Raw genomic sequence first — 72,089 nt, forward strand, 5'->3', positions numbered from 1 at the left:
ACTGTGGTAACTAGCCTCAGAAGATGGCCTCCAATGATCCTTAGCTCCTGGTACTCATGCCCTTGTATATTCACTTCCCTCACTGAATTGGGCTGACCTGTGTAACACGGATATTGTGGAAATGGTGATGTGTGACTTCCAGGACTAGGTCATACAAAGCATTGTGGCTTCTGCTTGCTCTTTCTTGGATTGCTCACTCTGATGGAAGCCAGTTGTCATGTCATGTGGACACTCCAGCAGTCCTACTGAGAGGTCCGTGGGGTGAAGGACTGAGGCCTCCTGCAACTTGTCGGCCAAGAGAGTGAGTCACACTGGAACTGGATCTTCCAGCCACAGTCAGACCTTCAGATGACTGTACCCACACTGGATTACAACCTTGTGAGATACCCACCCAGCTAAGCTGGTCTCCAACTCCTGACACACAGACACTGCATGAGATAATAATGTTTGGTACGGGGACTTCCCTGGTGGTGCAGTGGTTGAGAGTCCACCTGCTGATGCAGGGGACACGGGTTCGTGCCCCGGTCCGGGAAGATCCCACATGCCGCGGAGCGGCTGGGCCCGTGAGCCATGGCCACTGAGCCTGCGCGACCGGAGCCTGTGCTCCGCAACGGGAGAGGCCACAATAGTGAGAGGCCCGCATACCGCAAAAAAAAACAAAACGCTTATCTTATCTTCTGGTTCATATCTTACATGTTTTTTTTCCCCCTACCAGAAGTGGTGACTGGAAAATTGAATCTCAAAAAATAAAAACAAAAGCCCTGATTTGTAGTATTTGCCAATTTCTGAAGTGTAAACACTCCCCCCATGCCCAATTACAAGCTATCAATGTAACTTCACTGAACACAGAGTTAGTTAGAAAAAGATGTTCACAATTGCTTCTTGCCAGCTGGTATATGCCAGGTCCAGCACATCCCTGCACCAGAAATGTATTTTGACATAAGAAATGAGGGAAATCCAGTTTTTTTTCCCCCATATGGCTTTTTTTTCCAAGTGACAAATTCATTTTTTTCTATCCTGAAGTGCTCGACTTGATCATATTCATATCTCCTATATGTATTTGGGTCTATTTCTGTACCCTATAGTCTGTTTCATTGATTATCTGTTCCACCACACAAACAGTTTAATAACTAGAGTTTTATAATATCTTTTCATACCTCACAAGGCTAGTCCTTTTAAATAATCTTCCAGAGTTTTCCCTGGCTCTGTTCATATATTGCTCTTACAGATGTACCCTTGGTTTAGAAAGGTTTATGGCTTTGCACTGGTCATTTAAAAAATTTAAGCCTATACATATGCACAACTAAGACTACACAATAATAATGCTTACATGATCATGTTGCTGGCAAGACTCAGGAACGCTTTTTGGTGAATTCTTTCCTCATGCACCAATACAATACAATACAGTACAATTGGATAAAAGCAATTGAACACATAACTTGGTCATATTTTGATAATATTTTGACATAGATGGTGTTAATACGGACTGTACATTTTAGGTGTGTGTCAGCCTTTTATGTTTATACTGCAGAATGCAAGCAAGTTGTTAGTGCTCTTCAGAACTTCGGATTCAATTTAATGGAAGTAGTCCTAAACTGCAGTGTGAGCTCCTTTAAAGAACCATTTGCAAATATTTGTTATTATGAATTGGATTTTAATCTCAATGCAATTAAAGTAAATAAAAATTTAAAAAATAGACTGTATGCTGCCAGCTGAGGTAGATGCTGGGATGCACATAAGACTCTAACTTTCATTTAAATAGCTAAACGTTCATGCTAACATACATTTATATCGATTACATTCTTACTATATTCTGTATAAATATGTAAGCTTTTATTTCAATGTAGGTTTTCACTGTTAAAAATGTTTCAAATCCACTGGGCTGAGTCTTCAGCAAGATGCGAGGATGAGTGGGGCAGAGAAGGTTGTGTCTAACTTACTTATAAAGTTGTTTTAGTTTCTCTTTAGGTCTTCAATTTCTCCACCCACATCACCCCTAATACCTTAGGACTAAATGCTCTCATCTTCTGTGTTCTTTGATTGTTTGTTTTTTTGTTTGTTTTAATCTTCTTTCCCCACCCCCCCCATCAAAAACTAATTTCACAGTATAAAGATCAGTGGTTGCCACGGGTTAGTTAGGATGAAGGGAGGGGGGAATAGGCAGAGAACAGAGGGTTTTTAGGGCAGTGAAAACTACATTGGATGGTACCAAAATGGTGGATATATGTCATTATACGTTAGTCCAAACCTATAAAATATACAACACCAAGAGTGAACTCTAATGTAAACTGTGGCTTTGGGTGATAACAATGCTTTAATAATGTACATTCATCAGTTGTAACAAATGTGGCACCCTGGTGGGTGATGTTGATAACGGGTTGGGGAGTGAGCGGAGGCTCTGCATGGGTGGAGGCGGGGGGGACATGGGGGAATCTCTGTACCTTCCATTCAATCTTGCTGTGAACCTGAAACCACCCTAAAAAATAAGTCTATAAAAAAACAAGGAACCTCCATACTGTTCTCCATAATGGCTGTACCAATTCACATTCCCACCAGCAGTGCAAGAGGGTTCCCTTTTCTCCACACCCTCTCCAGGATTTATTGTTTCTAGATGTTTTGATGATGGCCATTCTGACTGGTGTGAGATGATATCTCATTGTAGTTTTGATTTGCATTTCTCTAATGATTAATGATGTTGAGCATTCTTTCATGTGTTTGTTGGCAGTCTGTATATCTTCTTTGGAGAAATGTCTGTTTAGGTCTTCTGCCCATTTTTGGATTGGGTTGTTTGTTTTTTTGTTATTGAGCTGCATGATCTGCTTATGATCCAGCAATCCCACTACTGGGCATATACCCTGAGAAAACCATAATTCCAAAAGAGTCATGTACCAAAATGTTCATTGCAGCTCTATTTACAATAGCCAGGAGATGGAAACAACCTAGGTGTTCATCATCGGATGAATGGATAAAGAAGATGTGGCACATATATACGATGGAATATTACTCAGCCATAAAAAGAAATGAAATTGAGCTACTTGTAATGAGGTGGATGGACCTAGAGTCTGTCATACAGAGTGAAGTAAGTCAGAAAGAGAAAGACAAATACCATATGCTAACACATATATATGGAATTTAAGGAAAAAGAAAATGTCATGAAGAACCTAGGGGTAAGACAGGAATAAAGACACAGACCTACTAGAGAATGGACTTGAGGATATGGGGAGCGGGAAGGGTAAGCTGTGACAAACTGAGAGTGGCATGGACATATATACACTACCAAACGTAAAATAGATAGCTAGTGGGAAGCAGCCGCATAGCACAGGGAGATCAGCTCGGTGCTTGGGACCACCTAGAGGGGTGGGATAGGGAGGGTGGGAGGGAGGGAGACACTGTTATAAAGCAGAAACCAGCACACCATTGTAGAGCAATTATACTCCAATAAAGATGTAAAAAAAAAGCAAAACAAAAAACAAGCAACTGATCTCAGACCCTTTGTCATACTAAAGTACGCATGATGGATGGAAGATTCAAGTGCTGTCTCTCTTAAGGACCTTTGTCTTTCAACGGGGAAAGAAGCTGTAAAGCTGATGGGCTAAAGCTTCAGTTCTGGCTTGCAGGTGGATGTGAGAGTTTATGAACATCACAGCCTTCTCCTGAATCCTAAGGAGAGGAGGGGAGCAGAGTTGAAAGGCAAAAGGAAAAACTGAAGGAGCAGAACTGAGGGCACAAGATTTATGTTCCGATCTTGGCCCTGTCATTTCCAGGATGAGTGATCTCGATAACTCCCCATGACGCGTTTTTCTCACCTGAGTGACAAGCTAAATAATAAGAGCATCCTATTAGTGCTTTAATGAAGACGAATTCAGTTAATATAGGAGAACATGCTTCTTCATTAATTGAAGTAATAAAAAATGTTGGTTATTAGTCACAAAGAAGGCAGATGTGCTTTTGAAACATTTAGACTCCAGATTGGCAATGGGATCAGTCTGCCTGTTTTACTCTCCTTTTCCATTAACTTGGTGTCTGAACTTTCCCATGTCTAAAACTGGGATAAAAAAGATATGTTTGTAAAGTGTTTAGAGAAGTGTCTGTCTGTCCCCACTTCCATCTCAGGAAGTATCCAACAAAGGTTTTTGTTGTTTCTATTTCCTTCCCCAATCCACGCAAAAAGACATTACTGTCTGTCTCTGAAGTTCAGCTCAATCAGAAGCCAAGCCCCACTGGCCCAGAAAAGAAGAATCTCTGACTTTTCCCATAACTTGTTTTAGGGCATTTATTGCTTTCTGTCTCCCTCTGCACTGTCCACATTGCTCACGCCTCAACATTTTGGGTGGGTTTGTGGCTTTTGCCCCCATCATTCTATTAAAATTTCACCTGTTTTAGAGGAAGTAAACTATAAAGGGTTCTTTGGACAGCTAAAAGTGAAGTGTTGCATTTAGAAAGGGAGAGAATTTTTAAAACACAGAGCAACAATCAATTCTATTTTAACTTGAAATAAACAGTTAAGAGCATCAGATAGAGGTGAGAAGTAGAATAATTCTGACTGTTACTGTTGATATATTTCTGAAAAGGATATTTATTCTTTTCTTCAGGTTTGTATTTTCGGTTACCACCTGTCTTCTTGGATAGAAATAACTTCCTTTCTACAAAACTGCTGGGTTTCTCTGGGAGTTGGGGGCGGTGTGTGTTTCTGAACCTTGCGTGTGATTGCTTCCCTCAGTTCAGTAAAGAGATCAGTCACCAAGTCACCCCTTGCCCTCCAGTGATACCTGCCACCTCTCGTTTTCACAAGATATGATAAAGCAAATGAGTCAGCCCCAAGGACCCTTCAAAAAATGGCACGCGATGCTCAGGCTAACCTTAACTTTAGCTGGAGCTAAAGAAGTTTAAAAAAAAACCCTTCAGAAACCATTCTTCCAGAAATACAGGCATGCATCTGGCTTCTATCTCTCTCTCTCTCTATTTGCCTTGTATTTGGCTTTCAGGATTTCATTTAACTTTTTAAAAACACAAAGATATGATTTTTAGTTTGAATAAAAAAGCAGTGATATAGTAGCCTGTGATCTTCCTCTTTAAGGTAAGATTCTGCATAATTATGTGTAAAGAGAAGGTATTTTGAATGGTAGAAGAGGGTGGGTATGTTTATTCTCTTAATTATCAGTCACTTACTAGTCAACAAGTATAATGCTAGAAAGATCTTTTTGCTTATGCTGCACTGTTGGTTTCCTTTTCTTGAGATAAATTTTGTTTCAATGACTGTTTTCCTAACTGGTACCATGTTTTCTTCTCTGTTGGTTTTCTAACTCCATTTAAAAAAATCATAACAATTTTTTGTTTTAAGTACTAGGAATGATATGTACATTAAAATAATTGTTATATAATAGGAGAAAAACTAAATATGCCACTAAGAAATTCTAAATGAAACCCAAATCTAAACTACTTTTTTGAACAGCTTTGTACTTAATCACTTTCATGTAAAGGAGGTGTTAATTTATGTGGTGAAAGGGATAAGGATTTTAGTTCCTTTGAACTTTTATTATTGTTCCTATATGTATGCTCTAGAAAGAAAGCAAGTCAATAGCATTTTGAAATTATTTAGTCACTTGTCATCGTATCCCACAAACATTCCTTCTTGTTTGCAAGCGTTCAGTGTATCGTCATCAGACTTGGTAGAGTGAAGCTGTGGGGATGAGAACTTTGGGCATCAGAAGAGTGTATAAAGTTGGTGTAAAAGGAGACTTTGATATTAGAGAAACTGGTTTAGCCCAGTACAGAGGATAGAAAAAGTCAACTCAGTATTTTTCCAAAGCATCCATCTTAAAAAAAAAAATAGGATTTTAATCAGGTGAACAGGTGGGACTTCAGGTGGAGTGTTTATTTTTGTCTATTTATACATTCTTTATAATCACTCAGATCAAAGGGTTTGTATTAGGTGTATTACGCTTATGTATTTGAGCAAATCAATATCTGCAATAAACATGTTATTAGATTATAGGAAATGCCAAACTGGGTCAGATCTATGATCCATCCATCCTAATTCCACCTGTTTCAGACTGATCCAGGGTTAATATATGCAATGACCTGCTGATTGCCCTCCAGACAACTTCCTAAGTTTAGGAAGAGCCTATAAACAATGCCAATAACAATGCCTGGCAAATGTTTGGCTTAGGAGTGATTAACATTTGCTGAACAAATGAATGAGCCATGAAGTCAACCAACATGTAATTATCTACGTTCCCTTGAAGCTAATCTTAGTTTATGTTACCAGCTGTACACGACAGGTTCTTTGTTTTAATTGTCTTATCTTAAAAATTACCTATCTTGAACATCAAGAAAGTTTTTGCCCCCCCAGCTTTGGTATTCCACGGTTTGGTTTGTTTGGTTTTAAAGCGTAAGGCACAGAAGGAATGCTATACCCTCAAGCCGATGTTCTCCCTGCCTCAGCTGACCCTGTTTCACTCAGAAGTGGAAGAATGCTGGCTTTGGTTATAAACAACATTCCCATAAGAAAACACAATGATTACTAGAGTATTTACAGCATGACCTACCTGAAGGATAAATGTTAATTAGTTGTAACAACTCCTTAACACCAGGGATGTTACAAGATTAAGAGGCTCAGATAAGGAAGAGAAGCATGAATTATAAGTAAGCTGGCAGAAGGGTAATTTCAGGGAGTAAGCTATTATTATGCTGTAATGGTTTATTGCAGTAGACCCTAACAAGGCTTTTATAGCACATATTCATACCATTTTTTTAAACATCTTTATTGGAGTATAATTGCTTTACAGTGGTGTGTTAGTTTCTGCTTTATAACAAAGTGAATCAGCTATACCTATACATACACACACATACCATTTTGAAAAACCTCAGAGGACTAAAAGAAGAAAGAAACAGAAGCTCATTCCTTTGGCCAATAGAAAATTTGTTGACAGAGACACTCACTACCATATTTTGCAATTTCCAGGAACTAGAAACGGTGGCTTAGTCACATCTGTTGTGAGTATACTGAAGAGTAGAAACACTTCTCTATATATTGGCTACCCCAGGTTAGACGCTGAATAATTTGACTTATTCTTTTGGGTAAGAAACACAATTAAGAGAATAGATCCAACTGGGGTTTTAAAATAAAGAAACATACCAGATAAAGCAGGACACAGTGTAAGATTCTCAGACTGAAGTAGCTCTATGGTAAGACTGTAGAAGTTTGACCCTAATGGCCGTCTGAAGCAATGCTGGGCATTCAAGAGAGAGCTCTAGAGTGACTTCCCCCATTTTAAATCTAGGCGTTTGGTCATGGGTTAAGTATATTCACAGAGTGTTTCTGAAGAAAAACCAGTCTTTCATGTATTTAATTACAAAGAATAACAAGTAGCAAACTTTTAGAACTTTTTCTGGCCAACCTTTTCATCTCTGGTAGAGGAGTACCTTCTGGAGGTAAGGAATCATGTTAGATTTGTATACTTACGCCTATTCTGCACCAAAAACTTTGCATTGTTTTGAGAGTGCATTGGTAGATACAAATTTTCTACCTCTGCCTCTCCTCAGTAGGGATACACTTTCAGCAGATTGGAGATATTAAGAGAATTACTTCAGGAAGTGCTTCAACTAGCAAGGATTGAGATGTTTTCAAAATGCCATGTATTGGCTTCAAGAGTATTTATTCCCCTGGCTCCCCTCCCTGTGCAATTGCTTCAAGCTGGCAGCCCTCTCTAGAGATGGTTAGAGAGGGCTGCACAATGCTCCTCTTTCAGGTGCTGGCAACTGCCCCCTCTCCTCTTCCTTTTGGACATAGATATAAGCTCTGTTGTTACAATCCCGGGCTAGTGCACTAACACTTGCGATCTCCCTTTATTAAGCCCCCCTTAAATTACACAAATTTTGGGATGCCACCTTTTTCCTCCTGGGATCCTGATACAACTCCTAAGATCATGAAAGAATATGAATCATTCTCAGCGCAAAGTGAGAGTTTTGTAAGTGAGAGCAACCTGGGAAAGAGAGTGAGAGAGAGACAGAGAAAAAGAGAGATATTCCACTAATGGGTCACCCAACTTGTGATAGAGACACCACCTACTGGCCCAGTGGGACCCACTGCCTGGGAATGGCTTGGTCGGCTGCAGTTGGAAGTCTTACTTCTCTATTTCCAAGTAGGATCATTAAATACTGTTAACGCTTGGGAATCTACCACAAAACCCCTCTTCTTTGATAACATCACCATCTTTTCAGTCAGGGTTCTTCTCTTTATTCTTCTTAAAATTAACCTAAGGTATGAGACCATTGTAGCATCCATGCCCTGCTCCCTTGGGAGTTTAGAATCAAAGTTATAGGATATTTGTCTGACTTACTAGTTATCTATTTTATATACAGTAGTGTGTATATGTCAATCCCAATCTCCCAATTTATCCCTCCCCGCCCTTTTCCCCCCAGTAACCATAAGTTTATTTTTTACATCTGTGACTCTATTTCTGTTTTGTAAATATGTTCATTTGTACCATTTTTTTTAGATTCCACATATAAGCAATATCATATGATATTTGTTGTATAGCACAGGGAACTCTATTCAATACTCTGTAATGACCTATATGGGAAAAGAATCTAAAACAGAGTGGATATATGTATATGTATAACTGATTCACTTTGCTGTACAGCAGAAAGCAACACAACACTCTAAATCAACTATGCTCCAATAAAAATTAAAAAACAAACAAAACAAAAGAATCAAATTCGTAGGATTTTCAACTTGTAAGGGTCGTTTGAAGCCATGTAGTACAACTTCCTCTTTTCACACATGAGAGTCTGAGGTTTCTGTAGCCGATGTTGAAGGGCCTCGTGCAAAGACCCACAGCTCGTGGTTCTTGCGAGTGTTAGAGCCCATGAAACCCACAGCCCTGTTTTCCCTGGTCTTATCTTTCTGTCCAGAGACTTTGGACTTAACATGTGATACTATTCAGATTAGAGGCCTGAGGGGCAAAGGCCACTGTGGGGAGTTCTGCAGAATGAATAGGGAGGAGCACAAAAAAGGGAAACTGTTTTTAACTCCTGTGGGAATTTTCTGAGGTATGCTTTGAAGACTGTGCTTTACCAGGAGTCCTACAACAATCCAGCCACCAAAAATTCCTGCCATTTTTTTTTCAATAGGGTGGACATTTTCAGCAAATAGTCAGGGTGATGCATGAGGCAGGTAGTGAGAAAGCAGTTCACTTCCTCCCCTGCCTTGCTTAAGTCATGCCCAGCAAGTGAGGGCTCCAGTGGGACTCAGAGGCTAGTGTGTGCAGGAATGAGCTGGGCTTAAGCTTTGACCTGTTAGTGACTGGAAATAATCCTCTGAGTGGAGCCAATAAATGTTGTAGGTTTGCTCTCATTCCTTGGATCTGAGGGTTATTCATTATAATTAAAATGTATTCTTAGTGTAACATGGATGGTCTCTGACACTAATATTTTACTTTTAAATGTGGCACTCTCAGAGGCAGAATAGGCTTGTGACCCCCTTCAGTAAAGAGATGCTTCCTTAACCATTTGGAATAAAAATTGGGAATACGGAAATGGCATTCTTGTCATTTTATCTCCTTTGTTTCTTCATTTTGTGGGGTTCTTCTGTACATAAATTTCTACTAACTTCAAAGGGCAGATCCTGAGATTTGATGAGCTATTAGAAGTTAGCAGAAAAAAGTACAGGACAACTGCTTTTAGTAATTTGCATGTTTGGAGGGACATACTTTCACACACTGTATTGGTTTCCTAGGGCTACCATAACAAAGTACTACAAACTGGGTGGCTTAGAACAACAGAAATTTATTGTCTCATAGATCTGGAGGCCAGAAGCCTGAAAGCAAGCTGTGAGCAGGGCCATGCTCCTTCTGATGTCTCTAGGGAAGGATCTGTTTTGGGGCCTCTCTTCTAGTTTTTGGTAGCTTCTGGCATTCCTTGGCTTGTAGATGACCATCTTCTCCCTGTGTCTCTTCACATCATATTCCCTCTGTGTCTGTGTCCAAATTTCCACCTTTTATAATGACATCAGTCGTACTAGAACAAAGCCCACCCTAATGACCCTATTTTAATTTGATTATCTCTGTAAAGACCCTGTGTTCAAATAAGGTCACATTCTAAGGTACTAGGGGTTAAGAAGTCAACGTATCTTTTTGGAGGGCACAATTCAACTCATAACAATACAGTCTGTTGAAATTGAATGGAATTGATACTCAACGTTGCTGAGCTACTCAGACCCAAACATTCTGACCGGGACTTTTCACCAGCTCATCTAAGGCCCACCTTTGCTCGGTGTGCCGCTTACCACAAGTTAGGATCCAACTGTGTGTTTAAAATTAGTGGTCTTGAGATATGTGCTGGTGGGGCTTGCTGTTTTTCTTTCTGCCCTTTCTGAGTTTCATGTGCAAGTGAGACTGCTCAAAAATGAATGACAATGGTGTGCTTGTGTTGTACTCTTAAGTCATGAGATCGTGGCTTCAGGCAGAGCTGCAAGAGTTGAAAAATCACAAAACAAAAATGATTGCATGTTTTTGGAAATGTCGTTGTAAAATAGACAACTTTGTGTTTTGTAATTACTATATTCTTATCCAAAGTTGCTAATAATGTTTTTTCTTTTAGATTAAGCATCCGCCTTTCTTTAAAAATAAGAGCTAAAGATAATTCCTAATTATATATCTTCTAATTATGTGAAAATGTCTACATTTCAAAAAAGGTTTTATATGGCTAAAATGCAAGAGGACAAAAATTATAGTATTAGTTAAGGACTCTGGAGGCATTTTGATCCACTTAGCCATATTCAAATGTATGGAAACATTTGCTTTTTTAGACCTGCAAAATCAGAAACATATGAATTTGCAAAATGACACATCTCAATGTAGTTAAAACTCTGTTCACCATTTTATAATTATCACCCAAGCAGCCTCAGTACTACTACTTATACTGCTACTAATGTTGATACTACTACTAGTAATGATAACAGTTGATGTTTATTGAGCATATATTGTGTGTCAGGCACTGTTCCAAGTGCTTTGCCATGTTTTGATTAATTTCACTTCCACAACAACTCAGTGAGGTAAATACCATTATCTATAATTAAAGAAACTGCAGCCCAGAGCTTAACATTACACAGTAATGGCAAAGCCAGAATTCAAATCTGGACTCAGAGCTCTTCCTCTTAATCATTAAAAAAATCTTCTTGGGCAGAACATTCCAAAGTCTATGCCACAGAACACCAATTTTATTAAAAGCTCCTGAAAAAAAGAAAAAAGGAAAACATTTACGTAGTTAAATACATGTGGGAATTGCTGCTATCTATGTAGACTCATAATGTAGTCTATATTAAAAATTGTGAGAGGGCTTCCCTGGTGGCGCAGTGGCTGGGAGTCCGCCTGCCGATGCAGGGGACACAGGTTCGTGTCCCGGTCCGGGAAGATCCCACATGCCGCGGAGCGGCTGGGCCCATGAGCCATGGCCGCTGAGCCTGCGCGTCCGGAGCCTGTGCTCCGCAACGGGAGAGGCCACAACAGTGAGAGGCCCGCATACCGCATAAAAAAAAAAAAATTGTGAGAATTTTCCCAGAAAAGAAACCTGTATAACAGAATGTAAGATTGAGGTTTCAACTAAGCACAAGATAAAATAAATGCGAAATTCCGAAGGGAGTTGCTAAGTTATCATATACAGACTGTACAAGCATAGTATCTGGGAACCTAGTCCATAACTTGGATTTTTTTCAGAGAATAGAGAGGTTTTGTAAGATTTTCTTGGGAGAGACTAGTAGCTGTGCTATGGGGCCCCAAACTTTTCCACTTGGGAAAGTTGCTACCTCCTATACCAGCCTAGTGAGCAAGGGCTTAATGGGACTACTTGAAGAGTTTAATGTATGTCCCCATATGTTGGGGACACTGCAGGCTAAAATTGCTTCTCTCCTGGGAAATGTGGATGCAAAAGTTGGCACATCTTCACTTTGATGCCCAATCTGTATGGAGCCACAGATGTATGGGGACAAAGGTTTCATTGCTTCCCCTGGATCAAGGGTGGGCCGGTGTGGAGTCTCCCAGTTGATGGGCTAGGGGATAAGGGGGGTAGACATCCTGAGGAAATGAGGAGTATCCCTCAGATCTTGAGAGTTGATGCTGGAGAGGTCCCCTATGATGGAATGTTCAAAGAACCCCTAACATTGGCCCATATGAGTCACCTTCACCATCTCCCATACCCAAAGAACATGAAGTCATTCAGCAAAGTAAGGACAAAAGTCCCCTTACCTTTTCTCCCTGCTTTCACCTACGATTGCTAGATAAAATACAAGGTCTTCAGTTAAATTTGAATTTCAGGTGTACAATGAAAGCTTTTTATTATACATATATCCCATGCAGTATTTGGGACATGTTTATATTAAAAAATATTTGCTATTCATCAGAATTTCAAATTTAACTAGGCCTCCCATATTTTTATCTGTTAAATCTGGCAAGCTCATCCCACCCCACCTTTCCCCCAAAAGCTGGGGAGTAGGTGAATGGTGAGAAGAAAGAAAGAAGTTATTATGTTTTCTGAATTAATGCTCTGATTCGAGATTTAAAGCGCTTCCCCCCAAATAAGTAGAAAGTCAAGAGACCTGTCAAGGTCTTCAGGCAGGGGCAGGGGACAATTACCGTAATGAATAAATTTGAAAAGATTAGAGAAGAATAAAAAATAAAAATTATATTTTGAGTACACCACAAATCTTCTTTGTTAGAGGATCCAGGTCTATTTTACTGACTTTATTGAGCTGTTCCTCTCCAGGACCACAATAACTATTAGCTTTTCCTGGAATTTGTGCTCTTTGGAACATATTTTGGGAAATTCTACTTTGTTTTATAACTTTGTGGTGTAATTAACTAAAGTGGCATACTGGAGAATTCTGGCAAAACCTCTGGGCAACTTTGAGATATTTTAAGGTTTCAAAGAAAACCCAAATCAAATGGGCTTAAAACAACATGAGAAGACAACAAACGGGCTTAGGATCAGGTGACTGGAAAGTCCAGATGTAGGGAGGAGTTAGGGTTCATTGATCTAGCAGCTTGGCCATGCCAGTAAGAACTCAGTTTTTAAACTGGCTGCAAGTTTCAATAGTGCCCGGATAGGAGAGAGCAATGCTGAGCCGGCGTTCTGAATAGCCTGGTTGGCTGGTCACACGCTCACCCTGTGGTGACTGTGGCCAGGGGGTGGAAGGTACTGAGGACTTGAAGTCTGTGAAGGCTTTTCCATGGGGCTGAGAGTGGGGTCAACTTTTACCAAAACACATGAGCTGTGCTTTGGGAAGAAGCAGATAGATGACTGCCTGGGGGTGGGAGTAAAGCATGTGAATGGATGCTGGCTCAATCAACAAATGTCCAGTACAGCTGAAAACTTAAGTTTCTGTCGTTGACTGCAGGCAGGGGTGATGCTCAAAACTATTTAACAACCTATACCCTCGTGGGCACCACTTCTGTCTGTGCAGGAGCCTGTCTCCCAAAGCCCTCCTGCTTACAAAGTGTTAACCCTTGAGTTGGTTGATGTTGAAGGATCCAGGAGCTCCTAGAGAAGGTGACAGAAGGCCATGATAGGTGATCACTCAGAGTACTCAGGGCAGTGGCTACTTACCACCTGGAACTGAAATATATCACTATCTAACAGCGTTTATAATTGTACCCATATGTACAGGCTCAATGAGTTTTTAAAAAGCGTGAAGGATTTTTGCTTCTGAATAAGACCCTTCACTTAATTTCCTCATTTGAAAAATGAGTGGGTTGAAGTAGATGATTTACAATTCCTTTGAAAGAAATGTTTGTGTTGTATTCTATAAAAAATTATATAAATAAGCCTTTAATTCGATCTATCATGCACATTGTGATATGTCTGTATTAAACAGAACATTATAAATTTTATAATTATAAACAGAATGTTATAAATTTTAAAATGCAGAGAACCAAATTTCCATTTGAAATTTGGCACATGAAATTTAACTGACTTTGAGTCTGAATTTAACTAGATTTTTACATTGAAAATTTCAAATACATTATTTCTAAAGGTCATGCTTTCATTGTTTCTCACTTCTGTGTTTTGCAGTAAAGCAAGGGAAAAAACCAATCATTTAACATGTTAAAAAACTCATGTTTTTTAACATGTTAAAACTCCTAGAGGAAAACATAGGCAGACAAAAATAGCAGCAATTTTTTTTTGAAGTCTCCTAAAGGAAAAGATACAAAAGCAAAAATAAACAAATGAGACCTAATTAAACTTAAAAGCTTTTGCACATCAAAGGAAACCATTGACAAAACAAAAAGACAGCCTACTGAATGGGAGAAAATATTTGCAAATGATATGACTGATAAGAGGTTAATATGCCACATATATAAACAGTTCATACAACTCAACATCAAAAAGAAAAAAAACCCGATTAAAAAATGGGCAGAAGAACTGAATAAACATTTTTCCAAAGAGGAAACGCAGATGGCCAACAGGCACATGAAAGATGCTCAGCGTCACTCGTCAATCATCAGGGAAGTGCAAATCAAAACCACAAGGAGATAGCACCTCACAGCTGTCAGAATGGCTATCATCAAAAAGAAGACAAATAACAAATGTCGTCAAAGATGTGGAGAAAAGGGAACCCTTGTATACTCTTGGTGGGAATGTAAATTGGCTCAGCCACTGTGGAAAACAGTATGGAGGTTTCTTAAAAAACTAAAAATAGAGCTACCATATGACCCAGCAATTCCACTCCTGGGTATATATCTGAAAAAAACAAAAACATTAATTTGAAAAGATCATGCAACCCAATGTTCTTTGCAGCATTATTTATAATTGCCAAGGTATGGACGCAACCTAAGTGTCTATCAACAGATGAATGGATTAAAGTGAAATAAGTCACACAGAGAAAGACAAATATATATCACTTATATGTGGATCTAAAAAATATAACAAACTGGTGAATAAAACAACAAAGAAGCAAACTCACCGATATAGAGAACAAACTAGTGGTTACTAGTGAGGAGAGGGAAAGGGGGAGGGGCAAGATAGGGGTAGGAGGAAAAAAAAGGGTTATTATGGGATTATATGAAATCATGTGTGTGAAACTTTTGAAAATTGTAAAGCACTATAGAATTTAAAGCATCTTTCAATCAGTTAAAAAAAATTGTGCTGTTTTGAATTTAATGGAAAGCAGAGAGGCACAAAAGCAGAAATGACTGAAGAAAAATTAGAGTTAAGATGGAAGCCACGCATTCACGTGAAGATGGTTCAGTGGCTGAAGTAATCCAATCACGGCAGCTGCTGTTGGCAGGGTTTGCCAATGGGAGAGGATAGGGAGGGAGTGGTGGCCACGAGGTCATTCCCCTCTCCCACTGGGTCAGTGTACTCACGGTGCAGAGCTGAAGTGCAGTTGGAGAACATGAATTTTTCTCCCAGGCTTCACGTGCCTGTTCTAACTCTCCCTGAGAAGCCTTCCCGACAGCTTAGGTTCTCAGCTGGCTAGTCATTTTAGATATAAAAAAACCACAAGGGAGGAACTTCTTTCCTAAAATAAATGGAAAATCAGCAACAATGATGATGCTATCTCCCATTCCCTTACATGTCCCTCTGCCAACCCCACCCCTGCCCCAAAACAGAGTTGATTTTTCCAGAGGGCAGTGTTGTAGGCACCACAATTATAGACAAGTGGGAAAAATATTATATCTATTTCTTATTTTTTCTACATAGAGAAATAAATAAAATGTTTGTGATATTTTGATCTTTGATGGAGCATTTTAAACGTTTGCAGATCTGTATTTGTAGATTTTTCTGCACTTTAAGTCATCAAAAATGTCAAAGTCAAGGCTTTGACTTTCAAAGAATTTCTTGCCTATAGCTAGTGCTTTCTCCTATCTTCAGAGCAAAACCGTGGCTTGGTAGATCCTTAAGTCCGTCCCTCCCTCTTTATATATAATTTCTGTTAGAGTTACAGGTATACACACACAGCTGTGTTAATTAACCCAGCTGAAAAACTTTACTTACAGAGACTTCTAAGGAAAGACATAGAGTCACAGGGATAAGGACTGATTGTCTTATCTCTTTAAAGGTATTTTCTGTTATAGCACTAGCTAGAACTAAATAATAAATGTCTTATAATGCTTTGAATAAAAATAGTTCTCAAACATAATTGATAAAACTTGCTGTCCAAGAGCTAAAATAAATTTATTATTTAATAAATTTAAATAATTTATTTAAAGAGTAAATGAGGATGCTGCTTTTTTGGGTCTGCATGTTTAGGTATGTATACATTATGCCTAATTTATAGAGTTATATGTAGTTTATATAACATATATATATACTTCAACAACAACTAGATAAATTTTAAGCCCTCACAATTAAATTGCTTTAAATTAGTTAAAATATATATTTGTGTTTATGCATATAGGATTAATAAAGAATATAAAACCAAAACAGACATTACTGTGTGACCTACCTCAACAACTCCATGGAAAACAGTGTTATTTAACAGGTTAGAAACTGAGGCAGAGAATGTCAGTAACTTGTGCTTTGCTGTTATGGTTTCCAACTCAAATCTTTCTGATTCTAAAGCCTTTATATTTCCCACTACATCACATTATAGTTTTGTAGTTATGCCATTATTTTAAGGCCATTCTTCCTTTAAATTTTCCAGGGAAGTGGGAGAAAGGTGCAAATAAACTGTAATAATAGCTACAATATTACTCATCATTATAGTGCTAAAAACTATTACCTATTACCTAAGGTGTCATTCAGGACTTTTCTTAAGCCAGCTAATCAAGATACTTCTCAGAGGCACACTTTTACAATTCTCTGCTTTATGTATGACTTTAGCAGTATGAAAACGTATAAAATGCTTGTTATCCCACTGTGTAGAATGCTGCATTTTGACATGTCTGAAGGAAAGCATTTCCCAAAAGAATTCTTGAACCCTCAGAAAATTTATATTCTCTCAGAGGAAAAAAAAATTTTTCTTCACATGTTAGTTCCAGTTTGCAGAGAAGCAGCCCTCATGACAAGAGTAGGCAAGAGATTTACAAGGGAGATGGAGGTAGAGAAGGTGGGGAGAGACCCTAGGACTGAGATGGAGGTCTGACCCCTATGGGAAAAGAGATGGAAGGGAGGTGGACTGGATTAAATTAAATGTGATAATACATGTAAACCACTTAAAAGTCCCTTGGTACCAAATGAATACTCAGTAAACAGATTTCATTCTTAATCTCCATTTTTAAAAAGTCATTGCAATGAGAATTATAGATATTTATTACAAGTCATCTTCCCTGTGCATATTTCTTGCTAATAGAGCTGTACCGTTACAGTGGAAAACTAACATCAGGCCAGTGGTTCTCGTTCCTTGAGAGCTTCGTAAGCAATCTTTAGACGTCTTTGATACTAGAAAACTTTCTAGGTAAATCCGAGTGAAAGAGAAAAATGTTAAAAGTCAACATTCATCCTTGTAAGACTGCTCAAATAAAAAGTTCATTACTTTAGAAGACTTTCACTTGGAAATATTTGCACTTTTCCAGAAATATCATATTATTTTCAAATGTTTTAGAAGACAGCATTTGGAATAAGTTGGTAAGTCCCAATTTATTCCAAATGCTATCATTCTATTGAACCAATTCTAATTTGCACTTAATTGAAAAGTTTAAATATTTAAAAATAACATAAAAACTGCATCTACGTACTCAAAGTAGGCTGACATTTGACTTAATGGTCAAGTCAATTTAGTAAAAGTAAATTGGAATCTTTGAACTAAACAATGACTTGCTGCATTTGATATGAGAACAAATATGATTTGGTTGAGATTTAATTTGATAAGGCTTTGTCCAAAATTAAATCATCCCAAAGTTACGGATATGACATTTAAAATTGAATATGACATTTAAAAAATCCCTATTTTGCCTTTAGAGGAAGAGGCAAAGTTGTACTGAAATATTAATATGTGTTTTATGCCACATGTGACATTTATTCCAGCACCCTTTATTTTAAAGTTTAAAAAAGAAATACATATTCATTATAGGAAATGTAAAGTATTCATAAAAATGTAAAGAAAAATAAATTAAAATGAAAAAATGAATTTGTTCTTGTTTCTACTGTCTAAAAAAACCATTATTAACATTTTAATATACTCCCTAAATAAAGTGAGCTGAGGTAATTATTCTTTGCTGTTAAAAAATAAATGTTTTAATACTCGAGTACCATGCTCTCTTATTCTTAAATGTTATGTTTTCTTTTCTCCTTGATTGTGGGCCAGTCATTTTTAACCTTGTTATCATTTTACTTCCTAACATTCTTGACTCCGCCTCCTAAAAATGCTGGATGGTAAATATTATTTCTTATTTAATGTAAATTTCAATCAAGTTTTTATGTTATGTTTGGGGCAGTTTATACTGTTCCTAATCTGAGAAACTCCTGTGCTTCTCAAAACTACATTTGGGAGTCCCTACTAAAATTAGGAAGTCATTTATACAAACATGCGCTCTGAAAAGTGTAAACAAAGTCCCTGAAAGACAGGAGAACTGGCTACTGAATGTTTTCTGCACACAGACCAGTGCAGCTTCTTGGCATAACAAATAGCACTTAATAAGAAAGATGGTGAAACTTTAAACCTCTGGACCGGTTTAGGCTGCATTGCCCACAGACACACAGCCTATAGTGTGAGTTTTGGCATTAGATTTACTTTTTCTTCTTGCTGTGGGTATATTCTAAGAAATCAGGGACTAGAAAAATTTTCAGGGATAGAGAAAATGAGACTCTGATTCTTACTTAGTACGTATATGCTCTTGAAAAAAAAATATTTTCCTGTGAGAGCCACAGTCATAAGTGCTACTATCCTTTAATGTGGGGTTGGGTGTGAGGGGGAGTAAAATAGATAACTGTCCATTTCTTACATGAGCACATATTTGTTTTTCTAGATAAGGATTTTAGTGACTATTGGATGGAATATGCCACTTCGGATAGGTCACAATTAAGAGATCATGGTAAACATGTTACAAGAAAACTTTTTTCTTTTAAAAAGAAAAGTATTTTTTGGGCTTCCCTGGTGGCGCAGTGGTTGACAGTCCGCCTGCTGATGCAGGGGACACGGGTTCATGCCCCGGTCCGGGAGGGTCCCACATTCCGCGGAGCGGCTGGGCCCATGAGCCATGGTCGCTGAGCCTGCGCGTCCGGAGCCTGTGCTCCGCAACGGGAGAGGCCACAACAATGAGAGGCCCGCGTACCGCAAAAAAAAAAAAAAAAAGTATTGTTAATAAAATGGGCTTCCTCCCCCGTCAAGCAATGTTAGTCATGAATAGGCAAAGGGTTTGGTAATTTGAGATATTTGCATTGGAAAAAATAAGAAATATAGTTTGAATTTGAGAAATTATTATATAGAGAGAATAAACTAAACCAAGAGAAGGTTGTGATGTTGAGTCTATTAAACAGCCTGGGAATCAGAGAAAAAAAATATGGTGATGTGGAAAAAGCATGAGCTTTGGAATTGCATAGACAATTCTAAATGGTTTTAATTGAAATCAGGTTTCATTTTTGGTTCAGTCCATTAAGAATTATGTGAAATTTGATTTCTTTGAATTCTATTTTCTCCATCTCTAAAATGGAGTTATTTCTCAACTATCACTTATCAAGCTCTTAATATGTACCAGTCACTTTTGCAAACAATGCTGTAGTAAAAATGCATGTATGTATATCTTTGCACTTGGCCATAATTACATTCCAGGGTAAAATCCTAGAAGTGGATTTCTTTTCAAAGATGTTTCTAAATATCCTCTAGAAAGGTTAATCAAATTATTCTCAATCAATAGTCCAAGAAGTCTTGCCCACACTCCACACCTCTTATCCTGCTCAGCTTCAGTATTTAATGTTTAAATCTTTGCCAATTTAATAGGTAAAATTATATATATATATATATTTTTTTTTTTTTGTGGTACGCGGGCCTCTCACTGTTGTGGCCTCTCCCGTTGCGGAGCACAGGCTCCAGACGCGCAGGCTCAGCGGCCATGGCTCACGGGCCCAGCCGCTCCGTGGCATGTGGGATCTTCCTGGACTGGGGCACAAACTCATGTCCCCTGCTCGGCAGGTGGACTCTCAACCACTGTGCCACCAGGGAAGCCCAATATTTTGAAATTTTAATTTGGCCGTCTTTGATTATTTATTTTGCTAAATATTTTCATAAATTTACTGTCAGTATTTTTTCTATGTTTGAATTATATAAGTGAAGTTACTGTAATTTGAAATCCTAAAGATTGTGTAAATTATGCAGTTCTGCATTGACTTTTTTCAATTCTTTACTAATTTTAAACTAATTTTTATTAATGCATACAAGTCAAGTTTGCATTGCATTACTTTCAACTCCTCTGAATCTGGTGGGTTTTTTTTTTTTGTTTTTTTTTTGCTTTAAACATGAAACCACGGGCAAGTTTCGTTTCTCGTTTACCACCTCTCCACCTGAGTTGTCAGTTTTGCTTTTGGTCTAAACTGAGGGTAAGCAAGAGGGTATCTCATTAAATCACAGTCTTTGGGCAAGGTTAGAGTAATCTACTTTGCATATCCTTTTTAGTTGTTTGAAAATAAATTTAAAGCTGTTACTGTTCAGTTGTGTTCTTATGTTTAAAACACACTTTTATACCTAAAAATCTTTAAGGGCAATAAAAGTATTTTCATTTGGGGATGCCAGTGTTGGGGGCACACATTGTACATTCCTTTTAGAAAATGCAACGATATTTAGGAAATAACCCTATCAAAATGGTAGCTACATGAAGTGACTTGTGTATGGACAAATATGGGCTTTTCCCTGAACATTGGAAAAGATCAAAGAAAGTGATTTGACTTGTTCTTGGGGGCAGTACTTCATTCTTTGATTCAAAAAATAACTCGGGGCTTGTAAACTCCATGAGGAAACAAATTCTACTTCTACCTCTTTAAATCCTCCAGAGCCTAATAGTGCCGTATATATAGTAGTTGATTGTAGGAATAGGCTACTTGTTCAATTTTAATAGGATATTTTCATCCATTTATGTTTTTATTGTAATTGTTGATATTTTTATATATGCCATTTTATTTTGTATTTTCTATTTACTATATATATATATTTTTTAAAATAAATTTATTTATTTATTTTTGGCTGTGTTGGGTCTTCGTTTCTGTGCAAAAGCTTTCTCTAGTTGTGGCGAGCGGGGGCCACTCTTCATCGCGGTGCGCGGGCCTCTCACTGTCGTGGCCTCTCTTGCTGCGGAGCACAGGCTCCAGACGCGCAGGCTCAGTAGTTGTGGCTCACGGGCCCAGTTGCTCCGTGGCATGTGGGATCTTCCCGGACCAGGACTCGAACCTGTGTCCGTTGCATTGGCAGGCAGACTCTCAACCACCGCACCACCAGGGAAGCCCTACTATATTTTTTCTTTGCTTTATTTTCTCCTTTATTGCATTCTATCAAGTACTTTAAACTGAATATTAGCAACAAGAGTCAATAGATGCTCATCAGCTGTGTTTGTACATTGTGTTTGTGTGTGTGAGACAGAGAAAGGGAGAGACAGAGATGGAGATGCGGGGTCGAGGGGAGGGGAGAGAGAGAGAGAGAGAGAAAAGTTTTGTGAGTGAGTGACTGCAATACGCCTGCTTCAGAATCCAGTTATAATAAGGAACCCATCAGTCATAATAACAAATTTGTGGCTGACATAGTGCATTGTGTACAAGAGACACTTTGCATTCACAGTTTGATGTTTGAGATATTGAATATTTTCAAGGAACTCCACTGGTCTAGGCATAAGAGTCACAAAATTAAACCATTCATCTACGATGGAATGAGTAATGACTGACTTAACTAGCAGGTCAGGCCAAACACCTAGGGTTGACATCTCAATTCTGTTTTATTTTCTACACATCATGCAGTGTCTCTGAGGAGGTTAAACTTTATGAAATTCATATGGAGTAAATTATATGCTACACTGGAATTTGCAGATTTAAGAATTTGTGAAAGTTTTACAGTAGACAGTTTTTACATATGTCTATAAGGAAAAGAGCAGAGATGCTGGCTGAAATTTTCTACCACAGAAAAGTTTTTAAAAATTAAAAATAGTCTTTAGCCACACATAATTTTTGATGCATAAAATTTTATTTGATTTAAGAACATCACACGAATACCTATATCTTCTGCAAATATAAAGTATTCTAGCAAGAAGAACTTTTTATATTTCATTTTGAACTAATAGTAGTAAGGAAATGAAATCTTGCTAATCAGAATTGATAGAGGCTAGCAGATAAAAATTCTAAATTTCCCATCAGTGTTGACAAACATAAAGTTCTCATAGATGAAGCCCAACTCTTGTTAATATGGGAGTGATAGTAAACTAGCTAATTATTAAATCTTCTTAATTAGAAAATGAGAAAATCACTGAATAATGTCAGATTGATGATACCCTTTACTCAGTCTGCAGAGCATTATAAAAATAATATGAACATTGTATCATATATCCTTTACATGGGCCACTTGCCTAAATTAGCCACAATTCAACTTAACCACATGTGGCCAACCCAGAAACAGTTCCACTGTAATTTTAAAGTGCCTTTGGATCTTAGAAATTTGGTACTCATATACATAAGCCAAGAGTCTTTTAGTTTAATAATGTCTGCCAACGAACAGAGTACCTCCTTCCACTTTTAGATTAATAAATGGACATTTCGTGTGAGTTTACATTTGATTTAACTTATCATAAGAACTTTCACTTTATTAACAGTTTGGCACATTGGATATTTTTTTTTTTTTTTTTTTTTTCTTTGCGGTGTGCGGGCCTCTCACTGTTGTGGCCTCTCCCGTTGCAGAGCACAGGCTCCGGACGCGCAGGCTCAGTGGCCATGGCTCACGGGCCTAGCCGCTCCGCGGCATGTGGGATCTTCCCAGACCGGGGCACGAACCCGTGTCCCCTGCATCGGCAGGCAGACTCTCAACCACTGCGCCACCAGGGAAGCCCGGCACATTGGATATTTAAAGTGGTTTTTTTTTGGTTTGTTTATTTGTTTTAATGCTGTAGGTTAATCAATCTTAGGATGAAATTCCCACTTATCAAATACATTTAGGAAATGTAGCTTTATTAAGAAAATGACAGAGATAACAAGAGACAAGAGGAACTAATCCTAAGGTGGATTTTTGCATCTGAAATTTAAAGTCAAGTTGCTGGAACTATTTTTCCCTGTACACTGATATGTAAAGTCTTGTCATAACTGCTTATTCATAGAGTTGATAAAAGCAAAGAATGTTGACTGAGAGAAAAGAACTTAAAATAAGAAAAGACATTTACAAGGGATAAATCCAACCCACAAGCTCTGTGGGAAGCAAAACCCACTACCCATTTCTGGCAGTTCGCATTATGTTCCTGCTTTTTCTCTGGACAGCACTGCTCTCATGGGGCTGGAGGCATCCTCTTGCTAGCAGGCCACACCAGGGGCTCTTTTAGAAATCAATTTGTAATTCTTTTATTATTGTTTGACTTTTGTGAATGAGCCCTGCAGGAAAACTGAGGCTCGCTGTTCTCTGTGGCATGCACATTTGACAAGTCATTTCTCACTTCTGAGATCTCTTGGGGGAATAGAGAATGATTTGAGGAGTCAAGATGAATCAGAGGAAGATTTCTTTTACTCAGCTTCCCATCATTCTGTGCATTTCTGTGTCTATTTAAAAATTAACTTATGACCCCTAGTAATCGTCCCCTCTCAGTCACGCACATAGCTTCCTTTAAGACTGTTCTTACTAAGTGTTGTTCTCACTCAGAGGTGATTTTGACTCATTAGAGTGGATGAATTGTGGGGCTCCCAGGAATATCAGGTTAGTTTTCTTCTTTCCATATGGCCCAAATGGACTAAATGTGTGTTTGTGAATGTGTGCCTTAATTTTAAAATTAATGACAAGTTATCAGACAACTTTTCACCCAGGCTTTAATGGATAGCTTTTCTGTGGTAAGTTCTCATAGTAACATAACACTAATAACATTTTGAATTTTTTTCTGTCAGAGTTATGCCGTCTGTAAAATTATGCCTATTTTTCCTTTCCTCACTGGTACCTTATGAATATAAAATATGCTAAGATCTCCATAAGGCACACAAGTAGCATATCTACTTAAAGTATTAAAAAGTATAACAGTATGTTTTTCTTCCACGTTAAAACGAAAAAATGAAAAGGGTGAAACAGAAGTAGGATAGATTCTAATATTTGTTAAATGAGAATGATTAAGTGTCATTTGATAATCTAGTTTGGAAACTTATGTAACATTCAATAATTAATGATAGAAACAGAATTGTTTCATATAACTTTTTATTCAATATTTTAAAAAACCTTTCACTTATATTTATTACTCTTACAATATCCTTGAGGATTCTGTAGACATAGATATTACCAATGACATCTAGGTATGAAAGATTAAAATGACTTTTTCAATGTCCCAACATTGAGGGTGAAGCTAAACCAAATAACCTAGGTTTTCTCATTTTCTCACAAATACCTTAGCTGATTGACTGGGCTATTTTTTAAAGGTAGCATTTCTCAAAGGCTCTGATTCTGTGATTAGTTACAGTGCTTTTGTTGATTTGTTTTAAAAAAGTGAATGTCTTCTACTTTCTGTATTTTTGCTTTTATTTAACCTTTGGAGATCTATTTAATTATATTGAATTCACTTTTGAAGTTTTCCCAGAAACTTTATTTCTTATGATTTACACAGTCTTTTTTTTCTATATCTATGATAATTTATTAAAAGTCTGTTAGAATATCAGTATTAATTGATATGTTAATAGAAATTAATACAACATAGAAGAATACTTTTATAACAAAATTATATTTTTATTTAATAAAAGTTTAAGAGAAAGTAATAAATTTACCAATTTATAAAACCAAAAACTTCTGAATAGACTATAAGAAGATGCACAATATTTGAGATTTCTCTTAATACGAAAGATACATAGGATGAACTTGAATTACCTAGTCTCTGAAAAGATTCTAAGCTTTCTCTGATTTTCAAATCTAATATTTAAAAATAAAGCAATAATTCATTTGTGTAAACAGTGGGGGCAAAAACATACCTATTTTATCTTGAACCAAAAGATATATTACAATAGTATGTTTGCTGCTGCAAAGCCTTTTGTGGTTGCTGCTAGTTACATTTTCCACTTCAAATTCTTTAAAAGGAATATAGGTACAAATTGACTCAGTAAATATCTATCAGGTAAGGAAGACCAGGAGGTCTCTGAGTTTCAAAAAATGTATGTAAAATACCAGTAACATCTTTGTTATGGATTTTTCCCTTCAGCTGAATACAGAGCATCCTGTCTTCCTATGTTATTGGATCAAATCATGAAATTACATACACCAAGCAAATGATGCTACAGGGAATGTGTAGCACTAACACTTTAATTAAAATACAAAATGATAATCTGCACGAGGGTGTTGCTAAGCATTTGATGACCTCTAATTACAGTAGTAGTAGCACTTTTATTTTATAACTAGATAACTAGGTAATTAAAAACATGTAATTAAAACAAAGCCATATCCTAACTTGTAAAGGCAGTGAAAACAAAGAGTACAGTAAAACCCCATTGAAAAGTAGTTACTACATCATTATAATAAGATACATTTTAACCGACATATCGTATAAGGAAAATAAAAGTCAAACCTTGTCCTATGCTTTCTTGTTAAAATACTCTTGAAGACCAAATGGTAAAGTCCCAAATCATACACACAATACAAAATGATTTTATCCCAGTGAACTTTCGCCAGTCCAAAGTTATTGTGAATGGTATAGGGTGAAAGACAATGTTGGAAGATGGTATAGAATTACCATATAAAGTTTTAAAGATTAAGGCCAGAACCTCACTTCATTACTCAGGAATAATTAATTACTGAGCACAGGTATATTACATTTTTTACTACCTGCATTGTCACCACATTTCTCACCAGATACAAGTGGGCAGAATCCTTTAAATGTTGTCCACTTTGGAGCTCGGTATGAAGGGTCGTGTGGATCTAGGTTCCTGAGAGAGGAAAAGGCTTGAATATTCATTAACAACCATGCAGGAAGGAACTGGCCCAAGCAGGAGCCTTTATCTTAGAGTTCACAGACATAAGAGTTGTATTTTGCCTGGTGAACTTGATTGGCAAGGGTCAAATAAGGTCACTCAGCTAAGAAAAAAACCAAAACAAAACAGCATACGGCCTAATTACATCCATGAACACAGAGACTTTCTAGATGTCTCTTTAAAAATGAACACTTCCTTGTGTTCATGAAACAATATTACCACTAGCAATACTTTTCTTCTTGCCTTGTCTCAGACACAAATGAACCCTCCGATCCACCAACAGAGCTCGAAATGTTACTCTCCCTTTCAGAGTGACACAGACCTCTTCCTCCTTCTGGCAAAATCCTCTGCCTGAATGAAGTTGGAGAGAGCCTTAGTGAGGTCTGAGGTCTCAGTGCTGCTCCCAAAGTCATACTTCTTCAGGCAAGGGCACAGGCAGTGCACGATGGCTCGGCGGATGTAGCTGTCAAAGATATAGTAAATGAAAGGGCTGATGCCGCTGTTGGCAAAGGCCAAGGGCCCACTCACCTCCATGCCCCACTGAAGAAAAGTTGAAGGAAAGTAGAGGTCTTGCTGCAGCCCAGAGACAATAGCCAGGAGCTTGAATGTATTAAAGGGCAGCCAGGAGAAGACAAAGGCTGCCACAACGATAAAGATGACCTTTATGGATTTCCTCAGCTTTCTGTTGTGCTTTCCCGACTGCTGGTAACGGACACACAGCTTCCTTGTGATACAACAGTAGCAGGTCACAATGCTCACCAAAGGGGCAAAAAATGTAAAAATTAAGGCCACCAGGCCCCAAGCCAGTTTAACTGGAGTGGCCCTCTTCTCTGCACAGTATGGCTTACCATCAATCAGGGTGAGCTCCCGGGACAGAAGAGTAGGCAACCCCAGGAGGCAGGAGATAAACCAGACACTGGCACAGACTCCATACGCGCAGTCTCTATTTCTGATTTTCCTGGATGCGGCTGGACACATGATGGCCAGGTAGCGGTCAACACTCATGCAGGTGAGCAAGAAGACATTGCAGTGCATGTTGACTGAGATCATGTAGGAGCTGCCTTTGCACAGGAAAGAGCCTGTCCTCCACAGTCCTAGAGATGCTTCTTTATCCACCCAGAGAGGCAACGTGATGATGAAGATGAAGTCAGAGGCAGCCAGGTTGATGATAAAAATGTCAATCAGTCTTCGGCTGCCCCTTTTGAAATGCAATGCACTCATGAGGATGACGTTCCCCAACGCTCCAGTCAGGAACACCACTGTGTAAAAGACTGGAAGGAAGACTGATGTATAAGGAACGTGGGAGTGGGTCTCGTCAATATCAGGATTTTGGCTTGTAACATAGAAATATTCCAAGTAAACCGTGGTTGCTTCTGGGTCCATCACTGGGTCCAGCAGGTGCCAAATCTGGTAAATTTTCTTACCTAAGAAGTTTTTGTATGAATTTTAGAATTCTCAAGGCCGCTTCTTTTATACAGTGCCTGCCTCTTCTCCCTGCCCCACCCCCTTCCTTAGAAGATCTTGGGACACGCATTAAAAACAGAGATTAAAAAATACAGTTTCTACCAATCCTCAGAAAGGGCCCACAAGGAACACCACCCTGATTGGTATTGGGTAGTTGTGGTTATGGTTTTCTTTATTTGCATTTGCCCAGGAAACTGAGGTGCTTTTTGACTTTTTTCTTCAAGACATTCAATTTGTTTCTTTAAATCTCCAGAGATTAGGAAATGAATTAACTTTTTCTCCTTACCTACCTTAAAGATATCTTTGCTTTTCTGACACTGAGAATCTTTTTGATCTAGCCTCCTGTTTCACATGCAGTATACTGTTTTACTTTTAGAATTTTAAGGTGGTGATGTTGAAGATACTGTTTTCATTTACATCATTGGTGAAATGTGAAGAGAATAGTCTTCCATTGCATAAAGAGTAAATTTCCCCAAATCATACCAGTCCACATCTATGGCAAACATAATGATTCCAATTAGGGTACTAGTTTCTTCTCATTTATTTCGCTCTTTCAGTTCATGCATAATTGATCCTGTCTTGTTCAGTAAGTTTTAAAAAATACCCAGGGCTTCCCTGGTGGCACAGTGGTTGAGAGTCCTCCTGCCGAGCAGGGGACATGGGTTCGTGCCCAGGTCTGTGAAGATCCCACAGGCCGCGGAGCGGCTGGGCCCGTAAGCCATGGCCGCTGGGCCTGCGTGTCCGGAGCCTGTGCTCCGCAAACGGAGGGGCCACAGCAGTGAGAGGCCCGCGTACCGCAAAAAAAAAAAAAAACAACCCAAAATGCTGGGACCATGTCTTGTGCTTTTATCATTATTAAAAAAAAAGTTTTCACTACAATTAGCTCAGAACCTTGCATGTAGTAAGTGCTTTGGAAATGTTACTCATGATCCAGTATAATTTAGCAAGGATGAATTCATTGGGGTTTAACTGTGGGCATTGCTGTTATTGATGCAGCTTACAAACACAGGTTTAAAAGTCACAAACTGCTATTTTTCCGCTATTACCTGTTATTATAATTCAACCAATTAAGTTCCCTTTTGTTAGTGTTAATATCCTTGAGCAGAAGATTTTCTCCCTACTAACCCTCAAATAACTATCCTTCATCAGTCTCTAGATCCCCTCTGATCTTTTCTTCTTACCGCGGGGCTCTCACTGTTGTGGCCACTCCCGTTGCGGAGCACAGGCTCCGGACGCGCAGGCTCAGCGGCCATGGCTCACGGGCCCAGCCGCTCCGCGGCATGTGGGATCTTCCCGGACCGGGGCAAGAACCCACGTCCCCTGCATCGGCAGGCGGACTCTCAACCACTGCGCCACCAGGGAAGCCCCGATTTTTTAGCTTTTGAGCTCTGACTTTTCAGTAAGTGCCTGCACACATCAGTGAACTTCACTTTTGGAATTACTGACTTGGCAACAGGCAGAACTATATTAGGTGACATTACAAAGGAGTGGCCAGTATAGGCACTATAAAGGGAAGATTTTTGGTTCATTCAAAACACTTGAGAAACAGGCTAATATCAAAAAGATTCTATCATATTTTTCTATCATCTGTTCCCTTTTATTTATTTATATTTTACCATAGTAAAATACAACAAATTCTGAAACTGACTCCTTTTATTTCAATTCTTTGCTGGCCAAAGTGGCTCAAGCCTCCTTCATACCCTTCTGCCCTTACTTTCCCTCCATCTCATTTCTTCGTCAAAATTACAGTTTCAGGTTGATACTACTATTGCATAGATGAAAATATAATTGTTAAACACTTGAAGTCCTTTCTACTGAATTATTTCTCCCGTAATTAATATACTGAAAAGAATGATCCTGCCTGCTGTGCTCCTTCTTTCTGTCTTCTTCCTGATGTGTTCTATTGCCACTTCAGTCTCAGGCATTTAGTCTGGGTCAGGGGAGGATGAGGGCTACCCTGATCTGGGGCAGCCCCAGAAAGTCACTTGGGAGTTGATTTACGGGCCTGCGTCTACCTTCTTTTGTGTCCTAGGCTGCTCTGTGTTGTTCCTGGAGAGGGCGTGGGAGGGTATATTCTTCACTAAGTATAGGCTGCAGAGGAGATAAACTAATTAACTTTTTGACATTTCTTGGATAGAAATCTTTCTCACTGGGTAAGCCTTAACTATTTAATAGAATATTTCATTTTGTCAAATAGTTTGAAGTAGGACAATGTTTACTTGAAAAGGACTGATGGGGTAAACATGGAAAATTTAAATATTTAAACACTATATGTGTGTGTGTGTGTGTGTGTGTGTGTGTGTGTGTGTGTGTGCATTAAAGAAGCAATTATATGTATATATTTAAAAATTTCTTTGTAACTGTACTTTAATTGTATTATTAGAATTTTGCATTCTGCAGCCAGAAGTTCTTCTGGTATTTGAAAAGATAAGGTTGATTCTGGGGCTAAGATATTGAAAAAAAATTTTTTTAGGTATGTCTCAAGAATTCCACATAAAAGAATTATAAAATGGAAAAGAGTTCATGCTCATACTCTAGAGGAAAACATCTGTCTGCACATTTATTCTGTAGGTCTTAAATTTTCTTTCAGCATTCCAAAGCTGTTAGCCTACTGATGTAAACTATCTCAAATCTGACTTCCTCAGTAAACTTTGAAGCAGCTGTAGACAAAATGATTTGCTTTATCATATATAGTCACTTTGGATTATGGTAATTAGTGGTAGAATGCTGCAGTATAAGAATACCCATCATGGATCAACCGTATCTTGGAACCCAAGTTAGAAAATAAATTAAGTGTTTTAAGCCAAAAAAGGGAACACACAGCATAGTACTGGTCTTTTAATAGCTCAAAGAGTACAGAGCTATTATGAGACAGAACCCACAATAGAAGCTAACTAGATAGAGTAGGGGAGGTCATAGTTCTAAATAAATTAGGAACTACAATCATTTTTAATTTTAAATGCTCTTTGAAATAAACATGAGGAAACTAACAGTAAAATAACCAGCTACGCACGGACCAAAACTCAAAAACAACACTGGACACCATAAGCATATGAAATGGCAGTAAGAACAAGGTGATGACCAAAAAAAAGAGTAAACTGTAAATATCAGTAACTGAATTACAGGACACATGTCACCTCTCAAGAATTGTTTTTTCAGAAAAAAAACAAAACAAAACACGCTCAGATTTCCTCCTTCATTCCTGGCAGAGATCATTGTTTTCAGCTTTGTGTTCTCTAAGAACTTTTACAACACTGCTTCTAAAGTACTTATTATCTCATTTTACATGGTAAGTTGTTTTGGCGTCTGACTTCCTGAGCTGATCATGAGCAGCTTGAAGGCAGAGACCATCGATAACGTTCCACCGGCCTCTAGCTTATAGTATTTTTCTAACTAAAGTCTTTTTTGGCCTCTTAATGTCATTGTTTTGAACCTGTGGATGCCAGACCACGTTACCCACGTTAGAGTCACCTGGGATGCCTACTAAACTGTAGCTTTCTGAAGCTGGTCCCAGATCTATTGAATCAGAGTTGTTAGGAGTAGAGTCGAGGACTTTATATTTAATAAGCCCTCAAAGTGATTCTTTTTTTTGCGTGTGTGTGTGGTACGCGGGCCTCTCCCTGTTGTGGCCTCTCCCGTTGCGGAGCACAGGCTCTGGACGCGCAGGCTCAGTGGCCATGGCTCACGGGCCTAGCCGCTCCGCGGCATGTGGGATCTTCCGCTGCATGTGGGCTCTTTCCTTTCAGTAATTCCTGTCAAATGTTACACAGAGCAACAAACTATAGTTGTTCAGATGTCCATTCTTCTGAAAGACAGAGGATGGACCATACATAGATGAGAACTTTAAATTTAAATTGTCCTTTATTTTAAAATCATCCATGTGAATCTTTGGTAGATGACCTTTTTCTGGGCCCCAGTGTCCTCATTAGTAAAATGGTTGTACTAGATGATCACTAATGCCACTTAAATCTCTAAAATTTTATGACTTATAGTTCTGCTGGAAGAAGAATAATGTAGCTCCGAAATATGGTTGTCATAGGCCCACAGCATTAAAGTTTTGTTGGGGAATTCATGTATCCTACACCTCCAGCCAAGGCAATATGCAAGAAGACAGAGATAGTGGGAAATGCAGATGGACAAAGAAAAAGGAGGAAGGCTATCTGCATTCTGATTAGAAAAGATGCAGCAACTCAGACCTTTGCTGTTTCAAAAAAAACAGTGATCATGGAAAATAGAAGCTGTTGGAGAAGTTTGTGAAAAGTCCTTATTCATTGCAAATGGCTCAAAACTCAAGCATAATTCAGTCCAGATCTACAAACATTTATTGATCACGTTGTATGCCAGACACTGTGCTGGGTACACTGACCACCTATTGTATGCCAGACACTGTGCTGGGTATGAGGGACACCAATATAAATAAATACAATTTTTGCTGTACACCACCTACATCCAGATGGAATCAACTATTAGGAAGAAGCCTGAAGTGTGCCTAAAATACTAATATCACTGCTGTTTACATAAATATGAGGTACCAAGGGAAATCATCCAACAAATAAAGTGGGGGAGAACACTGATAATAGCAAATAGGTTCCACTTAATTTGGCATGATATATTGCACTAAACTCTCCAAGTTACTGTCAGAATAAAAAAAAAATCACTAACTCTTAGACTATAAACAGAGCTCTTAAACTGGACTATTTAAATGGTTATACATGTTATGATACTCAAGTAAGAGAGTGTTTCTAACAAATGAATATATAATCACTCTGATTGATAAGATTTATGAAAAACATATAGCTTGCTTCATGATCTTTGCCTTTTATTCTGGGACATATCAGTAGACCATGTACGAACAGAGGTTTCTTTCTGCTGTGCTATCTGCTACCTAACCTAATGAATCCTTTCTCATATGGGGTGAGAGTGGTTGATAGAGAAAAAAAAGAAGTAATATATCATAGTGCCAGTTGGGGTGGCTGTATTCACACAAAACCTTCAATCCACCTGTGCAGCAGAGGCTTGTAGTCACAGCTTTGGCTGAATGATGATAGTATATCCACTTGAGCAGATGCCTCAGTGGACAAAAACTTACTCTCTCCTCATTTTCAACATTTGAGCCAATTCTGAACGTATCTCAGGAATTGGGACACAGAATAAGAGAGGGTTCAGAAGTCTAAATTAATTCCTAAAAATTTCTGAGATCCAGGCCAGAAGACTTCTAAGAAGTTCAAATTTAGAGGTGATTTTTAAACTTTTTAAAAAGTTAGCCAAAATAATAACAAAGCATAATGTATAAAGTTGGTTAAGATGTATAAATTAGAACAGGGACTCTAAACTTTAGTGTGTTTAAGAATCACTTTGGGGCTTCCCTGGTGGCGCAGTGGTTGAGAGTCCTCCTGCCGATGCAAGGGGTCACAGGTTCGTGTCCCGGTCCGGGAGGATCCCACGTGCCGCGGAGCGGCTGGGCCCGTGGGCCATGGCCGCTGGGCCTGCACGTCCGGAACCTGTGCTCCACGGCGGGGGAGGCCACAGCAGTGAGAGGCCCGCGTACCGCAAACAAAACAAAACAAAACAAAAACAAAGCTATATGAGAAAAATATAATGTAGATATATCTTGCTAAACATAATTTTTAATTTCTAAAAAAAGTACAATTAAAAATAATATGTAAGTATATTAGGGAATTTGGTATTGAAGGGAATTCTCGCATAAAGAGTTGTTTTTGTAAGAACATAATATAAACAAGTTATAATACCTGCATATCTAGATTTTCAGCTATTTGGTTTATTTAAAGTATAGTGTAATTATAACACCTTCTTGCTGAAACTAGAACCATTCTTAACAAATTAAGCCAGAGGTCTAGTTCAACTTTGCCTTTAAATCTAAATTTTGTAATCTGTATTTGGTTTACTAAATCATCTTTAATATTTGTGAAAATATGTCAGGCAGCTACTGTTTCCCAAACAGGGCAGTAAGAAATTGAAACAGACATTTAACTCCATTAGTTCATTAAGGATTTATTTTGCCTATCCACACGACCAGCTGCACAAATAGAAGACAGAAACACCCAAGATGTAGAGATAAATCAGAAATACCTGTTGTGTGCTTAGTGGTACTGGGTGTGACGAGATGGTTCACATCCTCTGGGCTGAGTGGGCCAGATGGTCACAACCTCAAGCATGCAGACACTCCCAGGTCCATACCAAATTGCTGACTGAAATGTGTCTTGTGCGTTTCCTAGGCATTCTGCAGACTTAATGGATGAAAGTGTCATCGTTGTTTGCAGGTCTCCCCAGGAACATCCATCTCCTGAATCATGAGAACTTACGTATGCTATGAGCCCAGCCTGGGAATCTCCTGAGTGGAGGTAAGTGAGGATGCCTGAAATCTGGTCCTGGAAAGTCTTTCCTAGTCATTTGGCAGTTAGTCCAGAGGTTCATAAACCTCCTGATGTGAGCAGGGACCAAGATAAATGGCTTACTTCCAGCCTCCAGGGGAATTAAGAGCTTTAAAAAGGTTTTTATACAGTACTGATCCTACTCAAAGATTACAGGTGTTGAACAAATATTTGCAAACACTAATAATTTAACAATTGCTTACTACGCTCCAGGCTCTGGGCTGGGTATTTTATGTGTATTTTCTCATTTAATCCTTACAATGATCACGCAGGATAGGTGCTACTGTCAACATCATAATTAGAGAAAAGTAAACTGAGACTTAAAGAGGCTAAGTAAATTGTCTAACGTCACAAAGCTAGTCAGCTCGCCCCAGTATTCAAGCTTGAAGTCAGTTATTCCCTGGGCTCAGTTCCCTTGTTTGTGAACTGAGGTGCTGTCTTCCTCTTCGTTTTTTAAACTTCTCTTTAACCTGGTTTTATTTACCATGTGACTTCACTGGAGAGATAGTTCCACTCCACTGGAGAGAGAAGGTAGAGGATTTCTAATGAAGCCAATGGATGAAAACATTTCCTGGTGAATACATGCATTGAGGAGTCTTACTGCATATTAACAATTTGCCTGGGCACCTCCTCCATTTTCTCTAGTTGGTGTCTCTGACAAACTTCTCCTATGACTAGATATTCTACATGAAAATTCAGTCATATTTGAATATTATATTCGGCTATTACTTTATTTTAATTAGGTACTGGATGTGAATATCAGTTCAGCCATTCAGGCAAAAGAACTATGGCTAAAAGTAGAAAAACAAATGATATGCCTTCAGTCTGTCAGGGGGGTAGAAATTTAGTATCCACTTGGGCCTCCCACCTTTCTCCTGTGCTGTGGCCAAATTCTAAGGCATTTGGGGGACGAGCAAGTGGTTGAGAGCCCCTCTGCTCCTTCAGTTGGCTGCCTCTGTAGGTATCTGTTGAGAAACCCATCATTTTGCTGTTCTCAGAGCACATTCATGAGTCCACACACGTCACTAAAAAGATGTCCCTGCTTCCTGTCTGTGGATTTCTATGCAGTACTTGAAGGCTTAGAATCATTTTTTTTGCCTCTGTGCCATACAGTCATCTGCAATCTCTGAGGTTGTCCATGACCTTATCTGCTTAAGGCAATATTCTCCAAATTTCAGTCTTTTTCATACTACATAAATTTTTTTATTCACTTTTTTGACATATCTGGGACCCTCAGTATTAACTTAATATTTTTCTTCAACAAATTGTAATTTATTTTAAAATTAATTTATTTTAATATTTTTCTTCAACAAATTGTAATTTATTTTAAATTGATTTTAAAAATAAATTATTTTGTAATTTATTTTATTTTTATTGCAATAAAGAGAAAACTAGTATCACTTGCCACAAAGAGAAAGCAGCCACAAACAAAAACTATCTGAAATCCGAAGAATGTCATTACATTCTAGCTGGATACCTTCTGTCAGGTTACATCCTTCTTAGTCTAAACGTAAACAGTAAAACCAGAAAGACTATCTGCTGCAATGGGAGTGAGGTTGTGGGAGAGAAAATCAATGGGTTAATATTTTAAAAGTACAATCGCATTGCTGTTCATAAGCAGGGTGGTGGTAGGGATAGCACAGGACTGGAAAAATCTGAGTCATATTCGTCACAATTAATGACTAGTAGTGACCGGAAATAGGTCGCCTTACTCGGCGGACCTTCGTCCCTTCCTTAGTAAAATATTAAGAATCCATCTGCTCAGACTTCCCTTTTGCACACCTAGGGAGCGGAACTACATCTCCCACAATGCGCCGCGCGGCACAGAGAATGCCGTCCATCGCCTCTCGCAGCTTTTCCTCTGTCCCTCCTACAACTCCCACAAGCCCCCTCGGCGCCGGGGCCAGGCCGGGCTCGGGGAGGAGGCAGAGGCGCAGGAGTTATGGAGGGGGCGGGCTCTGCAGGGAAGTGCGTCAGAGAAGGCGCGGGGAGAGTAGGGTGCTGTGGTTTGAGCTTGAGGGTGAAGCTGGCGGAGCAGGAGGATGGGCGGTGAGTGAGCGGGGCCGACGTCGCCGGGCGGGGGTCGCGTAGCCGTTCGGTGTTTCCATCTGTTTGAAGAGGGGCCCCCTCCCCGGGCGCGGCCGGGGCTGTGCGAGTTCTGCGCGGGGGCCTGGGGCGGGGCTTTTCCCTTGGCCGAGTGGTCCGGGGAGGGGCCTGCTCGGGTACCTGAGGCCCCTGGCCGGGGACTGCGGAGGGCTGCCCCGCCGCAGCTCCGGCTGGTTTCGACCACCCCCGGCCCCAGGGTGCGTCCCGCGAGGTGACAGCGCCAGGCGTCCGGCCTGGGCGAAGCGCCGCTCCCGGTGCTCGGGACCTTTTAAGGTCATTTGAGAGCCACCGGGAGGAAAAAGGATTAAAAAGAATAAAAATACAAACCCAACTTCTGGAGTTATCGTTAATTATTGTAATTGCTCTGATCTCTCCTGAGTCATTTGCCATTTCCCAAACTCAGCAACCCCAGTTTGCGAGCCCGTTTTCGTGCTCCTTTTTAAGGTGTTTGGCGCGGTCATGGCATATATACTTGCAGTATTTGACTAAGCTTGATCCGCCTTGAGTCATTTTACTGCGGCCATTTACTACTGCCAGTGAGCCCTGTCCACGCCTTGGGAGTGTTAATATTTGCCTAATCCAGAGTTTTCTTTCTGGCTGAGGAGGGATCATTTAGTTTGCAGATGAGGAGGTTCAGAAGTATAAGGAATGGGTAGAGTAGATACGAGTGAAGATTTTGACAACGTAGAAGAGCTTGGCTTAGCTTTAATGGAGCAGATTAAAGGAGCAGATTAGAATCTAGCATTATTATATGTTGTTATTCTCTTTGCTATGCCGTGCGCCTGGAACAACCTTTCTTTCTGGGTTAACAAACATTTTCACCTGTCTTTTAAATAGCTCCTTATTCGTAACCTTGTTTTAGAAGGTTTCCCTATGCAGAGGAAACTGGGAGGAGCCGATTTCCTCTGCTTCCTTTTCCTATGCCTTTTTCACACTCAGACCCAGAACACTTAATGGTCTGCAGTCTGTCATTAAAAATGTATGCAAGGTACATTGCTGACTCTGGGCATGTCTATTGTTTGTATCTGTAATGTGTATGTCCATTTCAGTGTTGTCTGTTTTAGTGTGCAGGTGATAGACTAGAGAACAAGACCTCTGTCTCCGTAGCATCCTGGGTATGTGAGCATTCAATAAGTACTTTTGTGATAATGAGTTTTGTTTTGAACTTAATTAAAAAATGCTTGCTTCCTTTTTTTTTAAAATTCATTAATGATTATACATTACTTTAAAGAGCCTTGGGAGGGGGAATAGGGTAAAGGGTGATTTTGACATAATTCCTTTCAAAATCTGTGTTTGTCCTTGAAGTCTAACTTTTGTTCTTTCTTCAACTTTTAAACAGAGCAGTCTGAATGCCAGAATGGATAACCGTTTTGCTACAGCATTTGTAATTGCTTGTGTGCTTAGCCTCATTTCTACCATCTACATGGCGGCCTCAATTGGCACAGACTTCTGGTATGAGTATCGAAGTCCAGTTCAAGAAAATTCCAGCGATTTGAACAAAAGTATCTGGACTGACTTTGCTAGCGATGAGGCAGATGAAAAGACTTATAATGATGCACTTTTCCGAAATAACGGCACAGTGGGATTGTGGAGACGGTGTATCACTATACCCCAAAACACATACTGGTATAGTCCACCAGAAAGGACAGGTATTTCTCTTATTTTAACTTTTGTCTCCTTTACCTACTCTATAATAGAGAAAGTGATGTGATGATGGCCCAGTTATGTATAAGCAGGTTTGTGGGTTCTTTCTCTCCCCAAAACAAGAAATCTTATGTATTTCTTTTCTCCCCGTGACTTCCCTCCCCAGCTTCCATGAATTACCATCATACTCATTAATATTGGTTGGATGAGTAACTGTCCTTATCTTGGGAAAATCATTGTAAATCTTTGTACTTATTTACCCACTCATTAAGATATTTGTATTAAACTCACATGTCATGAGAAAATAATTGGAAAAGAACACTGGAAGATTTCAAATACTTAGTAACTGGTAAAAAGGACTAGTATCCAAAATGAAGTCAACACATATGAATTGATAGTCATTTTATATGTAGCTGTGTTTTAGTTGATATTATCATTTGCCCACTAAATCTTAGAGGGTATAATTCGACCAGTTCTGTGTTTAAGTCTGCATATTTGAGACTGTTTTACAACAATCTTGATGGAGTTTTTAGGTTAAAAATATCCATTACAGAAGTAAAAAAAATCTAAGAAACTGCCTCTCAGGTTTATTTTGTAAGCATTCTTAACATTTAAAAATTTTAATTTCCAGTTATTAAGATGGAAGCTCTAGAGTTCTTTGTAAGGAACAGCTTTATAAATTGTTTCTATTTATGACTACTTCTGTTGGGCTCTTGGTGGGAAGCACTATATTCAAATCACAGCACAACAGGCTTGAGTTACCATACATCGGAAGGCTGATAGTTGTGATTTTGTATGGAAAAAAGAAAGTAGTTTGGAAAGAGGTGAAAGTTGGTTAAATTTTATTTAAAATGTTCCATTCTATTTATGAGAGCATAGGAGCACTTGATATTTGAATCTTAGCAATCGTTTATTATTCAGTCAACAAATATTTAGTGCATTCTTTCATGTTCCAGGGCCTAGGATCTTGGAGTACATAAGGGGAAAAAACAAATAAAAATCCCTACTCCTGGGGAGCTAATATTCTTTTCTTAAAGCTCCAGTTAACGCTATTGCTCTGCTGCTTTTTTTAAAAAATTTTATTAATTAATTAATTTATTTATTTATTTTTGGCTGTGTTGGGTCGTCGTTTCTGTGCGAGGGCTTTCTCTAGTTGCGGCGAGCAGGCGCCACTCTTCATCGCAGTGTGCGGACCTCTCACTGTTGCGGCCTCTCTTGTTGCGGAGCACAGGCTCCAGACGCGCAGACTCAGTAGGTGTGGCTCACGGGCCCAGTTGCTCCGCGGCATGTGGGATCTTCCCAGACCAGGGCTCGAACCCGTGTCCCCTGAATTGGCAGGCAGATTCTCAACCACTGTGCTACCAGGGAAGCCCCCGAGGGGAGCTAACATTCTAATAAGGACTGACAGGCAATAAACAATAAATATAATAGTATAAACAGAATAAGTAATTATATAGTAGAAAATGACATGTGCTGTGAAAAATACAGCACAATAAAGGGGGTTTGGAAATACATAGGGAAGGGGATGTTGGTGGGCATAAGTTATGCTATTGAATAGTAAAGGCAAGATACGCTGCAACAAGAAAATACCACTTGAGGAAAGACTTGATAAAGGTGAAGGAGTTGACCATATGGGTAGTTGTGGAGGCAGGGAGAATCATTTAGGTTGGAAGGAACAACTGCAAGGGCCCTGTGGTGGGAGCATGCTTGAAGTATTCCAGAACCAGCAAGGAATTCCCTGGGCTGGAAGGAGGGGGCTGGGGGAAGAGTTGGGTATGTGTCAGAGACACATCCTGGGAGAGGGAGTAGGGCAAATCACGCAGGATTCTCTAGGTGTGATGAGGGCTTTGGTTTTTACTCTGAGTGTGATGGAGCCACTGGGGAGCTTTGTGCAGAGGAAAGATAATCTGGTCACCTAGGAAGATGTGCTGAAAACAGACAGGTGGCTGGCCAAGACAGAAGCCAGGAGACTTAGGAGGCTATTGCACCAATTCAGGTGAGAGATGATTATGACTCAAGACCAGGATGGTAGTACTGAGCAGTGCCTGATTCTGGATATATTTTGAAGGTAGAGCCTCTGGGATTTCCTGATGGAATGCATATGGGCAAGAATGACTATAAAGTTTCTGGTCTGAGGAACGAGAAGAATGGAATTGTCATTACCTGAAATGGGGAACATGGCTGATGGAGTAGGTTTGGGGGAGAAGATCAAAGTTTCTTTGTCCACTCCTTCCTAGTCTTCTTACTGCTAATTTTTTTTTTTTTTTTTTTTTTTTTTGCGGTACGCGGGCCTCTCACTGTTGTGGCCTCTCCCCTTGTGGAGGACAGGCTCCGGACGCGCAGGCTCAGCGGCCATGGCTCATGGGCCAAGCCACTCCGCAGCACGTGGGATCTTCCCAGACGGGGGCACGAACCCGTGTCCCCTGCATCGGCAGGCGGACTCTCAACCACTGCGCCACCAGGGAAGCCCCTTACTGCTAATTTTACTGCTCCTCCCTGAACCCATGTCTTAAGCCTGGTGCTGAGAACCATTGGTCCTTTGGGCATTGGTGAAGGCTGTGTGTCACTCAGGACCAAAGAGGTTGCTGTCTCCCCTGAGAACATTTTTCCATATCACTTTTTATTTCAGAGAATAATTACTAAAAGAGATTTTTGTTAAATGTTTAAAATTAAAACAACAAGCAATCATTGTTATTCTCGTTCCAGAGTCATTTGATATGGTCACAAAATGTATCAGTTTCACGCTAAATGAGCAGTTCGAGGAGAAATTTGTTGATCCTGGAAACCACAATAGTGGGATCGATCTGCTTCGGACCTGTGAGTAGTTTGAACGCAGCAAGACAATTGGGAAAAAAAGAAAATAATTTTATTTCCCTTTTGTTGAACTCTTTTTGGAACAGGATGACATTGTACATTGTGTCAACTTGAAATAAGGTCTTTAACATTATCCCAACAAACTCTGTTCTGTTGATAACACATTTTAGAAGTTACGTACATACTTACCAAATCACAACTATGAAGTTGAGCAGCTAATACATTGGGTGACAGAATCCAGACCATCCAAAAGATGTTATTAATGGGCCCATTTAAAGAGGAAGTTTAACAGGGATAAATAATACATTTTTATATTTAAGTTAAACACTTCATTTATCTGAGTTCCGATCGGGATATGTGAAAAAAGTTGACTGCAGGCTTTATATGAGTCAACAAGTATCAGGCCTGCTGAAGTATTATTGATCCAGTCTTAGGTGGTAGTAACCAAGGTGTAGATGTCAAAAACAAAGTAATTATTACGAGCATTCTATTCTTTGATGGTCAGGCAGCCTAGGAAATGCTGTCTTCATGTTTGGACCTAGTTTCTAGGCTATATAGAGAGTTACTGGAGCTTGCCTGGAAGAATGACCACGTCATGAGAAGGAACATTGAATAAAATGACAAGTATTCAATATTGCATTGTAAATGCATAGGAAGAAGTTTATTACTAACAGAGTTTGAAGGGAAGTTAGAAAAAAGACTTTTATGTAGTTCCAGAAAGTAAAACTAGCACTAAAAGGTAAAGTTTGGTTTAGAGTTGATGTTACTACATTGATAATAATTAACATAATTTGAAAATGTAATGGGATGCTTTGTAAAGTCATCAGCTTTTTTTCCCATGTTGTTGAGGGAATTTATGATAATTAAAACTGCGATTTATTGAGTGCCTGGTATATACCAGATCCTCTGCTTTGTGCTTTATGTATATTCGTTTAACAGGTCTTTTATAATCTCTATTCATTTGCTTGTTATTCCTGTCTTAAGATCCTGTGAGGACTTAAATTTGTTTGTATGTAGAGCCAGAATGTTTTGCTTCAAATCTGGTTCTGCCACTTATTGTGTTACCTTGTACAAGTTATTTATACCTCCTGTTTCAGTTTCCTCATTTATAAAATGGAGATCATAGTAATAGTACCTACTTCATAGAGATTTTGGGGGTTTAATACACAAAGCATGTATAGAACAGTGCGTGACACATAGGAAGCCCTCAGTAACAGTTAATTGTTAGTGTCCTTTTACTTTTATCAGGAGAAAGTTAGCATTGTTTTGAATAATGTGCTTTAGGAAAAAACCTCAATGTTAGCATACTTCATTCTCACTTTTTGAGAAAAGTTCTAATTAGAATATGAAAGAAATTGCCATTGTGAGAAAACTGAAGTCATGGTAACATTTCTTTTTTCTCTCTCTCTTTTTTAAAATCAGATCTTTGGCGTTGCCAGTTCCTTTTACCTTTTGTTAGTCTAGGTTTGATGTGCTTTGGGGCTTTGATTGGACTTTGTGCTTGTATCTGCCGAAGCTTGTACCCCACCATTGCCACAGGCATTCTCCATCTCCTTGCAGGTGGGTCTTGTCATCACACTTAGTTTTACCTACTTCTTGTCTCCTTAGGGATCCCATATTACTGCCCTGTTGTGTTGCCTGGAAAGCTCTTACCATGCTCTTATCTAGCTATGTTTTTTTTGTTTTTGTTTTTTTCTAAATTTCCCTCCAAGGTCTGTGTACACTGGGCTCAGTGAGCTGTTACGTTGCTGGAATTGAACTACTCCACCAGAAACTAGAGCTGCCTGAGAATGTGTCTGGCGAATTTGGATGGTCCTTCTGCCTGGCTTGCGTCTCAGCTCCCTTACAGTTCATGGCTTCTGCTCTCTTCATCTGGGCCGCTCATACCAACCGGAAAGAGTACACCTTAATGAAGGCATATCGTGTGGCATGAGTGGGAAGCTGCCTGCTTTACAATTGCCATTTTTATGAGTTTTTGATATTAATATTTTCCCTTATCTGCCCCCCAATTGTTTTTAATTTAACTCTTTTTTTAATGGGTATACCATTTTATCCTGAAAATCCGTTTTATTTATTCACGCAGACAGTTGTTTCTTAATACCACTAAAATTTATATGGAACCTGAGTGATTCCATCTTTCAGTCAAACTAATCTAGGTTCAGAGTCCAGACAGAAAAAAATTGGGTAAACTCTTGGCACAAATTTGTGAAAGAAAATTGGTAGTAGGAGGTTGACCCAAAGCAAGTGCCGCTGAGGTCTGTTGGATAAAGTATCTGTTTAACTGGAAACTCTAGTTTGTTTGGGAAACAATCATTGTCAAAACTTACGTTCACTTTGCTGTTGTAGATAGCCAGTCAGCCAGGCTATTTTCAAGGACTTCGGCTATCTAAAATAAGGAAATTATCTAAGATCTTTTTCTCTAAATATTGGCGTATAACTTCATCTGAGGTGAAATATCTTCAGTTGTTTATCTGTACTGTGTCTTGTTTACAAGAAAGGAAGTGTTTACATGGAATTTTAACTTTGTAACTGCAAGAATTCCAGTTCAGCCAGAGAAGAGGATTAACCTTATTTTACTTTTTTTAAAAAACTCTCCTTAATACGTCAATAGGATTTTTAGTATCGCCAGACCATTTTGGATTTTTGTTCCTTCCCTCCTCACACACCAGACTTATTAAAAGAGTGCTTTTTTTAAACACTACGTTGGGGTCACAGAGTAAAATTCTCCAACTGCCATACGTTTATTTCAGCTAAGTACCATAAAGAAGGTTACACCATAATGACCCTCTGGAGCTAGGAAAACTACCACAAGATCTAAAGCTTTGGCTGGTCATTAACTTCCAACTATGGTCTTTATTTCTTGTGGTGAAATGATGTGCCTTTCCTTGCCTAATCCCTTCCTGGTGTGTATCAACATTATTTAATGTCTTCTAATTCAGTCATTTTTTTATAAATATGTCTATGAACATTGAACTTTAAAAAATCTTATTTATTTATTCCATTACTGTAGTACTTGACAGATTTAAAAAAAATGTAACTTAGTAATAATTTCTTACAAAATCCTAGATCTGTCTTTTTTAAAAAATAAAAAAATGAGAAGAGACTCAGAATTGTGTATAGTGTCTGAGTTGATTAAATCTTAGTACCTTAGGATAAAGAAGTACAGGATTCTGAATGAGGATTTTGTGATTTTCTGTGGGAAATGCATTGTTGCTCTATAGGCCTACTTTATGTCCAGTGTTTGGGTCTCTGTTTTATCATCCAGAAAATGTGGGAACCCCTTGCCCCCATTAGAAAATAAGAGACTATTTCTTATGCTTCAGCGTTTTAAAGCATGTTTTCAAAGTAGTTTTGTGATCATTGTGTATCATACTTAACATGGCTAGTTTTTCATAAAGTCATTTAATGGCTGTGGATGTTTATGTTGTGTATTAATCAAGTGGGCTTCTGACTTACAACAAAGCCAGTATTACTCTGCAGCCGATTATTGCCTGTGAAATGGCTAGTTACTCAGTTTTCTACCTCCTCCTAACTCTTGAAGTTTCATTGCCTTTCAGCACCTTTTGTGGAAGGTAGAAAAGCTAAGTGAACAAAACACAGCACACTTTGGGGAATGAGATTTTAAAATTATTGACCAACATGACATTTTTGGATTTGGAAGTTATTTATTTTATCCCTGCCTCTTATCACCCCAGAATTACCTGTGACTTACTCTAACACCCGTCTTTAGTGTGCATTGAGGAAGCTTAGTCAGGATCTGACTTTTGAGCCTCACCAGTAGCACCCTTAAATATGGAAAGCTAGCACCATAAGCCCTGGTGCTGAGTATGTGTTGTTTAAGCACATTTCAGAGTAGCTGAGGTCATTCTCTCCTGCAAAGATTTTTTGGAATACAGAGGCTTGCATTATTTCACTTGATGTGTAAATATTACGGTTTTTCATCTGTCTAATGATTCTAGTCAAGTAGAACCATATGAAATTACTGATATTTGACCATTTTTGATTAAACTGATACATAAAGTCAGTGGCAAGGAAAGTGCTATTAATCTCTTTTCACGTAATCTTTGAAAGCAACCCCCGAAGTGTAAAAAAATAATTTTCAGATTTTTCAGAATGTGAGTTTTATGGCAACTTAAGAAACATGTTTTAAGATCTTAATTTTTTGGTTCCTGATCTCATTTCATGATGTGAATAAATGTCTTCTATATCCTTTTTAGCAAAGACTCATTTTAGAAAATTTCTTAAGGATAGCCATAAACACAGTAAAAGTTAATACAATAAAAAAGGCAGAATTTATTTGTTCAATTAATATTGTGTGCCTGCTGTCTAGGTCATAATATACTAGGGTCTTGGGAATTTAATTGTAATGTGTTAAAAGTTTTACCTGGTCTAAGTATTGGGGGGTGGGTGTGTGTGTGTGTGTGTGTGTGTGTGTGTGTGTGTGTGTGTGTGTGTGTGTGTGTGTGTGTGTGTGTGTGTGTGTGTGTGTGTGTGTGTGTGGCGGGGGCGGAGGCAATGGATAGGGTTAAGTCACAGGTGAACTGATTGGTGACCCCAGTGAGAAGGAGTTGACCATACAACAAATCAATTTAGAGTTTGTTTTTCCATTCCAGAGACATTGCTAAATTGCAGACTAGCACTGTTAAAACTTATGTAATATATATCCAGTCATTTTCAATTATTGTAAAGTAGTGTGAGGGCATTTTACAATTTAACCCTTATGTAAGCTTTCACCAGAAATGAAAACAACCTGTTGATTTAACCTGATTTTGCCAGTTGCAACACTTTGAAAAGTTTCCCAGCAGCTAAAGGAGCAGGTAATGTGTATAGTGTTGAAGATGCAAATTGTTACTTCACAAGCTCCACCCAGCTCTGTCCTGGCACAGATGGGTGAAGTCTCTTGTCCTCCTTTCAGCCCTCTTAAGGGAGTAATGATTCAGACTTGAGAGAATAAAACAAGGAAACACATCTGTGTATAGGAATTCTTTTTCTTTTGCTCATCAGGTGTTCCAACACACTATTGTAATGAGATATATTTTTCCCTTGGATCAAATTATGATATATGCCAGTGTCCTGCAAATTCATTATGTGAAAAGAATAAATTAGAGTAATTATTTGCTCTCTAGAAGAAGAGATTTAAATCCTCTTCAGTGTTAAAATTTCTGTTAGCAAAATTAATACATTGACATACTAACACTTGCACACTTTCAGCAAACTTGTATAAAGCAAAATCCAATTTATATTACTTTTTACCTTTGCAGAGTTCTAAAAAGATGGAATAAGGAGAGAGAGAATTCTCTTTTGTCTTCACCTTTTAAAATATTTGAGTTATGGGGTCATGTGTCACCTTTCATCTTCAGACTCTGTCTCAGGATGTGAAATTTACCTCATGTCTCCTACAGCCTTCCAGCCCCTCCCAGTCTTCTAGCCTGTGTTCTTGTTTTTCTCTGCTCAGCTTGTATTGTCACTGGGATGTACACAAGCAGCTTTGAGTCTCTTGTTTGCATAATCTCCCATGGCACCTTCCTTCACAGTCCTTAGCCTTATCTTCACAGCAGAACTATGCCATCCAGTTTTCCCATTCTCAGTCTCAGGGTACCAAAGAGGGCTGCTCAAAACTATTCAGCTGATTGTGTTTAAAAAATTGCTGTTTGACTTTAGTTGCTTGACAATTAACCCCCACTGCCTGTTGATTTATTACCCTGTAACACACATGTTTTTCAAATCTCTACAAATGTTAGTTGTTGGAAACTTGTATTTTTCTTCAACTTCCGCAGATGGAGTTTATGTTCTCTTTAAGGAGCACATATTGGAATGAACTCTTCCAGTTTCTCCAACACTTGTATGTTTCTCCCTACAAAAGAAGAACGTATTAACTGATTGGAGAGATTGCTGGGAGCATGGCATCCACAAAAAGCAGCAAAGTGTATAGTGGTTAAGTATCCAGCTCAGGAGAGACAGCATACTAAATTTGTAATCCCAGGTCTGTCACTTAGCCTTTCCAAGTCCCACTTTTCCCATCTGTGAAATGCTATGATTATCATACCTGCCTCACAGAATTGTAATGAGGATATTGCTCAGCATAAAGTAGCCACTCAGAAGTGCTTGATTGGCTGCATTAAGAGTGGATGGGGTTACCCCTAGTGACCTGGCCACCCCGTGGGGTGGTTCTCAGTCTATGCTGCATATTGGAATTGCCTAGAGAACTTCAGAAAATACTTGTACGCTAGAGATTCTGATTCAGTCCGTCCGGGGTGTAGCTAGGTCACTGATATTTTTAAACCTTTCCAAGTGATTCCAGTGAGTAGCTATGTTTGAAAACTGTTTGAAAGCTACATTTAAAAGCAAGAAGTAGTATTCACTCTCTTCTTGGCAGATTGTTAGAAAGAGACAGTGGGCTCTGTAAACAGACCTGGCATGCTGCCTGCTTTCTAGAAGCTTTTTCTTTCCCGTGCTTTCAGGCACTCTCTTCTGCTGACATCTGGCTCTTTGAGATGGGCCCCAATCCATCACACCACTGCTAGCTGGAGCTGTACCAAGAGTCTACCTGCAGCCCAGGACACTCCAGTGGCTGGTCCTAAGGTTCAGATTTGGCCAGAGGTAATAGAAAGCCTCGTTTGTTTTGGCTTCAATTCCAAATTACTTTCTTTAATTCAGTACTTTCAGGGACCCTGTAGTGGGGGGGTGTGTGACTAGGCCTCCATAAAAAAGGTGAATACTGTGATCCTTGTCTGTTTACCAGTTCATTGCATTACTTCTCTTTTGATTAGAACCAGAAAGGACAGAGGTATGAGTAATTGACATTAACCTCTACACAAGCCAGAAATGCTTGAGAATAAACATACAAAATGAAGATGAACTAGTACTTGCCTTGATAGGTTGTTGTGAGGGTTAGATAAGAAGGTACATAGATCCTGAAACATCAGAGGTCAGTAAATACTAGGTATTGTTAGGAGACAAAGGCAGCACAGGGGGAGGAGGGCAGCCTTTGCCCGGCCTGTGTGGTCAGTCTGTGCAGGAGCTGGAGCTGCAGTCCTGTGGCTGCAGTCCAGCAGGGCTTAGCGCTGGGCTGGGGGCTATAGTATCAGGGAGAATCTAGTTTCCTGTTAATGTTCACTTCAAAACAGGTAGAGCTTCATTACAGACAGGCTCTTTAACCATTCTTGCATGTCAAAATGGAAGGATTTTTTAAAAGATTGTGTTGTTATCCTTTTTCCCAAACAGGTCTGCAACCAGTGTGGGATTTTTTGGTCTTTCAGTGATTTTGCTAAGCGTCGGTTGGTGATTTAAGGTTAGCTGCATCAAAAATCTGTCTTTATCTTGTTTAAATTGGATCCAGGTCCACTGAGAGAACAAGAGGAACTTGGATTCCTGTGGCTTGTTCTCAGGCTCCTGAAATGAACTACTACCACATGCAATACAATTTGGTTTGGACGGTTCATTTTAAGTGCTGAGGGTGGCAGTGGATTTCAGGGACACACACCATAGGGCCAGACACTGAGCGTTATTCATGAACACTTATAATAAGTTGCAAAGTGGCACTTTTCTTGCCCTGCCTGGACTTAAAGGAGCATTCAAAGGTATGAAAGATAAGAAATTATCTAAAAAATATCTAGAAAGAATTCAAACACTCGGGGCTAAGACTTCTTCCAGGACTTGTTTAGGGACAGCAGCATCCACTTTTATTATCATAACTATCCAACCATCCCCCATGGCAGTGGTCCCTTTCTCTTCCCATTTGAAATAAAAAGATGACAGGAGGAAGGAAAGGGAGGAAAAGGCCTTGAGTCTTTGTGTGGAGGGTGCTGCGGCCCATCTCTACCTCCACCAGAAAAGGTGGGTACGGATCCCACCCCCCAACTACTAGACAGCTTCCTAGGTGGACAAGCAGAGCTACTCTCTTGTTAACCCATGACTTTTACATCTAAATCACATGCTTCGAATTTAGACATTTGCTTATAACCCCAGCTCTTCTTTTACTGCGTCAGAACCTTTGGGAAAATTCTAACACTTCTGAGGTCTCAGTGGGATAATAAAGTCCACTTTTCATGTTTGTTGTGAGGCTTAAATAACATAATACATGTAAAGCACTCAGCGTGGTGTCCAGCGCATCTCAATAAATGATAATCATAATTGATCAGCAGATGATTTCAAGTTCCCAGCCCTGCCTTCTCTCCTATGCTTTAGGTTTAAATTTCTAACTGCCTTCAAGGCAGCTCCATTTGAAACTTTACATGGTACCTAAAACTTAATATGTCCAGATTTGAACTTATTTTTCTTTTTTTTTACATCTTTATTGGAGTATAATTGCTTTACAATGGTGTGTTAATTTCTGCTTTATAACAAAGTGAATCATTTATACATATACATATGTTCCCATATCTCTTCCCTCTTGCGTCTCCCTCCCTCCCACCCTCCCTATCCCACCCCTCCAGGCGGTCACAAAGCACCGGGCTGATCTCCCTGTGCTATGCGGCTGAACTCATTTTTCTTTTCATCGTTTCTCCAATTCCCATTTTCTTTGTTTTCCCTATCAGCTAGACTTTCAGGGGTGACATCATCTTTGATTCCTCCTGTTCCCTTGCCTTAACCAAGACTTTCTGATTCTATGTAATGTCTATCTCACTAAACCCCTGCTATCCTACCCTGGTTCAGGCTACTGGATGATGACAGTAGCATTGCTGCCAGCTCTCTCTGTAATCCATTTTACATAGCCTGCTAGTCTGATTTGCAAAAGCATAGATCTGATCACATCAACCTTTTGCTAAAAAACATTCAATGACTCCTCATTGCTTATAAAGCAATGATTCTAGAAGCAATCTGGAATTGTCTAAATTTAGTCTCACATCCAAGATCTAGCATTAGCTAGTTCCATCTTTGAAACATTTCCTGTTCCCATTCTTTTACTTCAGTCAAACTCACTATTAATTGTACCCAGTTTGCACTTTCTTAGATCAATGCTTCTTGTTATATTGTGTTACTGGAATACAGTTCTCCACATACTCAAATCTTGTCCATATCACTTTGTTGAAATTATATCGTTTCAAAAATCATGACCATTTATTTACCAAATAGAATAAAGTTCACCTCAAATGTATTTATTCTTTTGAATACTTATAGCACTCTGAGTAACGCACCCGCCCCCGTAGCTTTTGTCACTTTCTACCTTGTTTAACACTGATTACTATACATATTCTCTTCCCTACTAGATCTTACTGCCTATTTATTTAATCTTTGTATCTCGCAACATCTCCCACATAGCCTTGCAAAGACTAGTTTCTCAGGAAATCAGAGGGAAGTTTTTGAGTGAATAACCCTTGAAATTATTAGAAAGCCCTACTGTAAAGTGTATACATGAAATTAGATTATCTAGGAAAGAATTTGAACTGATAGACAAGAGCTTAAGTTTAATATTATGTTGCTACTTTGGAGGGAAAGCTCTGCAACAGTCCTTCAAGGTAACTTTGAGATTTATAGATACAACATTTTCCCCCCTGAGCTAGCAGAGGAAGAGGGTTCATTTTTTTGTCAGTTGGGATGCCACGTGTACAATTTAACTCAATCACTTAGGCTTTTGTGATTTTTGCTCATTTCATATGAAGTGCTATACTAGAAAATATAAGTTTTCTGTTGCCTTGGTTAGGATAACTCCTATTTATTTTTCTAGTCAAAGCTTAATATTTGTTTCTTCAGCACAGTTTTTCCTGACCATCTGTCTTGAGTTAGCTCTCCCTCTTATGTGTCCACAGTGCTCTGAAGTTCTTGAATGTGGGAAACAGTAAAGTCCAAGTTTGAAAGTGACTCTGTTTAAACTCCATGGATCTGTTCTTCCCGTACCTCAGTAAAATCTCGGGTAAGGGGGCTTCCCTGGTGGCGCAGTGGTTGAGAGCCCGCCTGCCGATGCAGGGGACACAGGTTCGTGCCCCGGTCCGGGAAGATCCCACATGCTGCGGAGCGGCTGGGCCCGTGAGCCATGGCCGCTGAGCCTGTGCGTCTGGAGCCTGTGCTCCGCAATGGGAGAGGCCACAACAGTGAGAGGCCCGCGTACCGGGGGGAAAAAAAAATCTCTGGTAGGTCTTGGGGTTACTTAATAATTAAGAAAGTAGTTCTTTCTGACAGCAACATGAAAGAGTTCAGTCCCGTCTGATAATCACACTCCAGGCCAGTTAGTGAAATATTAAAACTAAAAGACCAAGGTTAAAACTCCATTCTCCCTTGGCTTAGTTCCATTCTCCCTTGGCTCCCTCAGCTGCTCTGAGACTTGAGCAGCTTCTTCTCTCTGTCCTCAGTCACTTTTTCCTGAGACAGTGACTCCGCTATGGTCAAAACCTGGGAAGAGTAGATTAGGAACAAGTACGGTTTTGTGTGGCTGTACCAGTTGTCCTCTGACCTTGGGGCTGCAGAAGCCCATGCATGTTGCTGCTCTTTCTCTCCTGGGGCCACTTCGGGGGAGTTTCTCAGAGACCCCCCCCCCCCCCCCCCCCGCAGACTTTCAGACTGCAGTTCTTTTAGCATGAGAAGTCAATGTCTTTCCTTCAGCTGTCTGCTTACCCCTCCCCCCTCAGTGCCTGGGTTGCTGGCAGGCTGGCTCGTCTCCGTTTGGGTCCTAGTGCTCTCAGGTTGTTCAGGAGTTCTCATTTACTAGGATCCCAGGTCAGCTCCTTGTGGGGGGAGGACATCTAGTCCCCAGGAAACAAGAAGAACTAATGAATAAATACCTGGATGGTGGGAATGCAGGTCTCTCCCAACTCAAACTGGGGTCTCGTTGCTTTGCTGCATCAGTCCCATCCAGCCAAGCCTTTACAGCTTTTAGCTTTTCAAGGGTGAGTCAGATATTCTTCCATAGGTTTCTCAAGCTCCAGTGGGCACGTGCCCAGCTCCCTGAGTAAAGTCCCTCTCAAGTGACTAAGCCCAGTGATGGGGAGGCAAGCCCCTCCCACCACAATGGGTGGGACTAGGGGAAGCCCAGAGCCTTCAGCTTGTCTCTCCAGAGGTGTCTGTCTTCTATTTCTCCTAACTCATGAATCCCCGAGGCTCTTATAAATCTTTGAGGGGAGTCATGAGCTAAAAGTCACAAGATCTGTTTTTAGACCACCCCCTGCAAATCCTCACAGGGGTCCAACATCTCAATTTGGAACGTGGAGCTTCTGATAAAACTAAACTGAGGTAACAGTATACATTACATTTGAATCCTGTTAAACAGTATTAAATTTTAATAATTTTGTTTAACATCTTCCTTCCTTGGACAACTTAAAACCCATGAGAGCAGAAATCTTGTCAGACTTAACTCATAGAACCCAGTGCTTGGCACAGTGCCTAGAATATAATAAGATGCTCAATAAATACTTAGTGAATGATGCATGAATCAATAAATAAAATTCTTATCTTTCTTGAAAGATATGAACTAATCTTGTAAGTCTGGTGAGCCACAATACTCATTTTTCAGAGGCGAGTGCATAGAGGTACACACAATTATTAAATTTTGAGACTCGTGTTTCCTTTAATCAGTCCTCAAGTAAGAGTTATTTTCTTGGTGTGTATTTCCTCAGGAGGAGAGTAATAAATCTATTTCAAAAATTATTATTTCCCTCTAAGTAGAGGCTACATATTTAAATATGGTTAGTTAAGTAGAAGAAAAAATTGAGAGGGAGAAGGATTGTGAAGAATGACGTTCTACTTAGTTTAATATTAGTCAATTATATTAGCCAATTAATGTTCATTATAGTTACTATTAGTCAACTTATATACTATAAATAGGCTGTACCATTTTCTTTCCTTTTTTAATGTCCTGCATTTGATAAATTTTAGAGGAGCAGGGATTGTGCCTGTGTAATTCTTTTTACTGTGTGTCGCCCTATATCATTTCCCACTCTAAGAGGAAGTAAACTCAGTACATACTTTCCTGATGATGACAGGAAGAGACGACACACTTTACAGGAGGGGATGAAGAGGAGAGAGTGGAGAGTGTAACAAAGGAGGACAGCCCTCAGGTTGCTGAGGAAACTATGCCAAAGCTATCATCTCTTTGGTGCTCATAGCTTGCCCCTGCAAGAATTCTTGTCATGATAAATTTCAGGCTTACGTTTTTCTTGTGACAATGTAAGGCTAAGAGAGCATTCAGGTGATGCATTCTCTGGGGAGTCATACTCCTAGTTCAGCCAACATAGCACCGAGAAGATAACTTGTCTCATGGCCTTTATCCCTGCCACGTCTAGCTGTGATTCTTCCAGTGCAGCCTGACTTCCTCAGGCTGCCCTGGCCTTCCAGGAACCACATTTAGGGCATCATCTTGCCTTTGGTGTGTGAGAGTAATGGCTTCCTAGAATTGTGCCTCATTCTTCTGGGCTGTTTCCTGCTGAAGAGCTGGTAAAATAGCGATTGAATTGATTTATGCTACTGAGATAATGGGTCACACCTTCCAGGTAAGTTATTTCCATTTCAGTACCTGGACTTTCAACACCATAATCCTAATTTTTTGCTTCTGTCCTTCTCCCTTTCTTCCTGCTTTTCTTTCTTAATATAATTTTCGAGCACCTCACCTGCCGCCAGGCATTAGAGTAGGCCCTGGGGATGCAGATTGCACCCCTACTTTCCTGGCAGTCATGTGGAACGTGTGCTACCACTAAACTCTGGAAGCATAATATATTTCATTTTTGAATCCATGAACAGTATCCCCAACCATTCAATCATGCTCTTGCTCATTTGGCAGGAAAGATAAAATCCATTCACCATGTTTGTCTCAACAGTCTAATGGTGGAATATGTTGTTGCTATGGAGATGAAGAAATATTTTGACTAGGAGAATAGTTTAGAGCCCCTCAAATTACATTTCTTGGCCTACCCGTAGAGCTAGTCTCTACATAGCTGTCTTCCCGGGATGAATAATCCAGTTTGCCCTGTCCTGTTGTCTCTAGCTGTGATAACCTCAAGCAACTCTTTTAGTCTATGTTCCAGATTTATTGCAAATATGCTAAATGTATGTCCCCCACCCTCCACTTTGTAGATGACATACTATGAAGCTTAAGTACCTGTGCTTAGATGCCCTAACCTGCCCATCAGAGTGTCTCAGTGTGTTCCCTCTCATTTACCCTCTCTGGTTTTATGAAGAACTAGTTCCACACAGAGGCATATCTCTCCATGAAATCATATTTTTTAAATTTCTCAAATTTTTTCTTTTAACAGAAAGTTTTGGATTTTTATTTCATTTTTAAAATTTCATATATATTCTTTTATCCTTATCTTCTAAAGGGAGTATCAAAGAAAATAGATCTGTAAGTAATATCAGGATGCAATGACTCATTTCTCCAAAATTAGCATACTAATTTGATAATACGCTCTTTCCCACATTAGCATTTGGTTTTCCTTCCTGTATAAAAGGAAGTTTACTTTCCTGTTAACACATTAAACAGGACTAACTATTTTTTTGTTTTTTCTGTTCCCTGGGATTGATATTGATTCACCAACAAAAACAAAACATAAAATTATAATAAAAAGAGATGAAGATCATTTAAGTAAAGTAGTAAGTTCGTATTTAATAAAAAGATAACATACACCTGCTTAAAATGAATTATATTGACTATTATTCCACCATATTTCTATCAAGTTCATACTTAAACTCCTGCCCAATAAAAATTTATTTTTAAAAAAGAAATTACAGCTCAACAGTTATCTACTGTATAAGATTTTCCTTTTAAAAACTGAATTAATGTATTTAGCTTATTTATTGTTGGTTATTTTGCTTTTTAAATAACCATTATATATATGACTATATATTAATTAACCAATGAATTAATAAATTACCCCTTCTGGGCCTTTTTGCTCATTTCTCTTCTATTTAACATTTTCACTATAAAAGGTGACCTGAAACAGTGAGAAATTGTTCAAATCAGTGTATTTTATAGTTTATAATAGCAAGTTGGTAAATGTTTTTACCACAAGTATGGAAATAATGAAGTATAATGAGAGGCAGTATTTTGAAATGCAAGTTACACACTCAAATATTCAGAGAGGCCAGGCATGTGGCATAAAAAGAACTAATTGTTGCCAGATCTCCCAGTTTTTCAAAAGCAGCTGTAATTCGCTTTTATAAATTTTCTCCTGATTTTTGAATCTTGGAAATTAATGTTAAAAAATACTATGCTGTTCTGCAATGCCAACAGTTCTGAACTGTTCTGTGCAACCCTCTGGATGATCTGTTGTGACTTATGTGATAGTTGAGAATGTGGGCTTTGTAGTTGGCTTGGGGTTCAGAACACAAATACTACTGTGGGACCCCGAGCAAATGACTCGGCCGTACTGCACTTCATTTTCTTACCTGTCATATGGGGGTAATAACTTATCTCTCTCATGGTATTTTGGCTTATTGGAAGCATGGGAGTTAGGGGACATCTGAGGAGCTCCAAATCTGAAAAGCTGAATTCTCTTGGAGTTCACTGCTTTGTTCTTTGTTTCACAACAGCCCTCTTAACATTTACCCAGGGGAAAACAAATTTTATGAAGAATAAGTGAGCTAAGCTGTCCTTAACATTCTCCCTTCAAACTCAGCCCTTGAGGTACCCTCAGCCCTGCCTTACCATCTTTCTCAACTCTTGTAAATTGTTCTGGCCAACACAGTATATATCAGTCCACAAGCTCTTCTTCTTCTTTTTTTTAAATAAATTTATTTATTTATTTTTGGCTGTGTTGGGTCTTCGTTGCTGTGCGCAGGCTTCCTCTAGTTGCAGTGAGCGGGGGCTACTCTTCCTTGCGGTGCACGGACTTTTCATTGTTGTGGCTTCTTGTGGAGCACAGGCTCTAGGCGTGCAGGCTTCAGTAGCTGTGGCACGTGGGCTCAGTAGTTGTGGCTCGCGGGCTCTAGAGCACAGGCTCAGTAGTTGTGGTGCACAGGCTTAGTTGCTCGGCGGCATGTGGGATCTTCCCGGGCCAGGGCTCAAACCTGTGTCCCTTGCATTGGCAGGCGGCTTCTTAACCACTGCGCCACCAGGGAAGCCCCACAAGCTCTTCTTACAGTGTCGTGTTGACACTCTTCCCATCAACTGTCCTATGTTTCCTCTCCTTAAATGAGAGTAAAATGTAGTGACTGCCTACAGTAGCCATGCTGTAAGGAAACCCAGGTGTATTTGTTTCCTGGCACTGCCATAACAAAGTACCACAGAAAGGTACCTTAAAACAACAGAATTTTATCATCTAACAGATCTGGAGGCTGGAAGTTTGTAATCAAGGTGTTGGCAGGGCCACACTCCTGCCGGAATCATTCCTTGCCTCTTTCTGTCTCCTGGTGGTTTGCTAGCACTCCTTGACATTCCTGACTTAGGTGTATCACTCCAATCCTCCATCTTCACAAGGCATTCTCCCTGTGTCTCTCTGCATTGTCTTCCCTCTGCATATCTGTCTCTGTGTCCCCTTTTTATAAAGGACACTAGTCATATTGGATTAGGGTCCATCCGAATGACCTCATTTTAACTTGATTACTTCTGTAAAGATCTTATTTCCCAAAATTCGACTTTTAGCACCAGATCATAAGGAGAGGCCACATGTTGGCTTAGGTCTCATCTGACAGCCAGTATCAATGGCCAGTCACACAAGCGAAGGAGCCTTTGAGACTACTCCGGTCCCAGCCACCATGTAACTGCAACAAGATGATAAATATTGAGCAAGAACTTGCCTAGGTGAGCACAGGCAACCCCCCAAACCATGACAGATGATAATACAGTGATTTTTTGTTGCCTTAAGTCATTGAGTTTTGGGACCATGCAACAATAAATAACCGGAGCATAAGTCACGATGAGATGGAAAAGTTTTGTCCCCACAGGGGCCCAATATACCCTACGGTTACAAAGATCTTTTAGGACCTGTGGCTGCAGCAGGCCAGCTCTGCTTCTTGTCTAGGCCTGCTCTGGCACTTTTCAAAGTCTTACCATTTTTAGATGCCTAAAGTCTCATTTTTCACCTTTGGCCAACAATTCTCTCATTCCTTGTAAGCAGCGATCAATATGCACCTTTTCTTTAGGTCCTTCCTTGGCATTTATGGTGTATAGTTGATTTACAGTGCTGTGTTAATTTCTGCTGTACAGCAAAGTGATTCAGTTGTATGTATATACATTCTTTTTCATATTCTTTTCCATTATGGTTTATCAAAGGATATTGAATAAAGTTCCCCGTGCTATACAGTAGGACCTTGTTTTTTATCCATTCTATATATAATAGTTTGCATCTGCTGGTCTCAAACTCCCAATCCATCCTTCCCCAACACTCCTTCCCCCTTAACAGACAGTTAAGTCTGTTAAGACAGTTAACAGAACAGACTTAACAGACAGTTAAGTCTGTTCTCTATGTCTGTGAGTCTGTTTCTGTTTTGTAGATAAGTTCTTTTGTGTCATATTTTAGATTCCACATGTAAGTGATAGAATATAGTATTTGTCTTTCTTTTTCTGGCTTACTTCACTTAGTTTGATAATCTCTAGTTCCATCCATGTTGCTGCAAATGGGACACAGAGACCGAAAACAGCTTGGAATTTCAAATGTTTGGAACTAACGTATCCTTCCTCAAAGATGCTAACTTAGTTTTCTACTATAAATGCTGGAAGTGGAAAGGAGCAAAAGTTCAAGCTTAAAATAATGTTACCAATGTTTTAAAATTCATATTTTATTTTTATCAGAGTAATTTGCAGAATTTTGGAAGTCAGATAATTTTAAATGGCTTAAAATGAAAAATAGCATCTGTACCTTCACCCTAATTTCTGCCCTCTCCAACCCTCAACCATTTTCAACTCTCCTAATTTTTTTTCTGGATTCACTTTTATATTTCTAAGTGATGTGCTTACACTGCTATTTTATAGTTTCTTAGTTATAGATGTTTCTATAGAGGAGTATATAGCTCTCTCACTATACAACAGCCCTCCTCAGAGAATACTCTTTCACTCCCCTTACCCTCTCAATAAAGTTAAATCACCATTTTGGTTAAATCAGTAGTCATTATTTCTATGCATATGGATATGTATTTATTGCTCAGAGTTATGCCATGTAATGTACTATGATATCACCTTTTTCTTATTTCCCCTTAGGTTAATAAGGCCTTTTTTTCTACCATTTTGACACAAAATTGTTTGCCACAAGTATAATCAACTAATTAATTAATTCTAACATTTTTATTAAATAAATTTGACATGTAACATCGTGTAAGTTTAAGATGTATAGTGTATTCAGTATATTTATATATTGTAATATAATTGCCATTGTTACAATATTTATCACATTACATAATTATACTACAATATTATTGTGTATATTCATTATACTGTGCATTAGGGCTCTATATGCATTAGATCTCTATTTGTTACAAGTCTGTGGCCTTAAACACCATCACTGCCCCCCACTCCCATGCCAACCCCCTGGTAACCACCATCTTACTCTCTGTTTTTTACAAGATTGATTTTTTGGGGGGTTCCGCATATAAGTGATAATATTTGTCTTTCTCTGACTTATCTCACTTAGCATAATGTACTCAAGGTCCATCCATATTGTTGCAAATGGCATGATATCTTCCTTTCTTATGACAATGGAATCCATTGTGTATATGTACCACATCTTTTTTTATCCATTCATCTGTTGATGAGTATTTGGGTTGTTTCCATATCTTGGCTATTGTGAATAAAACTGTAATAAACATTGCATTGCAGAGGAGGTATCTTATCAAAATCCTGTTTTCATTCCCTTTGGATGTATATGCAGAAGTGGAATTGCTGGGTTGGTAAGTCTACTTTTAATTTTTTGAGGAACTTCCATATTGTTTTCCACAGTGGTTGGACCAATTTACATTTCTATCAACAATGTAAAAGGGTTCCCTTTTCACTACATCCATGCCAGCACCTGTTGTCTCCTGTGTTCTTGATGACAGCCATTCCAACAGATGTGAGGTGATATCTTGCTGTGTTGTATTTTTTTGTTTTGTTTTGTTTTATTTATTTATTTATTTTTTGCGGTACGCGGGCCTCTCACTGTTGTGGCCTCTCCCGTTGCGGAGCACAGGCTCCAGATGTGCAGGCTCAGCGGCCATGGCTCACGGGCCCAGCCGCTTCGTGGCATGTGGGATCTTCCCGGACCGGGGCACAAACCCGTGTCCACTGCATCTCTCAACCACTGTGCCACCAGGGAAGCCCCTTGCTGTGGTTTTGATTTGCATTTCCCTGAATGATCAGTGATGTTGAGCATCTTTTTAAAACCTTCAGCACATAAAAGAGGCAATTAACAAAATGAGAAGACAACCTACAGAATGCGAAAACATTTTTGCAAACCATATATCCAGTAAGGGCTTAATACCTAAAATATATAAAGAACTTGTAAAACTTAATAACAAAAAACAATCTGATTTAAAAATGGGCTGAAGAACTAAATAGGCATTTTTTTTCCCCAAAGAGGACATCAGAATGGCCAACAGGAACATTAAATATTTAAATCAAAACACTTCTCTGGAGCTCTCTGTCACTCTACTCCAGTTTTAATCATTGTTTTCTTTTGTCTTAAGATTTCACTTCACAATTATCCTGGGAATTCGTCTTGTATTTATTAATACATAAATATTTTCCAAGAAGGAATTATTTCTATGATAATTTTTTTCATATTATTTGATAGGATAATGATAACTCTTATTATTTGAATGTTGGAGCTCCTGAATATAAACTGCTGGTCTTTTTTTCTTTAATTTTCAATCATTTTGTTCCACTTTCTAAAATATTAGGTCAGCTTTACGTTTAAACTCAATTGACTTTTAAAAATTTCTGCTATTGTAATTTATATTTTACATATAATATATTTATTATATATATAATATATTTATATATTATATATATATTTATAAATATATATAACATATATTTATATTTTACTGATTGAATACAAAAAATACAATTTCTGTTAAATAGCTTCTCTTCTTCTACTTTGGATGCCATATCTTTTAAATTTGCCATGAATTATAATTTTATTGAAATTTTCTTTTGTTACCTGATTTGTTCCTTTCTTTAAAGTTTTTTTTTCTTTATTGGAGTATAATTGCCTTAAAATGGTGTGCTAGTTTCTGCTTTATAACAAAGTGAATCAGTTATACACACACATATGTTCCCATATCTCTTCCCTCTTGTGTTTACCTCCTTCCCACCCTCCCTATCCAACCCCTCCAGGTGGTCACAAAGCATGGAGCTGATCTCCCTGTGCTATGCGGCTGCTTCCCACTAGCTATCTACCTTACGTTTGGTAGTGTATATATGTCCATGCCTCTCTCTCGCTTTGTCACAGCTTACCCTTGGCCTCCCCATATCCTCAAGTCCATTCTCTAGAAGGTCTGTGTCTTTATTCCTGTCTTACCCCTACGTTCTTCATGACATTTTTTTTCTTAAATTCCATATATATGTGTTAGCATACGGTATTTGTCTTTCTCTTTCTGACTTACTTCACTCTGTATGACAGACTCTAGGTCTATCCACCTCATTACAAATAGCTCAATTTCGTTTCTTTTTATGGCAGAGTAATATTCCATTGTATATATATGCCACATCTTCTTTATCCATTCATCCGATGATTGACACTTAGGTTGTGTTTCCCTCTCCGGGCTATTGTAAATAGAGCTGCAATGAATATTTTGGTACATGATTCTTTTTGAATTATGGTTTTCTCAGGGTATATGCCCAGTAGTAGGATTGCTGGGTCATATGCTAGTTCTATTTGTAGTTTTTTAAGGAACCTCCATACTGTTCTCCATAGTGGCTGTAACAATTTATATTCCCACCAACAGTGCAAGAGAGTTCCCTTTTCTCCACACCCTCTCCAGGATTTATTATTTCTAGATTTTTTGATGATGGCCATTCTGACTGGTGTGAGGTGATATCTCATTGTAGTTTTGATTTGCATTTCTCTAATGATTAATGATGTTGAGCATTCTTTCATGTGTTTGTTGGCAGTCTGTATATCTTCTTTGGAGAAATGCCTATTTAGGTCTTCTGCCCATTTTTGGATTGGGTTGTTTGTTTTTTTGTTATTGAGCTGCATGAGTTGCTTATAAATTTTGGAAATTAATCCTTTGTCACTTGCTTCATTTGAAAATAGTTTCTCCCATTCTGAGGGTTCTCTTTTGGTCTTGTTTATGGTTTCCTTTGCTGTGCAAAAGCTTTGAAGTTTCATTAGGTCCCATTTGTTTATTTTTGTTTTTATTTCCATTTCTCTAGGAGGTGGGTCAAAAAGGATCTTGCTGTGATTTCTGTCATAGAGTGTTCTGCCTATGTTTTCCTCTAAGAGTTTGATAGTTTCTGGCCTTATATTTAGGTGTTTAATCCATTTTGAGCTTGTTTTTGTGTATGGTGTTAGGGAGTGATCTAATCTCATACTTTTACATGTACCTGTCCAGTTTTCCCAGCACCACTTATTGAAGAGGCTGTCCTTTCTCAACTGTACATTCCTGCCTCCTTTATCAAAGATAAGGTGACCATATGTGCATGGGTTTATCTCTGGGCTTTCTCTTCTGTTCCATTGATCTATCTTTCTGTTTTTGTGCCAGTACCATACTGTCTTGATTACTGTAGCTTTGTAGTATAGTCTGAAGTCAGGGAGCCTGATTCCTCCAGGTCTGTATTTCGTTCTCAAGATTGCTTTGGCTATTCGGGGTCTTTTGTGTTTCCATACAAATTGTGAAATTTTTTGTTCTAGTTCTGTGAAAAATGCCACTGGTAGTTTGATAGGGATTGCATTGAATCTGTAGATTGCTTTGGGTAGTAGAGTCATTTTCTTCTCATTTTCTTCTCTGATTGCTGTGGCTAAAACTTCCAAAACTATGTTGAATAAGAGTGAAGAGAGTGGGCAACCTTGTCTTGTTCCTGATCTTAGTGGAAATGGTTTCACTTTTTCACCATTGAGGATGATGTTGGCTGTGGGTTTGTCATATATGGCCTTTATTATGTTGAGGAAAGTTCCCTCTATGCCTACTTTCTGGAGAGTTTTTATCATAAATGGGTGTTGAACTGTGTCGAAAGCTTTCTCTGCATCTATTGAGATGATCATATGGATTTTCTCCTTCAATTTGTTAATATGGTGTATCACGTTGATTGATTTGCGTATATTGAAGAATCCTTGCATTCCTGTAATAAACCCCACTTGATCATGGTGTATGATCCGTTTAATGTGCTGTTGGATTCTGTTTGCTAGTATTTTGTTGAGAATTTTTTTTTTTTTTTTTTTTTTACTGTACGCGGGCCTGTCACTGCTGCGGCCTCTCCCGTTGCGGAGCACAGGCTCCGGATGCGCAGGCCCAGCAGCCATGGCTCACAGGCCCAGCCGCTCCGCGGCATGTGGGATCCTCCCGGACTGGGGCACGAACCTGCGTCCCCCGCACTGGCAGGCGGACTCCCAACCACTGCGCCACCAGGGAAGCCCTGTTGAGAATTTTTGCATCTATGTTCATCAGTGATATTGGCCTGTACTTTTCTTTCTTTGTGACATCCTTGTCTGGTTTTGGTATCAGGGTGATGGTGGCCTCGTAGAATGAGTTTGGGAGTGTTCCTCCCTCTGCTATATTTTGGAAGAGTTTGAGAAGCATAGGTGTTAGCTCTTCTCTAAATGTTTGATAGAATTTGCCTGTGAAGCCATCTGGTCCTGGGCTTTTGTTTGTTGGAAGATTTTTAATCACAGTTTCAATTTCAGTGCTTGTGGTTGGTCTGTTCATATTTTCTATTTCTTCCTGATTCAGTCTTGGCAGCTTGTGCATTTCTAAGAATTTGTCCATTTCTTCCAGCTTGTCCATTTTATTGGCATAGAGTTGCTTGTAGTAATCTCTCATGATCTTTTGTATTTCTGCAGTGTCAGTTGTTACTTCTCCTTTTTCATTTCTAATTCTATTGATTTGAGTCTTTTCCCTTTTTGTCTTGATGAGTCTGGCTAATTGTTTATGAATTTTGTTTATCTTCTCAAAGAACCAGCTTTTAGTTTTATTCATCTTTGCTATCGTTTCCTTCATTTCTTTTTCATTCATTTCTGATCGGATTTTCATGATTTCTTTCCTTCTGCTAACTTTCGGGTTTTTTTGTTCTTCTTTCTCTAATTGCTTTAGGTGCAAGGTTAGGTTGTTTACTCAAGATGTTTCCTGTTTCTTAAGGTAGGATTGTATTGCTATAAACTTCCCTCTTAGAACTGCTTTTGCTGCATCCCATAGATTTTGGGTTGTCGTGTCTCCATTGTCATTTGTTTCTAGGTATTTTTTTATTTCCTCTTTGATTTCTTCAGTGATCACTTCATTATTAAGTAGTGTATTGTTTAGCCTCCATGTGTTTGTATTTTTTACAGATCTTTTCCTGTAATAGATATCTAGTCTCAAAACGTTGTGGTTGGAAAATATACTGATACAATTTCAATTTTCTTAAATTTACCAAGGCTTGATTTGTGACCCAAGATATGATCTATTCTGGAGAATGTTCCATGAGCACTTGAGAAAAATGTGTATGCTGTTGTTTTTGGATGGAATGTCCTATAAATATCAATTAAGTCCATCTTGTTTAATGTATCATTTAAAGCTTGTGTTTCCTTATTTATTTTCATTTTGGATGATCTGTCCATTGGTGAAAGTGGGGTGTTAAAGTCTCCTACTATGAATGTGTTACTGTCAATTTCCCCTTTTATGGCTGTTAGTATTTGCCTTATGTATTGAGGTGCTCCTATGTTGGGTGCATAAATATTTACATTTGTTATATCTTCTTCTTGGATCAAGCCCTTGATCATTATGTAGTGTCCTTCTTTGTCTGTTGTAATTGTCTTTATTTTAAAGTCTATTTTGTCTGATATGAGAATTGCTACTCCAGCTTTCTTTTGGTTTCCATTTGCATGAAATACCTTTTTCCATCCCCTTACTTTCAGTCTGTATGTGTCTCTAGGTCTGAAGTGGGTCTCTTGTAGACAGCAAATATATGGGTCTTGTTTTTGTATCCATTCAGCCAATCTGTGTCTTTTGGTGGGAGCATTTAGTCCATTTACATTTAAGGTAATTATCGATACATATGTTCCTATTCCCATTTTCTTAATAGTTTTGGGTTCATTATTGTAGGTCTTTTCCTTCTCTTGTGTTTCCTGCCTAGAGAAATTCCTTTAGCAGTTGTTGTAAAGCTGGCTTGGTGGTGCTGAACTCTCTCAGCTTTTGCTTGTCTGTAAAGCTTTTAATTTCTCCATCAAATCTGAATGAGATCCTTGCTGGGTAGAGTAATCTTGGTTGCAGATTTTTCTCCTTCATCACTTTAAATATGTCCTGCCAGTCCCTTCTGGCTTGCAGAGTTTCTGCTGAAAGATCTGCTGTTAACCTTATGGGGATTCCCTTGTGTGTTATTTGTTGTTTTTCCCTTGCTGCTTTTAATATGTTTTCTTTGTATTTAATTTTTGACAGTTTGATTAAAATGTGTCTTGGCATATTTCTCCTTGGATTTTTCCTGTATGGGACTCTCTGTGCTTCCTGGACTTGATTAACTACTTCCTTTCCCATATTAGGGAAGTTTTCAACTATAATCTCTTCAAATATTTTCTCAGTCCCTTTCTTTTTCTCTTCGTCTTCTGGAACCCCTATAATTCGAATGTTGGTGCATTTAATGTTTTCCCAGAGGTCTCTGAGACTGTCCTCAGTTCTTTTCATTCTTTTTTCTTTATTCTGCTCTGCAGTAGTTACTTCCACTATTTTATCTTCCAGTTCACTTATGTGTTCTTCTGCCTCAGTTATTCTGCTATTGATCCCTTCTAGAGTATTTTTAATTTCATTTATTGTGTTGTTCATCGTTGCTTGTTTCCTCTTTAGTTCTTTTAGGTCCTTGTTAAATGTTTCTTGCATTTTGTCTATTTCCAAGATTTTGGATCATCTTTAGTATCATTATTCTGAATTCTTTTTCAGGTAGACTGCCTATTTCCTCTTCATTTGTTAGGTCTGGTGGGCTTTTATCTTGCTCCTTCATCTGCTGTGTGCTTTTCTATCTTCTCATTTTGCTTATCTTACTGTGTTTGGGGTCTCCTTTTTGCAGCCTGCAGGTTTGTAGTTCCCGTTGTTTCTGGTGTCTGTCCCCAGTGGCTAAGGTTGGTTCAGTGGGTTGTGTAGGCTTCCTGGTGGAGGGGACTAGTGCCTGTGTTCTGGTGGATGAGGCTGGATCTTGTCTTTCTGGTGGGCAGGTCCACGTCTGGTGGTGTGTTTTGGGGTTTCTGTGGACTTATTATGATTTTAGGCAGCCTCTCTGCTAATGGGTGGGGTTGTGTTCCTGTCTTGCTAGTTGTTTGGCATAGGGTGTCCAGTACTGTAGCTTTCTGGTCATTGAGTGAAGCTGGGTGTTGGTTTTGAGATGGAGATCTCTGGGATATTTTCGCCATTTGATATTACATGGAGTTGGGAGGTCTCTTGTGGACCAGTGTCCTGAAGTTGGCTCTCCCTCCTCAGAGGCACAGCACTGACTCTTTCTTGGCTGCAGCACCAAGAGCCTTTCATCCACACAGCTCAGAATAAAAGGGGAAAAATGTAGATAGAAAGAATTAGTAGAAGTAGAGAGAGAGGAAGGGGGGGAGGGAGGGAGGGAGGAAGAAAGGAAGGAGGGAAGGAAAAAAGAAAGAAAGAAGATAAAGTAAAATAAAATAAAGTAAGATAAAATATAATAAAGTTATTAAAATAACTTTAATAAAAAAATTATTTGAGAAAAAAAATGGATGGATAGAACCCTAGGACAAATGGTGGAAGCAAAGCTATACAGACAAAATCTCACACAGAAGCATCCACATACACACTCGGAAAAAGAGGAAAAGGGGAAAAAATCATAAATCTTGCTTTCAAAGTCCGTCTCCTTAATTTGGGATGATTCGTTGTCTATTCATGTATTCCACAGATGCAAGGTACATCAAGTTGATTGTGGAACTTTAATCCGCTGCTTCTGAGGCTGCTGGGAGAGATTTCCCTTTCTCTTCTTTGTTCTCACAGCTCCCAGGGGCTCAGCTTTCGATTTGGCCCCGCCTCTGCATGTAGGTCGCTGGAGGGCGTCTGTTCTTTGCTCAGACAGGACGGGGTTAAAGGAGTCGCTGATTCGTTGGCTCTGCCTCAGTCAGGCCGGCGGGAGGGAGGGGCACGCCGTGTGGGGCGAGTCTGCGGCGGCAGAGGCCGGCGTGACGTTGCACCAGCCTGAGGCGCGCTGTGCGTTCTCCCAGGGGAGTTGTCCCTGGATCCCGGGAACCTGGCAGTGGCGGCCTGCACAGGCTCCCCGGAAGGGGGTTGTGGATAGTGACCTGTGCTCGCACACAGGCTTCTTGGTGGCGGCAGCAGCAGCCTTAGCGTCTCATGCCCGTCTCTGGGGTCCGCGCTTTTAGCCGCGGCTCGCGCCCGTCTCTGGAGCTCCTTTAAGCAGCGCTCTTCCTCGCGCACCAGGAAACAAAGAGGGAAGAAAAAGTCTCTTGCCTCTTCGTCAGGTCCAGACTTTTCCCTGGACTCCCTCCCTGCTCGCCGTGGTGCACTAACCCCCTGCAGGCTGTGTTCACACCGCCAACCCCAGTCCTCTCCCGGCGCTCCGACAGAAGCCTGAGCCTCAACTCCCAGCCCCTCCCGCCCCGGCAGGTGAGCAGACAAGCCTCTCGGCCTGGTGAGTGCTGGTCGGCCCTGATCCTTTGTGCGGGAATCTCTTCGCTTTGCCCTCCGCACCCCTGTTGCTGTGCTCTCCTGCGCGGCTTCGAAGCTTTCCCCCTCCGCCACCCGCAGTCTCCGCCCGCGAAGGGGCTTCCTAGTGTGTGGAAACTTTTATTCCTTCACCACTCCCTCCCACTGGTGCAGGTCCCGTCCCTATTCTTTTGTCTCTGTTTATTCTTTTTTCTTTTGCCCTACCCAGGTACGTGGGGAGTTTCTTGCCTTTTGGGAGGTCTGAGGTCTTCTGCCAGCGTTCAGTGGTGTTCTGTAGGAGTTGTTCCACGTGTCGATGTATTTCTGGTGTATCTGTGGGGAGGAAGGTGATCTCCGCGTCTTACTCTTCCGCCATCTTCCCGGAAGCCTCTGTTTTGTTTTTTCCTATGCTTATTTTCTCTTGAGAACTCTGAACTCTTTTAGCTCTAGAGTATTTGTGGAGTCGCCACATGCTATCAGGGGTCTGTATTATATTGGGTCTCTCCCCCTGACAAATCCTTTAAAACTCTTTCTTCCACAAGAGTTATCCCCCAGGGCACTCTCTAATAAACATCCAGCACAGAAAACTCCATTGAACAGACTATTTCTCCGGAAATCTAACCTGTGACAATTAGTTTTGAGAGAGATAAGTTTGGCATAAGAGGGAGAATATATATATTTCATTCCTGGTCTGGCCCCTGTAGTGAATTTGGGCCCCTCTAAAGAAAAGTGTCAGAGGCAGAAATTAAAGTTTGCATGAAGTACCTGCTGAGATAGTGGGCAAAGACTGAGGGCCACTCTGATTATGGGATGACTCACAGATATTTTAATGAGATTATGGGTATAAGAAAAGTTGCTTGATGGTCATACTACTATTGGAATTATTTGTGAATATATATTGGAATGAACCATGACATTGTCAATATTCTATCAATTTTTGTCCTACAAAAACATTTCACAAGGGTTAACCTGAAATAGCTTTGCTTCTTGAGAACAAATTCTATCCTTTCAAGTCAATATTAGGTCATATTTAATTTTTATTTCCACCCAGGATCTACCTTAGGGCTTCACATATTATAAACCTCAAAAATAGGTTGGCCAAATGCAAGGACAACTTTTGGAAAAAATGAAAATGAAAGAAAAAGCCTTCTGATTTTGTCCAGAGACAAACAGGAAACAGGGAAACAGATAGAAAAACAAGCAAGAGACTGTTTTTTACAGTCAGTTTTAGGTGAAAATTGGAATTGTCATGTATTTGTTATTTTACAGAGAAGATGAGAAAAGGCCACATGGGAGAATTTATACCATAAAATAATCTGAACTTTTTCAGCTCAGCATCATAATGAGTATAGATGGCAAAAGAGCAGCAGAAACCAGAAATCAGATGAAGACTTTGAAGGGATAAAATGAGACTGGTCTTTGCTAGTAACTGGTAAACCACAGAGCACTTGGTTAGGCAGAGCTGAGATAAGAAGATTGCTGTGTGAGCTACAGACTGTGTGTTTGATTTTTGCTTATGTTTAATAGACATTATTTATGAGAACAGCTTTAGGTTCACAGCAAAATCGAGCAGAAAGTACAGAGATTTTCTGTATACCCCTTGTTCCCACACATGCATAGCCTTCTCCATTATCAACATCCCCACCAGAGTGGTACATTTATTACATTGGTTGACACATCATTATCACCCAAAGTCTATAGTTTACATTAGAGTTCACTCTTGGTGTTGTACATTCTACGGCTTTGGATACCTTGATAGTGACAAGTATCCACCATTTTAGTATCATACAGAATATTTTCACTGTCCTAATAATCCTCTATGTTCCTGCTATTCATCCATCTTTTCCCCCAACCCCTGACAATCACTGATCTTTTTACTATCTCCATAGTTTTATGCCTGTTCCAGAATGCTATACATTTAGAATCACACAGTACATAGCTTTTTCAGATTGGCTTCCTTCACTTAATAAAATGCATGAAAGTTTCCTCCACATCTTTTCATGGCTTTGATAGCTCATTTCTGAGTAATATTTCATTGTCTAGACATACAACAATTTATCCATTCACCTACTGAAGGGTAACTTGGTTGCTTCCAAGTTATGGCAATTATGAATAAAGCTGCTATAAACATACACAGGTTTTTGTGTGGACATAAGTTTTCAACTCCTTTGGGTAAATACCAAGGAGTGAGATTGCTGAATGATATAAGTATATGTTTAGTTTTGTAAGAAACTCCGTAACTGTCTTCCAAAGTGGCTGTACAATTTTGCATTTCTACCAGGAATGAATGAGAGTTCCTGTTGCACCACACTTTTGCCAGCATTTGGTGGTGTCATTATTCCAGATTTTGGCCATTCTACTAGGTGTGTAACGGTGTCTCGTTGTTTTAATTTGCATTTTGCTGATGGCTATGAGCACCTCTTCATAGGCTTATTCATCATCTGTATATATTCTTTGTAGAGGTGTCTGTTATTATCTTTGGCCTCTTTTTTAATCTGGTTGTTTGTTTTCTTATTGTTGAGTTTTCAGAGTTCTTTCTATATTTTGGGTAACAGCCCTTTATCAGATGTGTCTTATGCAAATATTTTCTCCTGATTTGTGGCTTGTCTTTTCATTCTCTTGGCAGTGTCTTTTGCAAGCAGAAAATTTTAATTTTATTGAAGTCCAGCTTATCAATTCTTTCATTTATGTATCATGGCTTTGGTCTTATATCTTAAAACTCATTGTCAATCCCAAAGTCATCTAGATTTTCTCCTGGTATCTTCTAGGAATTTTATAATACTGCATTTTTCCTTTACGTCTGCAATACATTTTTTAAAAATAATTTTTATTGGAGTTTATTATAGTTGCTTTACAATGTTGTGTTAGTTTCTGTTGTATAGCAAAATGAATCAGCCACACATATACATTTATCCCCTCCTTTCGGACGTCCTTCCCACTCAGGTCACCACAGTGCGTTAAGTAGAGCTCCCTGTGCTATACAGTATGTTCTCATTAGTTATCTATTTTATACATAGTATCAATAGTGTATATGTGTCAATCCCAATCTCTCAATTCCTCCCACCCCTCTTCCCCCTGGGTGTCCATACATTTGTTCTCTATGTCTGTGTCTCTATTTCTGCTTTTCAAAAGGGATCATCTATACCATTTTTCTAGAGTGCACTTATATGCGTTAATATACGATATATTTTTTTCTCTTTCTGACTTACTTCACTCTGTATCACCAAAAAATCTACAAACAATGCTGGAGAGGGTGTGAAGAAAAGGGAACCCTCATGTACTGTTGGTGGTAGTGTAAATTGATAGAGCCACTATGGAAAACAGTATGAAGTTTCCTTAAAAAACTGAAAAAAGAACTGCCATCTGACCCAGCAATCCCACTACTGGGTGTATACCCAGAGAAAACTATAATTCAAAAAGACATATGCACCCGAATGTTCATAGCAGCACTATTTGCAATAGCCAGGACATGGAAGCAACCTAAATGTCCATCAACAGAGGAAAGGATAAAGAAGATGTGGTACATATATACAATGGAATATTACTCAGCCCTAAAAAGGGACGAAATTGGGTCATTTGTAGAGATGTAGATGGACCTAGAGACTGTCATATGATACATTTTGAGTTAATTTTTGTGAAGGGTGTAAGGTATATTAGACTTTTTTGTTCATTTGTTTTGTTTTGCATGTTCAGTTGTTCTAGCGGCATTTGTTGAAATGACAGTCTTGGCTCCATTGCATTGTTTTTGCTCTATTGTCAGATATCTTACGATCATGTTTATGTGGGTCTATTTCTGGTCTTTCTCTTCTATCCATTGATCTATTTGTCTATTCTTATGCCAATACCATACTGTCTTGATTACTGTAGCTTTATAGTAAGTCTTGAAGTTAGGTGGTGTCAGTTCTCCAACTTTGTTCTCCTTAAATATTGTGTTGACTATTCTGGGTCTTTTGCCTCTTTATAGAAACTTGAGAATCAGTTTGTCAATAGCCACAAAATAACTTGCCTGGATTTTGATTGGGATTGCATTGAATCTATAGATCAATTTGGGGCACCTTTACAATATTGAACCTTTGTACCCATGAACATGGAATATCTCTCCATTGATTTTAGTTTCCTTTGATTTATCAAAGTTTGATAGTTTTCCTCATATAGATCTTATACATATTTTTTTATATTTATAACTCAGTATTTCATTTTTATGGGTGCTAATGTAAATGGTACTGTGTTTTTAATTTCAAATTCCACTTGTTCATTACTGTTTTACAGAAAAGCAATACCTTAAAATATACTTTTGTGTAACCTTTGTACTAACCTTGTATCCTGCAACTTGGCTATAATTGCTTATTAGTTCCAAGAGTTTTTTGTTGATTCTTTCAGATTTTCTACATAGCCAGTCATGTCATCTGTGAACAAAGACAGTTTTATTTCTTTCTTCTCAACAAGTATCCCTTTTATTTCCTTTTCCTGTTTCATTGCATTTGCTAGCACTTCCAGCACAATGTTGAAAAGCTGTGGTGCTTTTGCTTGCTTTGTTTCTGATCTTAGTGGGAAAGCTTCAAGTTTCTCACCATTAAGTTTGATATTAACTGTAGGTTTTATGTAGATATTATTTATCCAGTTGAGGAAGTTTTTCCCCATTTCTAGCTTACTGAGAGCTTCTATCATGAGTGAATGTTGAATTTTGTTGGATGTTGAATTTTGTCACATGCTCTTTATGCATCTGTTAAGGTGATCATGTAATTTTTCTTCTTTAGCCAGTTGATGTAAAAGATTACATTAATTCTGTTTTGAATATTGAGCCAGCCTTGCATACCTGGGATAAATTCCACTTGGTCATGGTGCACAGGCTTTTTATACATTGTTAGATTCACTTTGCTAATATTTTGTTGAGAATTTTTGCATCTATGTTTATGAGAGATATTTATCTGTAGTTTTCTTGTATTGTCTTTGTCTGGTTTGGTTTTAGAGTAATGCTGGCTTTATAGAATGAGTTAGAAAGTATTCCCTTTGCCCCTATCTTCAGAAAAAAATTGTAGGGAATTGGTATAATTTCTTCCTTAAATGTTTTGTAGAATTTATCAATTGAACTTATCTGGGCCTGGTACTTTTTGTTTTGGAAGGTTATTAATCATTGATTCAATTTCTTTAATAGGTATAAGCTTTTTAGCTTGTCTATTTCTTTTTGTATGAGTTTTGGCAGATTGTGTTTTTCAAGGAATTGGTCCATTTCATCCAGATTATCAAATTTATGGGCATAGAGTTGTTCATAACATTCCCTTATTATCCTTTTAATGTCCAAAATATGTTTGATTTTTAAGAGTTTGTATAGTTAACCACTAAATATTTCCTTAAGAAATATTTTAAAACATATTGTCTGTGTCATTATAGAGTCATAAAGAAAATTGTTACATATATTTTTTAAAATTTCTTTAATTTTTAAAAATTTTATTTTATATTGGAGTATAGTTGATTATGCTATATTTTAAAAAATTATCTTTAAAATTCAGTTTTCTGAAGTTTTGAAAATTGTTTATCCATTAACTATAAGATCCATGGAATATTAGTAAATTTTTGCTGAAACAAGTACAGTGTAAATATTTGTAGCAAAATGTAACCTTTTCTACTTGTGACTTGTGAGCTATAGAAGATGGAACTAAGTTATGACTGTATCTATTAAGTATTTATACATGAAATATTTTGTTATTATTATTTTTTATTTATTGATTTTTGGCGGTACGCGGGCCTCTCACTGCTGTGGCCTCTCCCGTTGCAGAGCACAGGCTCTGGATGAGCAGGCTCAGCGGCCATGCCTCACGGGCCCAGCCGCTCCGCGGCATGTGGGATCTTCCCGGACCGGAGCACGAACCCGTGTCCCCTGCATCGGCAGGCGGACTCTCAACCACTGCGCCACCAGGGAAGCCCCATGAAATATTTTGAATAAATATAGTCACTATGCTATGTTATATTGTATATTTATGTTGTTTT

At 39.0% G+C, this 72,089-nt stretch overlaps 2 protein-coding genes across 4 annotated transcripts; one reads left to right on the forward strand and one right to left on the reverse strand.

Annotated features, from left to right (window-relative positions):
• Positions 1 to 24,942: 24,942 nt before the first annotated feature.
• GPR15 (G protein-coupled receptor 15) lies at positions 24,943 to 27,569 on the reverse strand. The gene has a single exon (XM_004272624.4). The coding sequence runs from the start codon at positions 27,427 to 27,429 to the stop codon at positions 26,353 to 26,355; it is 1,077 nt and encodes a 358-aa protein (XP_004272672.1). The 5' UTR covers positions 27,430 to 27,569; the 3' UTR covers positions 24,943 to 26,352.
• An 8,253-nt stretch (positions 27,570 to 35,822) lies between these two features.
• On the forward strand, positions 35,823 to 43,877 carry CLDND1 (claudin domain containing 1). Of its 3 annotated transcripts, none has more exons than XM_004272625.4 (6): positions 35,853 to 35,951; positions 37,073 to 37,123; positions 37,348 to 37,657; positions 40,359 to 40,469; positions 41,889 to 42,026; positions 42,179 to 43,877. In XM_004272625.4, the coding sequence occupies exons 3-6, from the start codon at positions 37,366 to 37,368 to the stop codon at positions 42,397 to 42,399; spliced, it is 762 nt and encodes a 253-aa protein (XP_004272673.1). In that variant the 5' UTR covers positions 35,853 to 35,951; positions 37,073 to 37,123; positions 37,348 to 37,365; the 3' UTR covers positions 42,400 to 43,877. The 3 variants fall into 3 exon arrangements, with proteins under 3 accessions (XP_033289234.1, XP_004272673.1, XP_049566033.1); XM_049710076.1 differs by having other exon boundaries at positions 35,875 to 35,951; positions 37,080 to 37,123; XM_033433343.2 differs by lacking the exon at positions 37,073 to 37,123 and having other exon boundaries at positions 35,823 to 35,951.
• The last annotated feature ends 28,212 nt before the right edge of the window (positions 43,878 to 72,089 follow it).

Source organism: Orcinus orca, chromosome 5, assembly GCF_937001465.1.
Source record: "Orcinus orca chromosome 5, mOrcOrc1.1, whole genome shotgun sequence".
NCBI lineage: Eukaryota > Metazoa > Chordata > Mammalia > Artiodactyla > Delphinidae > Orcinus > Orcinus orca.

Bases quoted from the DNA above. Each gene is read 5' to 3' on its own strand.
- CLDND1 (XM_049710076.1), top strand. The intron at 40,470-41,888 runs GTGAGTAGTTTG...TTTTAAAATCAG, and splicing joins GATCGATCTGCTTCGGACCT to ATCTTTGGCGTTGCCAGTTC. The intron at 42,027-42,178 runs GTGGGTCTTGTC...TTTCCCTCCAAG, and splicing joins CATTCTCCATCTCCTTGCAG to GTCTGTGTACACTGGGCTCA.
- GPR15 (XM_004272624.4), bottom strand. From the start codon at position 27,429: ATGGACCCAGAAGCAACCACGGTTTACTTGGAATATTTCTATGTTACA.